The sequence below is a fragment of the Archocentrus centrarchus genome, chromosome 1, assembly GCF_007364275.1.
Source record: "Archocentrus centrarchus isolate MPI-CPG fArcCen1 chromosome 1, fArcCen1, whole genome shotgun sequence".
NCBI lineage: Eukaryota > Metazoa > Chordata > Actinopteri > Cichliformes > Cichlidae > Archocentrus > Archocentrus centrarchus.
Window position 1 is genome coordinate 40383149 of NC_044346.1, and position 72089 is coordinate 40455237.

General features: G+C 42.1%; 1 protein-coding gene across 2 annotated transcripts; it reads right to left on the reverse strand.

Annotated features, from left to right (window-relative positions):
- Nucleotides 1–1023: 1023 nt before the first annotated feature.
- On the reverse strand, nucleotides 1024–44705 carry LOC115783096 (heterogeneous nuclear ribonucleoprotein L-like). Of its 2 annotated transcripts, XM_030733758.1 has the most exons (13): nucleotides 44448–44621; nucleotides 10971–11089; nucleotides 9202–9439; nucleotides 8680–8765; nucleotides 8262–8358; nucleotides 8075–8147; nucleotides 6096–6155; nucleotides 5761–5999; nucleotides 4643–4764; nucleotides 4302–4500; nucleotides 3824–3881; nucleotides 3570–3668; nucleotides 1750–1805 (listed from the first exon to the last, which is right to left on the reverse strand). In XM_030733758.1, exons 1-13 carry the CDS (start codon nucleotides 44619–44621, stop codon nucleotides 1750–1752), a joined length of 1620 nt encoding a protein of 539 aa, XP_030589618.1. The 2 variants fall into 2 exon arrangements, with proteins under 2 accessions (XP_030589610.1, XP_030589618.1); XM_030733750.1 differs by having other exon boundaries at nucleotides 1024–1805; nucleotides 8075–8358; nucleotides 44448–44705.
- Nucleotides 44706–72089: the final 27384 nt, after the last annotated feature.

Genomic DNA, 72089 nt, shown 5'->3' on the forward strand with positions numbered 1-72089 from the left:
GAACAAAGGTGTGAATGGGGGTTGAGACGTCTGGGAAGGGAGCTCAGGACAGCACTGTAAGCGGGGGAAAGTTGGTGACGTAATCCACCTCCTCTGTTCAATGATGGTTGTTCACAGTGGACATAGATGGCTTCTTTCACTCCTCTTTCAAACCATCTGTTTTCCCTGTCCAAAATGTGAAGATTGGCATCCTCAAAAGAGTGCCCTTTTTCCTTCAGATGCAGATGTACTGCTGAATCTTGTCCTGTCGAGGTGGCTCTTCTATGTTGTGCCATTCGTTTGTGAAGAGGCTGTTTGGTTTCTCCAATGTAGAGATCCGAGCACTCTTCACTGCACTGGACAGCAGACACTACATTGCTGATCTTGTGTTTGGGGGTTTGTCCTTGGGATGAACCAGTTTTTGTCTTAGGGTGTGACTTGGTTTGAAGTATACTGAGATGTCATGCTTGGAGAAAATTCTTCTGAGTTTCTCTGACAAGCCCGACACATATGGGATGACAATGTTGTTCCTCTTGTCCTTCCTATTCTCTGTAGTTTGTGTTTGGCCTTCATTCCTGTGCATCTTAGCTGATTTGATGAAGGCCCAGTTGGGGTAACCGCATGTTTTGAGGGCTTTCTTAATGTGTGTGTGTTCCTTTTATTTCCCTTCTGCCTTAGAGGGAACACTTTCCGCACGGTGTTGTAGGGTCCTGATCACCCCAAGTTTGTGTTCCAGAGGGTGGTTGGAGTCAAAAATGAGATACTGGTCTGTGTGTGGGGGCTTCCGGTAAACTTCAGTGTTGAGGCTTCCATCTTCCTCGATAAGCACTGCACAGTCCAGGAATGGTAACTTGTTATCTCTGGTGTCCTCCCTGGTAAAATGTATGTATTTATCCACTGAGTTGATGTGATGAGTGAAGGCTTCTAATTCTTGGGTTTTGATTTTCCACCATTTGGTTGAGAACTGAAGAAGCCTTTCGGATGAGAGGTGAAACGTCTTCAAGAAACAAAAAGAAGTCCAGTCGCCTTTTTCAAGCTCCAGAGACTACTATGACCTGGATGACTGAGAATCTACACAGACAGGAAATAAATGGTGTTAACGTTTTTCCCAGGCCTAGTTAGAGGAACCAGCTCCTACTTTACAGCATACTGACAGATTTACACTTTTACAATGGAAGGGTGTGAGTGAGATAGAGCACATATAAAACAGACATGATTTCATGATTAAAGCTGGGTTTAATTTTAAGGACCTACCAAAGGAGCTCAGAGGTGCTGGTAGAAAACACAAACTATATTTATGGTGTAAATGTTTATGAAAGGCCTTTCCCTAGTATTTTTCAGTTGAAGAAAATTAAACTTTAATACAGGTGGGCTTCAATAATCATGTAAACTCTATGCTCTTTTTTTTTAATCTTTAATTACACATTAACAGCATTTGGACTGTACCCAGAGTGACCCACACATTTCCCTGGTTGTTACTCCCTTGCTTTCCATGAGTTTTCTTCCAGTGTGCTCATATTTAAGTGCCTGCAAGGACATTAACTGATTCAAATACTGTAATTACACTGAAACCATGAGATTAAGTATTCACAAAGAAAAGTCTGGATCAATGATCATTAAGATGATGCAACTCATTTCAACACACAACAGTCACCCATTCTAAAGTGTGGATCTTCTGCCCATCCTTTTCTCTTTATGAGGAACAAATAAATGCTCTCTCTGGTTTGTCCTCGAGGAATTTGCATCAGTGGTAGCCGTCTTGTTTGTGGCTCACAGATGGGAGGAGGTGGAAAAGCAGAGCTTCAGAGTGAAAGGGTTGGAGCTGTCTGCAGGTCAGAGAGAACATGTTCAGTTTATTGTGAAAGCAGCACTGCAGACAGTCAGTTCAACATTACAAACATAATGAACTTTAAATGGTCTTTATCTCCGTTTGGTGCTGCTCCATTTTCTTTACTTGTTTATTTCTTTTTTTACTCAATCTGTGACATCTAATGCTGAACACCAGTTGTGGTTTGTCCAGTGTCATGTGCGAGGTTATCCCCTCCTTAGTGACTATGCTAAAAGAAAAGAAAATTGAATGACTTCTATTTTAGCGTGATCTTTAACTCAGTCTGGTTGTCTGGTTAACAGGCTTCTTTCTTGGTAACTGGTCGTAATTGGTCTTATCTGGGTTTTCTAGCTTGAACATAGAAGAATGAGTTCTTAATGGTGTAATAATCTTATTTCAGAAATCTTTATTTTGAACTGACAGTTTAAAACTGAACAAAAACAAAAAACAAGCTTATAACCTTTTCTGTATGGCTCGTTTTAAATTCTAATTCCAAGAAAACATTGGCACATTTTTGCTTTAAATGTTAGGAAAATTCACAGGTTAGCCTGTGACCAGCCTGTGAGTGGTCTCTGGAAGTTGCTCGCTGTTGTCAGATGAAACATGTTGCAGAGGGTTTTGCACCAAAGACCTTCCTGTGATTGCGTCGGTCGCTAACAGACTGCTCGTAGTTTGTACGGAACATGCCGAAGACAATTTGTCTGCAAACACTCGCCATTTACTTTCTGAGCTGTAGTGAAAGTTGAAAAGGTGCAACACAAACTACAAATGAATAATGTTTATCTTCAAAGTTGTGTCTTATGCTGCAGTCAGCAGAATTCATGGGGCATCGCCCTTTCCACAGTTTCACGAGTTGTTTTCTGTTTGTAGACAAGTCAACATCTTCCATGTAAACTATGGTAAGTTCAACTTGTTAACAGCCAAAGCAGTTGCAAGGTTTCACACTAGCGACTGCCAGTGACCTCCAGCAGACTTTCGCCATCCAGTCGGGGAATAAATACTTTTTCCCAGTGACTGGTGGTTACCAGGGATCACTGCCTGGCCCTAGGCCTGCATGACTGGGGGTTTAGCCGTCAATTTCACAGATCTGCCAACAACCTCCAGCAACCACTCAACAACATGTGGGGAAAATACTTATTTTTCCATAATAACTGGTCTCCAGCCCTGTGTGACTGAGGCCTTAGGAGACGCTGTTTAACAGTTTTGATGCAGGCCCAGAATCATCTGAATACTTCCTGTTATGGTCCTGGGTTTAGACCCATTCCTGTGAGTTTGGATTAATTATTCTATTTTCTGGTCAGTACTTTGTGTCTTTATTCTCCTTTTGTGCTTATGTATTGGTTATTTGTGCCCTCAGTTCTTAGTTTTAATGACAGATAATGTCAGTTCCCTTTTGTCTGTTAAGTTTGTATCTCTGTGGTAGATGTTCTCATGTTATGTTACTTCATGTTTTATTTTGGTTGCCTTTGTATTTAGTTTTACTTCCTTTGTCTTGTCTGCCATGATTAGTTTCAGTTGTGTTTGTTTTCCCCTTCAGTGCTCTGAGTATTTTAACCTTCACTTTGCATTAATCCTCAGTTGTGTTGTACTGTTTGTCTGCCTGGGAGTTTCCCTTGTACATCATCTGTTTAGATTTATGGATTTGGCTTTTTGATGCCTGTTGGACTGTTGCTTTGCCAAAAAAAGGTTAGTTTGTGTTTATTTACACCATCATCCCAGTCTGCATTTTGAGTCTGCACTTTCCATTACATATGATACTTACTGGGTGTTCGGATCTGGTGGTGGTTGAGGACCGTCAGAGCCTCAACAGCTTCAGTTTTACTGTCAAATTCCAACAGACCAGACAGAGTCTTTGAGCTGGCTGCTCGGAGGAAGAGGAGGGTGAGGGAATAGGGAAATGTTGACAACAAAAGACAGAAACATGTCTGAGTTGTAAGATTTCACGGCCAGGATAGATCATTCATTATCATTTATTAAAAAAAATAAACTACTGGTTTGTTGTTTGGTTGAACTCACGTTTGGCATCAAAAACCTTGAACTTGGAAAAGGCTGGGATGCTGTGTTCAGTACAGAGCTGTAGGCAGGAGACAGAGGAAAGCAGTTTTTTTTCTTTTAGGAATTTCTGCATTCTTTTTCATTAATATGAATTTGAGTTAAACTTGACTAAGTGTTGGTTGTCAACATTTACAGTAGTAATACTGACCACCAAGTAATCTTCCTGAACAAGGTTATGATAGTATGAGCTTTACTGATATCTTGAAGTATTGTGTGCTCTATGTAAAAACTGGACACTTAGAGTTTAATTTTGAAAAAAACAACACACATCATGTATCCATTATCCTTAAATGAAGCTTTCAAAGCGCAAGGTGTGCCACAGGGCTCCATACTCTGCCCCATCTTCTTCTTCCCCTTCTTTTCAGAATGCCCACTTGGAGTGAAAAGTAGGTCAAACATTTCTTCATTTAAAAGCGGTCTTGTGCAGGTGTGACCTGACCTTCTGCAGCTGATGTTGGCTGAGGTTGGGCGGGGCATTGTAAAAGTGCAGCACGGTGGTGGGCGGCTGGATGATGTTCCTGCTGCTCTGTGAACTGCTGAAGCGGTTGTTTCTGGTTAAACCGAAGTCTTGGTAGCTACAGCTGCTGTCGCCCAGCTCGAACACCTGACTGGGAATCACAGCCTGCTGCTTGGATACACTGAGGTGGGACAGATGGAAGCGTGCATGATTGACAGTCATTTAAGCACAAAAGGATGGTTGGGCAAATCTTCAGATTTTTTTTAATGGAACTTTAAATCACTACCTGCTGTCTTTAAGTTAGAGGCAGAGTTGGTGCTTACCAAACGTTGAGTTTCTTGCCAAACACCTTGATACCGTTTAGGTGAGTCACAGCTCGGTCCACAGCATACTCATCACCCATCTCTACCAATGCTGTGCCAGGAATGCTCTTCATGAACTTCACCTGCAAGCACAAAATATTCTTTCTTTAGCTGAAGAGCTACCATCTTCAAAGCATCTCAGCATGATAACGGCAGTATTTATATATTTACTTTTACATGAGTGTCACCACTCCCTTACGCATACCTCTACTGCCTGATCTGACACTTTCACACAATCCAGGATATTGCTGCCTCAGATCCAACACTCTTTTGAGTAGGCCTAGTTTCTTTAAGAAGGGCTGATTGGTTTCAAGGGCCTCTTTAATTTGCTTGGTAGCATGTAAGCATTAGCCAACTTGCCTGGCAGATGACACACTCAGGGTAAGGGCTGTGACAGCGGATGCCATAAGACCTTTTGAGATACAACCGGGTGTATTCTTTTCTTTAGATGGTCATCTCATAAAAAGAAAGTGATCCATTTCCCCTTAACCTCCTCCTTGGCGTCAGTCAGATCCTGTGCCACACACTCATAATTCCCACTCAAGTTTATAAGGAGTTTGTTTTATGCCACAATGTGTGTTCAAAAGTACTGATACAGTAATGAACGTGGCTAATAATCTATCTGCAAAAGAACTCCATGGCACACTTGTTTGCCTCAGTGCACCATTTGGGACCCCCTCTTTAATGGTTGCATAGATTCATGTATGACTGAGACATGTGTGAGATGCTACTGTTCACTCAGGTTCCTGATGGTCCATGAGGCTTTGCATGAATTAATCAAATGTTGTTGTTGTGTGAGTGTTCCCTTTACACTTGTAGGGGGAGCAAGAACATCTTAGGCTTTGAAAGATGCAGGAGGAACTGAAAACTGAAAGTTTCACTGACATCTTTACATTTTTTCACAACCACTAAAGCACTGAAATTAGCACAGTACAATAAAAATAAGCATACATGCTCAGAATAGAAGTGGGGATTAAGATTTATTAAAAGAAAATTATAGGGATCATTATGCAAACATTATGCATTTTCATGTCAACATATGACCCTCTCTTCTAAAAGTCACAGAGGACCCCACACACCTTCTCCACGTTGCCATAGAGACAGAAGAGGTTGAAGATGCGGCTGCAGTTCATCTTGGCAGGATGGAGGCCACTCACCATGGCAACAGAGCTAGAAATGCTTTGGCCAAGGAATGAGGAAGAGGATGGGGGAGCAGTCTTATGGAGGAGCAGTGGGTAAGAGATCCTCTCCTGCACCTCCTCCCTGCTCCTCCTGTTCCTGCTGTTAGCAGGTAGAGGCAACAGGGGGCAGTGTGGGCCTGCAGAGAGAAACACATTCATGCAATAATCTGTGACTGAAAGTATGAAGGACTCAGTGATCAGTGAAACAGCTGGAACAGCTAGGCAGACAGTACCATAGCCATTGGATGGATGCTCTCCCAGTATGGCCTGACGCTGCCTCCCCTTCCCCCGCTCTGTAACACAAATTTAGTCAAATGAGAGCTGACAGGAAGGTTGCTGCCAGCAGCACCGCCACACAAACACACAGAGTCCTGTTCCATCACTTCAGTGGACTTAATGTTGACCCTACAGCAGGATTTATGGTCTCTCCAAACTCTGTCAGCCTGTCAAGCAGTGTCAGGCCCCCTCCTCTCCACCATCACTGTCAAATGGGCAGTCACTACTGGACCAGCCAGACTGGCTCACAGATGTGAGACAGAAACAGGGCATTTTACTTTTCTTTACTATCAGAAGCACCTTTCCTGTGTACAATGTCAGTATTTTCAAGGAGACAATGTTCAGCTGCTCTCAACCCCACCCTACCCAGTTACTGTTTACACATCAGATTTCTGATGTAGTTAGAAAACAGGAAAGAAACAAAAACTGTAAGACTAGGCTTCCAGTGGGGACAGCCAAAGTTCAAATACTGAGATATGGAAAAGTAATTCCTCTGAATCAAAGGGTCACACATTTTTCTACTCGGAGTCACTGAGAGCAGATATAACAAGCTCCTCCTGAGGAGTTCCAGGGCCTGATAAGTGAGAATCTTTCTGGTGTGGTCCAAGTCTACTCTGGAATCTCCTCCCAGCTGGACATGCTGTGAAAAGCACCAGCAGAAGACACCCGGGGGGACCACCTGGCTGCTTTTTGGTATCAAGGTGGTGTGGCTCTCCTCCAAACTAAGCTCAACAAGCTGTCTCAATGGGTGAGTCTGCAAACAGAGGTGGATGAAAATCTTTGCAATCGTTCTTTCATTTAAGCTAAGTAGCATAAGAAAAGTTTGGTCTTCCAGCTACTTTGTGGAAACCTCCACAGTTATGTATTGTTAAGTCTGGATATAAACAGTACTGGACAATGGATGATATCAATGTGCAAGTATTACCTCAGCTGTCTGACATCTTATATCTTCTTTGTCTTGTTGTGTCTTTGCTTATTATTTATCTATTTATTCTTTGCTTGTAGATTTCTGACTGTATATTTTCTGATTGTATATTCTTGTATATTCTGTATATTTCTGACTGTACATTCTTGTATGACTATATTTCCAACTATATCTCTGCTTGTGTGACTATAATGTAAAAAGCGCTACTGGAACTTTAATTTCCCTGATGGAACCCTCCCAAAGGGATTAATAAAGTTTAATCTAATCTAATCTAATCTAAAAACTCAGCTGTTAGGTCAAAAAAGACTTGTTTAAGGTAAGGGAGGGAAAACAACTGTAATAATCATAATATAACCATAAATGTAGGATTAGATGAATAATACCACAACAGGTTAACTGTCAACTCACTCATTTTTTTTTGTTCTGTTTATAATATTCAGCATTTCTGCAGTTTAGCTATGCAATGTTAGCATTATTACAAGGAGCCATTACTCTTAAATATGCCTAGTAAGCGGTAATCACAGGAAGTGGTTCGTTCTGGACATCTGGAATAAATTTATTCAGATTAGAAGCAAAATGGATTTAGCTTTTTCAGACTCATGGCTGCTGTGTAACAGGATTGCTCATGTCCACCAGGAGGAGCAAGTGTAACTGTATATTGTATGTTCAGAACTACCTGACAAACTGATGCAAACCCCCAAAAACATAAAAGGAAAAAAAATGCAGGTCAGAATGAGAATCTCTGCTTGTTGCTCTGTGCTCAGAAACATTCAATTCAATTCAATTCAATTTCAATTCAATTTTATTTATATAGCGCCAAATCACAACAAACTGTCGCCTCAAGAAACATTCATAGAAAAAAAATGAAATGGAGAAAAACACTTGAATCCAGCTGCCTCTCCAACTTCAGAACTCCACTGAGTATGACAGGCATAATCTATGAGTGTGTGTGTGAGTTTGTGTGTCTGGTGTATGTTTGTGTGTGAGCAGAGCTTAGAGAGCGAGTCCTACCTCGGTGCAGGAGGAAGGGTTTGGTGTAATCCCAGCTGGTGTTGTCGTTGCGGATGACGTTTAGTCTGCTGGGCTGCAGCGGGCGACAGAGCACAGCACCTCTGTGTGGGTGTGTGTGCGTGGGCATGAGGGTATGCATGTGTGTGCTTGTTAAGAGCTGTGTGTGTGCGTGTGTGTGTGTGTTTACCCGAGCGTATTCAATCTTGAGCGTGCAGCAACCCGCGTAGATGTCAGCTCCATTCAGAGCAAGTTTGGCCTTCTGAGCATCGTCCACTGACTCAAATGTTAACAAGCTCGTTAAGGTTGACTCATCAGGATAACAAGCGAAGGGCCAATCAGAGGAGAGAAACAAGACTATTGCAGCACTCAAGGGGGTGCATTGTCAGCTTTAATGAACTGAAATTTGATCTGGCACCAACCAAACAAATCCTCTTCTACTGCCCTGTGTTCATCACTTTGTATCTAAGAGTCTATTAAGCAGAATGAAAAAACATGCTGACATTGCTCAGCTAATCTGTGATATACCTGAAACACACACACACACACACACACACACACACACACACACACACACACACACACACACACACACACAGTCAGGATATTCCACCATGGCCTGGATGCCATTGCGTTTGAAGATGACAATACGCAGGACATTACCAACTGGGTTACACACAGTGTACAACACATCCTGAGAGAAAGACAGACCACAAAGTAAAAACCACAATTTACTGCGTTCTGTTTCACTTTAATGTGAGTTAATGTGACTAAATGTTAAAGCGTTTACTTAAGGCACACTCATTTCATTTGATGTTATTTTTGACCTCTCTGTCTTCCCAGCATGCACTGCATTAAGGTTACATCATTTTACGCAGTAACAATGAGACTCAGTGGAAGCTCTGATCTACATCACAAAAAGAAAGATAACATAGACTTCATCTCCAAAGACAGGAAATTCCTGCTAGCAGACATTTTAGTGGCGATAAAGCAGGATTACAAGTCTTTGAAAGGTAAAGACAGTTCTGGTTGCACAGAAAGTTGTCAAAAAGTTTCTTTTCCAATGCATATGAAAGACATAATTGAAGCTGAAAATATGGTAGGAATTGTAGGTGTGGTAAAGGACTCACAGTGGTGATGGGGTACAGAGGGTTCTGTATGGACAGCAGGAGAACCTTGTTTCCACTGGAGGGGTCGTCTGCGTTGGTGGGTCTGGTGATTCTCTGGCTGGTAGAGAAGTTGAAAAAAGCCTGCTGCTCAGCGACGTAAACGGCCTCACGGGTTCCACACGACACGCAGCGCTCAGCACTCTCCACGCTGTCAAACTCCACCAGAGCCTGACGCTTGAAAGGCATCATCATTACGTAACTGCCGACAGAGCAGAGAAGCGTGGAGGTTAGAGGAGGTGGGGCCCACGCAACACTCAGGTAAACAGAAGTTGGATATGATATCAGGATATAGATCAAAGAGGTTGTCCATTCACCCAGCAAAGCGACCACCTGGGAAGCCCCTGAGTTCAACTGATGTGGTGCCTGATATTGTCAAAATCTGGTGCCAGCAGCTCAGCATTACAGAATTGTTGAGCCTAAAGTTATAAACACTCACCTCACTGCCTACAGAAGGCGCAAATACATTTACTAAATGACCACACATGATCCATGACCACATAACTTTAGTGATTTTGAAAAAAATCCATGACGTAAAAGACTAAGAAATCATGCGTTGAACAACACAAAGGCCCAGTTTCCCATACAGGGATTAAGTCTAATCCTGGACCAAATTCTTTTTCCTATTGTAGTCTTCATTGACTTTTTCCTTTTAGTCTAGGACCATGCTTAATCCATGACTGGGAAACTGGCTGAAAGTGACTGGTGTCAGCTCAGACTCTGCTTTGTAATCCCAGTACTGATGTGCAACCTTTAGCTTATCCAGACACTCAGACTGTGTCTTGTAACAGATGGCCGGTTCATGGCAGAAATTAAATACGTGTAAGTCTAATAATTTGTCTCAGCATTTTCAGCATTGTTTTACTTTACCCTCTGAATGATTTCTGCAGGACTTGTGACCCTTTCCCATGAATTTGGTCCAGTCAGACAGTACACCCTATTTCACTTAGAAGGGTGAAATAGGGTGAGAGGGTGTCTGTCTCCTGAATCCAAGCTGGGAGCTGGTTCCACAGAAGAGGGCCATGAAACCGGAAGCTCTGCCTCCCATTCTACTCTTAAGTATCCTTTGCATTTATTTTAGCAATTGTTGCCTAACCTAATCTTGTTGCGAGTGTCTAAATACCCAGAACTTAATTGTAATACTTTACTGACACAACCAAAAGTTGTTATGTATACCCATACTGTTGGTGCTGCTGACAGCGATGCAATACAATGACAGTGATCGCAGTGCTGATACGAACAGCACAGTTTGCACTAAAGAAACCAGAAAAACAAGAGTGATGACAGAAAAAACTGAGAGATCTGTATCAGATCTCTGCACGTTCCCACTGCAGGTGCACGACAGCAGTGCAGACTAGTGAGAGTGATGCTGAAATGCATGAAAGCTGCATCTGACACAGCAACATGCTTGTTGTGGTGAACATGTCTTTATCAGGTTGTTGTGATGGACAGCAGAAACACATAAGACTGCACATAAATATGAAATTCAACATAAATTGTTAAATCCAGCCCCACCTACAGCAGAAAAAGCCAGATTAAATGAAGTCTAAGTACTGCTGACTGCTTACTTCTTGATCGATCATCAGTCATTTTCAAACTGTGTGATAGAACACAGGGTATTTCTAAGGAATGTGTGCAATGCAATTTCAAATTATTAAAAACATATGAATTTTTTTTTAAAAGTTGCCCTCCAGTAAAAAATGAGCAGTATTTAAAGGTGAACCAGGGCTGACCAGATGTTGCCAAACTTGTCAAGTGCCTCCACCAGGTCAGCTTCCACCACAGCATCACAAAGTCCTCGAACATGAACGACTGGAGATGGGGGGATGCGATGACTGTCCTCCACACTATCCTGTAGAGAGAATAAAATTGAACTCAGAATACAATTAAAATGCATTCCCTGTTGTGTTACAAGGGAAATACATTTTGTGTCCTACAATATCTTACCATTTAAAAGAAATCCACAAAAAGAGGCAAGCAAGCCACATAACTTAGTTTTATTTTTTGACTTGTTTTGTTTTTAGTTGCTGTGTGGTTATGGAACCAAAACCAATGGCTTAGGTTTGGGAAGAAATTGTGATTTGGGCAAACGTAGACCTTTGATGACGATTACCACATTAGAAGTATCAAATTTGGGCCATTATATATCTTGTACCCTGCTGTTATGTGCTAGATTGTCTCAGGGGCATCTCTGCACAGCCTGCACCTGGGGTCCTGCCTGGTGTGGTACACCCCAGCCTCTATCCATCTTGTGCTCAGAGCTTGTTCCTGTGCTGCCATGATTAGTGCCTCTGTGCTGTCTGTCAGTCCGCTTTGTCCAGCCATTGGTAGGATTTTTCTATATCAAACACTGCCGGTGCCGTGCAGAGGCCTGTCCTTCCATGATTCTTGCTCCTCTTCTTTCTCGGGTTTCTACTGCCTGAGGTACTCACTGAGGTACTCACTTTGTGGCCATCATCCTGATGTATTCATGGATCTTTGTTGTTTCATCTAGGATAGTGGTTCTAACGCTCACTAGTCCTCGGCCTCCTTCTTAGTGTACAGTCTCAGGTTGCTGGATTTGGGTTGAAACCCTCCATGCATGGCAAGGAGCTTTCTTCCAATCCAATCCAATCCAATCTTACATATAAAGCACATTTAAAATAACAGGGTTGACCAAAGTGCTATAGATAAAAAAAAAAGGATACCACAATAAAATAAATAGACCAAACACACAAACACACACGATAACACACATCAATAAATATAGCTAAGCAATCACACAAATATAAAAGATACTACAACAGCCTAAAATAGCTGTCACTCCAGCTTGAAAGCCAAAGAATAAAAAGGAGTTTTAAGATGCACTTTAAAAACAGGCAGAGTGGAGACTGACCTAACATGAGGGGGCAGCTCATTCCACAGTTTAGGGGCTATGGCTGAGAAAGCTCGGTCCCACCTGTTCTTAAATCTAGTTTAAGGAACACTGAGGAGTAGCTGGTCAGCAGATCTCAGTGACCTAGAGCAAACATAAGGTGTTAGGAGTTCAGCAAGATATGATGGGGCCAACCCATTAAGAGATTTAAAAACATACAATAAAATCTTATGATCAATCCTAAAATGCACAGGAAGCCAGTGGAGGAAGGCCAGAACAGCAGAGATATGCTCTGTTTTGCAAGTTCTGGTAAGAATGCAAGCAGCTGCATTTTGGACCAACTGAAGGTATGAAAGGGAGGTCTGGTTTACACCAACATAAAGGGCATTAAAATAGTCAAGTTAAAAAAAAAGTGTGTATACCTCTCTCAAAATTATAAAGATAAGAAAGGCTTGACCTTAGAAAGAAGCCCCCATTGGTAAAAACCTGATTTCACAACAGAATTTATGTGTTTCTCCAGTTTTAAATCACAGTCTAGTTTCACATCAAGGCTATTTATAATGGGCCTGACATAAGGATCCAGTGGAGCTGGGTAGTGCTGCTAGAACTACTGGGTCTAAGTATCATGACTTCAGACTTGCTCTCATTAAATTGTAAAAAATTTAAAGCCATCCAGGCTTTAATGTCATTGAAACATTCTAATAATACTTTTAGTGAGTTGCCATCATTTCTTTTCAGGGGCAGATAGATTTGGGAATCATCAGCATAAAAGTGGAAGGCGATACCATATCTTTTCAGAATCGATCCTAGGGGAAGTAAATATCAAGAAGAAAGAATCGGCCCCAGAACAGAACCCTGTGGAACTCCACTTAAGAGCGGCGCAGAGGAAGAAGTTGAGCCTCCAAAACTAACTCTAAAACTTTTCTCATACAAGTATGATCTAAAACACTCTCAAACTATGCCTTCTACCCCCCACGCAGTGCTCAAGGTGAGAAACGAGAATACTGTAGTCAACAGTGTCAAAGGCAGCTGTGAGATCTAAAAGCAAAATCTACTAAAGACAACAGAAATAGAAGGATCAACAGCTGGAGCCAAGATGTTTGCTTGGATAGCATCAATCTTATTCACAAAATACTGGAGAAATTTTTTGCAAGAGGCTGAAGGAACATTAGAAGATGTGTATTGGATGGGTTTAAGATAAGAGCTAATTGTACTAAACAGAACATGAGGTTGGTGAGAATTATTCAAAATAATACCAGTGAAATTCTTAGTCTTTTTCAGCCTTTACAGTTCTCTGATAATTACGCCAACTTCCCTTGAGAGCATCATAAGACACCTGTAGTTTATCCTTCTTCCATTTGTGTTCTGCTTTCCTGCATTCTTATCCAGCAGCACGAGTGATATCATTCAGCCAGGGATCAGATTTTGGCCTAAGCCGTATGGTTTTAAGTGCAACAATGGTATCAAGGATATTTTTACAAGATGTTAAAAACAAAGAAGTTAACATCTTGGTATTTAAACACAGGGAGGGACTCTCAGTTTCCATGACAACATTAAACAATGCAGTGAACTGGACAGCTGTTGTGGGTTTAATCATACAACAAGTGTGAACACACTTATTAGGAGTGAAGCAGGAAAGCAAGATCTCAAATAAAACTGGCTTCAGAAACTGCAACATTGATAACAGACCGTATGATAAAACAAGGTCTAGTGTGTGACCATGCTCATGTGTGGGACCAGCCACAGACTGTACAAGGTTGAATGCTTCAATAAGATTTAAGAAGTCCGTAGATAGTGGCTTAGTCGTACATTGGACATGAATGTTCAGATCTCCATCAGTTAAAATCCAGTCATAGCTTGGCATAATCCCAGCCAAGAGGTTGGAAAAGTTGGTTATGAAGTCCTTGCTGTATTTAGGAGGTTGATAAATAATTGAACATAATACTGGGTTAGATCAACCCAGCTCAAACATACATAGCTTAAAGCTCTAAAACTGGACATTCAACAATGGTTTGCAGTTATACTGTTTCTCTACCAGTTTTTCTTGGCGAGTTAAGATACCGACAACCAGGCAGGAAAAGGTCGGAGAAGGAGCTTAACTCACTGACTCACAGCCAAGTCTCCATTATGAACAGGAAATCCAGATCATGAGAAGTACAAAATTCATTTAGAACAAATATATATATATATACACCCCAGCCTCATATATATATATATATATATATATATATATATATATATATATATATATATATATATATATATATATATATATATATATATATATATACACATGACCACACACACACACACACACAGTTTTACTAGTATGGCCTACTTTAGATCAAGTAGGGCAGTATGTCACCCATGAACTAAAACAAGTTTGAGACCACTGCAGCAGAACTTTTCTCATGTGACATATTCTCCAACAAGTGGTGGAGTAAGCTGCAATAACACAGTTTACTGTTACATCTAAATATGGGAGTGAAACTGAAGTTTGTGCTTTTATAAAATGGATTTATTTAGTCTTGTCTGACATTATAAAACAAATCCTCATGAAAACAGCTTTTTAAATCTGTTAGGAAAAAATCTCTGCCTTTGTTCAGGGATCCTATAAAGATAGAAAAGCAAGAATACACACACCAACAAACACTTCTGACATAAAAAACACACACAGAGACACCCCCCCCCACACACACACACACACAAAAAAAAAAACAAACAGCAAAGGAGTAAGGACAGGAAGCCTACTTCACAGACAGTGATCTCAACCCATGATAAAAATATAGAGAAAGAGCCCTCCTACCCCCGTGTTAGCACATATCATTGAATCATCTCTGTGCAGCCGTTGGTCCTCAAACACCGCAAACCAAGCTGCAGTAAGAAGAAGTACCTCACTCATCAGAAATCACTTTTGTCACATTGCAGGTTTGGGGCATGTATCAACACAGAGATAAGTCTGAATAAATGCATTTTTCTCTGCTATGCTGGTCTGTTCAGGTTATTAACAACAGCATTAATCCAGATAACTGAAGTAATTCAAAGTTTCAAGGCCAGTAAATGAAAAACACTTGTAATGTTTATAACTGGTCCTGTGCCTCATACTGCCACTAAACCTGTCAATTATTAAAAAAAATAACAAAAAACTATTGGTTGTCTCCTTATATTTCATAATTCTGTCTGTTGTTAGCAATTCCATCAAAGACATTTGAAGTTTAAATTTCTGTTTCATTTGAGTAACACATTGAAAGATATAGAAATCCTGATGGTAATGTATTCAAAACAAGTGCCACCTCACACATGCTTAAAAAAAGATTTCAGAAGAATTCTTCAGATTTCTTCAGTTTGGGTGCTGTCAGAGAAAGACTGTGACAAGAGTTATAAGCAGCAACAGGAGATGGAGATAGGTCTGCAGCTTTGTTGCATTCTTCTGTGCAGAGAGCTGAAAGCTGAGGACATCAGTGAGTTGAGTGCGGTTGCAAAAACACCATGACGGTTACAGTCGGAAAATCTTCTCACGTTATAGCGCTCTCTCTCAGGAAGGCAGGTTGCAAGCATGACACTTTTTGCAGCAGGGCCTTTTTTATGCTGCAGGTTGAGGCTGCAGGTTTAGTGTGCAGGAAACACGTTCAGGTCTGACTGGCTGCAAGCTGCCCTTAAGTAACTGGGGTGATGACATCTGGAAGATTTGCTGACAGCATCAGTGCAGCAATTTGTATCTATGATTGTATGGCTCTAAAATAAAGTTTCCAGTTATGAACACCAAAACATCAAAGGTATATAACAACACAGTTAATCAGAAACTTGAAGTTCTCTTCAGAACAGAATTTGAGTTCTGAGTATATACTGACTATATACAGAATACCGAGTATTCTGAAAAGTTCTCCACAAGGATGCATCGTGTTTGTCTGTGTTTTGTCAGCATACCACAATAAGGCCAAACCTGGTCCACACTAGTCTGGAAACACAGAAATTTTGGATTTTACATGATGGATGGATTTTATGCTTCAGTGCATTCTTGATTGTCTGAAGTGAAAAACCTGTTAATGTAATGCAAGTGTGAGCTCTGGTCTGAGCATTGCAGCTAGTAGTGTCTATGGTGGGAAACAAGTAAAGGCTGATCCTTTCCATTTGGATTGACTACCCCACCACCTAGCCTAATGAACTATGGCTGACCAGTTGCAGAATGTTCTACTCAAACACACCCACTGGAGGGTAAGGTTAGTTACCAGAGATTCAAGCTTCAAAGAGCTTTATTGTCATTCTTCCCATGTGAAACATGACAGGAACGAAACTCCAGTTCAAATTGTCATATATATATATATATATATATATATATATATATATATATACATATATACAGTGGTGTGAAAAAGTGTTTGCCCCCTGCCTCATTTCCTGTTTTTTTGCATGTTTGTCACACTTAAGTGTTTCGGAACATCAAACCAATTTAAACAATAGTCAAGGACAACACAAGTAAACACAAAATGCAAGTTGTAAATGAAGGTGTTTATTAGTAAAGGTGAAAAAAAATCCAAACCATCATGGCCCTGTGTGAAAAAGTGATTGCCCCCCTTGTTAAAACATACTATAACTGTGGTTTTTCACACCTGAGTTCAATTTCCCTAGCCACACCTAGGCCTGATTATTGCCACACCTGTTCCCAATCAAGACATCACTTAAATAGGAGCTGCCTGACACAGTAAGGTCCACCAGAAGATCCTTGAAAGCTACACATCATGCCGAGATCCAAAGAAATTCAGGAGCAATTGAGAAAGAAAGTAATTGAGATCTATCAGTCTGGAAAGGGTTATAAGCCATTTCCAAAGCTTTGGGAATCCAGCGAACCACAGTGAGAGCCATTATCCACAAATGGCGAAGACATGGAACAGTGGTGAACCTTCCCAGGAGTGGCCGGCCGCCCAAAATTACCCCAAGGGCGCAGCGACGACTCATCCAAGAGGTCACAAAAGACCCCACAACAACGTCCAAAGAACTGCAGGCCTCACTTGTCTCAGTTAAGGTCAGTGTTCATGCCTCCACCATCAGAAAAAGACTGAGCAAAAATGGCCTGCATGGCAGAGTTCGAAGAAGAAAACCACTGCTGAGCAAAAAGAACATTAAAGCTCGTCTCAATTTTTCCAAAACGCATCTTGATGATCCCCAAGACTTTTGGGACAACATTCTGTGGACCGATGAGACAAAAGTGGAACTCTTTGGAAGGTGTGTGTCCCATTACATCTGGCGTAAAAGGAACACTGCATTTCAGAAAAAGAACATTATACCAACAGTAAAATATGGTGGTGGTAGTGTGATGGTCTGGGGCTGTTTGCTGCGTCAGGACCTGGAAGACTTGCTGTGATAAATGGAACTATGAATTCTGCTGTCTACAAAGAGATCCTGAGGGAGAATGTCAGACCATCTGTTCGTGTACTCAAGCTTAAACGTACTTGGGTTCTGCAGCAGGACAATGATCCTAAACACACCAGCAAGTCCACCACTGAATGGCTGAAGAAAAACAAAATGAAGACTTTGGAGTGGCCTAGCCAAAGTCCTGACCTGAATCCTATTGAGATGTTGTGGTATGACCTTAAAAAGGCCGTTCATGCTCGAAAACCCTCTAATGTAACTAAATTAGGACAATTCTGCAAAGATGAGTGGGCCAAAATTCCTCCAGAACGCTGTAAAAGCCTCATTGCAAGTTATTGCAGACACTTGGTTGCAGTTGTTGCTGCTAAGGGTTGCCCAACCAGTTATTAGGTTTAGGGGGCAATCACTTTTTCACACAGGGCCATGATGGTTTGGATTTTTTTTCACCTTTACTAATAAACACCTTCATTTACAACTTGCATTTTGTGTTTACTTGTGTTGTCCTTGACTATTGTTTAAATTGGTTTGATGTTCCGAAACACTTAAGTGTGACAAACATGCAAAAAAACAGGAAATGAGGCAGGGGTCAAACACTTTTTCACACCACTGTATATATATATATATATATATATATATATATATATATTTACACACTCACAAATAAATAGAATAATTTGAGAAATATTTACTGATGCAAACATATGCACAATGCATATATGTGGCCGCCACACAGCACGTGGGCTGTGGATAAGTTAACCACATCCTTCATCCTTCAGCCCCTGCCGTCAAAAACAACAGTTGATGTCAGAAATAGTTAACAGACTGTGGTCTGTAATGAAGAGTGCACGCTCCACGACACCTAAAATGGACTCAGTTGCTATAGCAACACTAAGCAGGAGGAAAGTGTTTGAATCATGGATGGCATTGGTGGAGGAGGAGAGGTGTTACCAGTGTACTCACAAGTTTTATTTTGTGCTGATAAGAGTACTGGAAAGTGGATATCACGATCATGTCATAGTTATGTTTGTGACACCATGAAGCTGAGAACTTCTCCAATGCCATGGCAACCATGCCGTCATTTTTTTGGTGAATGTGTGTATTTATTTAGTGTGTCTATGTGTGAGAGAGCCTGAGGCTGAGAATTCAGTGGCATGCTGCTTTCCTTCCTGTTAGGCTGCTGTATTATTACAGCTCAGACTCCGTCTGTCCTGTCTTCTGCCTCCTCCCACCTCTGCTGAATGAACAAGTTTTTAACGAGGCTAACGAGGTCAGGCTGATACATCATTTATAATCCCCATTACACACATCCTGGATTCACCACAGGAGGAAATATTGTTTTTCTGTGTGTGTGCATGTGCATTGGCACATCAATGCATGTGTTTGCGTTTGTGTGTGTCAGGTGGTGATGGTGGTACATGGGGGAGATTATCTCAGTTCTCATGGGGTGACACACCATGGACAGGTCACCAGTCTGTCCGGGGTCCAAACTCCACACAGAGCCAGCCGGTGGATTTGAAACAATAACCAACAATAGTGCTAACCCAAACCACACCCCACTGTGTTGCCTTTCCCAAGACAGTTTATACAATTTTAAGATGAACAACAGTGCTTGTCATATTATTTTGTCAGCAATAATACTGGTATACATTTTTACATGACATGATGTAACTGCTATTTTTCCAAGTGTGTTCATCAAACCCTGGCATGTCTGAGAGCGCTACACAAGCAAGAGCTGCGCGTCACCCTCTGTGATGATTTTTAAAAGGTAGTACTTCCAACAAAGTATAGTACTTATGTAAGACAGACAAGAAAAACTGTTCTCAGTGAAGGTGGAAACCACAAACCTGTTTGACTACTTGAAGCCAAAACACACTATTGAGTACAACCAGGCTGTGAAGGAGGGTTATCACCTGCTTAAATAGAGTCACACTTTAAATTAGGAAGTGTGTCATCAGTGACAGCAGCTCACTGGAAAAGAAGAATCGAAAATACCCTTCATTTACCTACACTTATAAATGCTGCTGCCTGCATGCATCAAGAATATGTTGTCTTGTATTTTTTTTTATATATTGTCAGAAATATTGTGATTACAAGCTTTATTGAACTATTGTGATATAATTTTGAGGTTATATCGCCCACCTCTAACGAACACATGGATGGAGGTCAGGATATGATGAACTGGTTTAGGGTGGTAGTGGTTATGAAAGTCAATACAATGCCCTCAGAAATTATGGACTTTGTGGTCAAACATTTGGGGACTGGTAATCAGGAATGAGATTGGGATATTTTCTCATGAAAATCTGACACTGGAGCACAAAAATAATGAAACCCTCAGCAGCAGAGCAGAAATAATCACAGCATGTAAAGGTGCATGAAGGCAAATATCTGGCACATTCAGACTGATTCTTAGCTCCCTTGCCTAAGCCATACAAAGGATTTCCAATAGTGCAAAATGGTTTCAAGTTGATTATTTTTCGCAAAATTGACAGAAGTTCATATGTAAAAAAAAAAAATTGCTTTTGTTCGTACTTTAGGATTAGTTCTGATAACACTCGGGATATTACTTTGACATGGGCAACAGCTTCCTGTATCTCTGTTTAATTATTTAAGCTTGTAACTGAGCTGAACTGAGTAGCCTCAGAAGTTGAGGAACAGTCTGGTTTATAGGTTAGACTTAGATGCATTTACTGATGACTCATCTTCATAGATTGAAAATCTTGTTTGCAAGAGTCTCCTGGCCAAGATAGGCATCGGTTCAATCAGCAGCATGCGGCAAAGAGTGAGAGAGAACAAAAGAATCTAAAATTATTACCATGGTTTTAACTAATGCATGATCAATCCAATCTCATTTTACATTCTGTATAATAACAATAAAGGCATTCTATTCTATGTTATCATTGGCGATCAATTTGTGTCAATCTGTAAAGGTGCCAGAATTAGCCAAAAGGCTATTTTTCATCTGTTGTCCCTTGACCAATTGCAATTTATCTTGCTAAAAAACAAACAAAGGTTATACAATCAAGGTTAAAATGACTAAACTGCACAAATTTGTCAATAAATAAAAGAGAAAAAAATAAAATACAAGCAATACAAACAATACAATACAATAAATACATAAGGAAACTACACACAATTTTAATAAAAGATATAAGTAATTAAAACTAAATTACTTGTTCATATTGATGGCAAAAAACACAGGTGGTCCCATGATTGGATTAGAAGAAGGTGCTTGTTATACAGAATGTTGACAGATGTGATGTGTTATGAACCAATTCTTTAGTTGTTTTTTAAATTGATTATAAGTGGCAGATATTCTGATTGTCTGAGGAATAGAGTTCCATTCCCACGCAGCTGTAACCAAAAATGCACTCTGACAAAAAGCACTTTTCTGGAAAGGAACAACACAGTCTTCCCGGATTGCTCCTCTTTTTAAACGAGATGTGTTGTTCCTTATATTTACAAACTGAGTGAGTGGTGGAGATGACAGACCTTTAACAATTTTGTATAGAAGACAGAGATTTGAGAATTTAATGACATTCTCCCAACCCAAGAACCCATGTTTTTCTAAAATATTGCAATGATGATATCTTAATGGTTTTTTGTACAATATTTTGATTGTTTGTTTGTATAATGAATATTTCAGTGCTGTTTTATTTGCATGTGACCAAGTTAAGAGACAATAAGTTATGTGTGATAAAACACATGCATGCATAAACAATTTAGAAGCCTGTAGTGATAACTGTGGTCTTATAAACCTAAAAATTGACAAACTAAATTTAACACGACTACAAACTTTTTTAATCTGAGATTTAAAAGTGAGTTTTGAGTCTATTATGATACCGCGATATTTACATTCATTCACAAGTTGTAGTTTTTCCCCAGCCACATAAATATTTGCCTCACAATTTGGAAGTTTTGATTTAGAAAAGAACATTCCAACTGTTTTACTTACATTTAGTTTTAAGCAGGACTGGTTTAACCAATCTGATACATTAGCCATGGACTGTGTAAGTTCACTGGCTACTTCAATTATGTTTGTACCATGTGCATAAATAATAGTATCATCTGCGTACATTTGAATAAAGACATTAGGACAAACTGAGGGAAGGTCATTTATGTATAGAGCAAATAAAAATGGCCCCAGAATGGAACCTTGGGGAACCCCTGTTGACAAAGGCAGAGAAGATGAAATGTAGTGTCCAATTCTAACTGACTGTGACCGATGTGATAGATATGATTCTATCCATTTTATTGTATCTACGGAAAAATCAAATTTACTTAGTTTGGTCAATAGTATTTTATGATTTATAGTGTCAAAAGCTTTTTTTCAAATCAAGAAATACAGCACCAACACCACCACCCTTATCCAATAAGTATTCCAATAAGCTCTAAAGCCAAATTGCATGGGGTCACGTGAAAAGGAAGAGGTGTTTAGATGTGTAATCATTTGTTGAGCAATGAGTTTCTCAGCTATTTTAGACACTGTAGGTATAATACTAATTGGACTGTAGTTACTGATGGATAAAGGATCGCCATTTTTATAGACTTGAATGACAGCAGATGCTTTCCACACACTGGGACATACTGCCTCTGAGAAGGATTGATTTAAGAGTTTGGTTAATGGGGTTATCAATGTGGAATTAAGATCTTTCAGCATGAATGTATCCATACCATATATGTCTTTTGTTTTGGAAGGTTTAAGTGATCTTATTGTCTGTGCGACTTGAGAATCTGTAACATGAGCTATACTAAAAGTTGGCTCTAGACTATTTAAGGGGCCTATATTTAATTTATTAAGAGGAAAACTCTGGGCAATCGAGGATACAGATTCAATAAAAAAGTAATTAAAAGCATTTGCAACTTTCTGTGAATTATTTGTAATTTCGCCATTTATCTTTATTTCTACAAGCTTCTTTGCATTTGTGTCCTGTCCTGCAAATTTTTTCAAGTAACTCCAGATTGCTCATTGCTCACTGCTCATTGCTCTCTGGACTCTTGCCCTTTGGCCGTGGGGGCTCCATCTGGGGTTTCCCTCCTTCCTCCTCGGGTGTGCGTGTGGTTGCCATCAGTATGTGTGGCCTCAGGTCTTCTGAGCTCCTAGTGGGCTGTGGATGGCCTGGGTCCCCTGGGTCCTTTCCTATTCGCCTCTGGATCGCGGGAGGCATGGTTGCAGTTTCTTGTCCTCAAGTAAGAGTACATTCCATGACAGAGGCGCATACACACATTACTGCAACAGCAAAATTGTGTGTATGTGTGTATATGTATATGCATAGATATGTGAATGTGTGTATGTATGTATGTATATCTCTTTCGAGTAATTTTTCTTTCCTTTCTCCCCTTTGTCCCCCCCCCCCTTTTTTTTCTTCTCTTTTCTTCATCCCTCCTTTCATATCCCTTTCCTTATTGCCTGTCAGGCCTGGCATAAATAACTAAATAAAAAATAAAAATACAAACATTATCAAGAATAGCCTATAGAAAACTTATAGAGCTGTTCTTGTAAAAGCAAATATGTTTGGTACATCAGTGCATTTGGATCATCGTTCTGATTATGAAAACTGCCAGACATGACAGGCTTTAAAAAAAAATTGTCACTGATTGTCACTGCTATTCAACAGTCCCCCACTCGCCCACGGATACAGCGTCATGTCATATGGCTAAATATGGTAAGATGAAATAGAATGAAAACATTTGGTATAAGAAGCACCTGCTTGGTACCTTTGTTATGGTGGCTGCTCCTCCTGTAGAATTGTGGTTTCTATCACAATACTCCAAGTAGTATACCAGGTTTCTCATAAAACCCTCGCAAACTACTTCAGGCAGGTAAATTAAACTACTTTCACCTCTCTATTAATGTGCTTGGACACAGAGCTCTGTGAAAAGCCAGCCTCTTTAGCAATGACCTTTTGTGTCTTGCCCTCCTTGTGCAAGGTGTCAAAGGTCGTCTTTTGGACAACTGTCAAGTCAGCAGTCTTCCCCATGATTGTATAGCCTACAGAACTAGACTGAGAGACCATTTAAAGGCCTTTTCAGGTGTTTTGGGTTAATTAGCTGATTAGAGTGTGGCACCAGGTGCCTTCAATATTGAACCTTTTCACAATATTCTAATTTTCTGAATTAGAATATTGAATTAGGGGTTTTCATTAGTTGTCAGTTATAATCATCCAGATATGATCTGTCTGTAATGAATTAATATAATATACAAGTTTCACTTTTTGAATGGAATTACTGAAATAAATCAACTTTTTCATCATATTCTAATTTTATGACCAGCACCTGTACGTGTGAAATCAGAGGATTTATCTCTGAATATTCAAGTTTACAAGTTACAAATACAAGCTCCAAAGTTACAACTTTGCAACAATACAAGTACAAATCACAAATTTACAAGTACAAATCTAACTATTGAACATCATACTGCGCATGCATTAAAAGACAACATTTCTGCCCAAAGATGGCAGACGGAGAGAGTGAACTGTTGATCATTTAACGTTGGAGTTATTAGAATCAGACAGTTTAATACTGTGTTATGTTCTATACCACTGTAGTGCAGGAATCAAAGGCCACACATCTAGTCCAAAACTGAACTGAGGACTACTAAGCATAATTCTAGGAAACTTACTGAAACCATAAACTAAGAAAACAAATCATCCAAGACTAGGAAACACTGGGGCAAGGGGGTAGGGACAGGAACATAATCTGACAAGGGACAAAGGGAGACTGATACCATATATAGATACACAGAGGGATGATTAGGGGAAATGGAGACAGATGGGGCGAATAAGACACAGGTGAATGAAATCATGGGAGATGAGACAAAGGAAGCGAAACTAGAAGCAAAGCACAATTTGCAAACAAGGAACAGCTGCCTATTGAGATACATGGATGGTAATTTGAAGGACAAATTAAGGTCACTTACATTTTCACTCTGGTGATCTTTGTTTGATCTAGTCTCTTTTATATTGATAAAACCCATGAGATCAAAGCTGCTTTGATGTCAGCGGAAGTCAGAGAGATATGCACCTTAATACACAGTCACTCCATAAATCCAGCGCAGCCCAGCAGATCATCAGAAGGAGGTGCTGGCTGTAAGATACACTGCACAGAGCACTTGGTGCCATCACAGGAGACTAATATACACTGCTCAAAAAAATAAAGGGAACACTTAAACAACACAATATAACTCCAAGTAAATCAAACTTCTGTGAAATCAAACTGTCCACTTAGGAAGCAACACTGATTGACAATCAGTTTCACATGCTGTTGTGCAAATGGAATAGACAACAGGTGGAAATTATTGGCAATTAGCAAGACACACTCAATAAAGGAGTGGTTCTGCAGGTGGGGACCACAGACCACTTCTCAGTACCTATGCTTTCTGGCTGATGTTTTGGTCACTTTTGAATGTTGGTGGTGCTTTTACACTCGTGGTAGCATGAGACGGACTCTACAACCCACACAAGTGGCTCAGGTAGTGCAGCTCATCCAGGATGGCACATCAATGTGAGCTGTGGCAAGAAGTTTTGCTGTGTCTGTCAGCGTAGTGTCCAGAGGCTGGAGGCGCTACCAGGAGACAGGCCAGTACACCAGGAGACATGGAAGAGGCCGTAGGAGGGCAACAACCCAGCAGCAGGACCGCTACCTCTGCCTTTGTGCAAGGAGGAACAGGAGGAGCACTGCCAGAGCCCTGCAAAATTATCTCCAGCAGGCCACAAATGTGCATGTGTCTGCACAAACGGTTAGAAACTGACTCCATGAGGATGGTATGAGGGCCCAACATCCACAGATGGGGGTTGTGCTCACAGCCCAACACCGTGCAGGACGCTTGGCATTTGCCAGAGAACACCAGGATTGGCAAATTCACCACTGGCGCCCTGTGCTCTTCACAGATGAAAGCAGGTTCACACTGAGCACATGTGACAGACGTGATAGAGTCTGGAGACGCCGTAGAGAGCGATTGCGGTTGTCCCTGGGTTCCTCCTAATGCAGGACAATGCTAGACCTCATGTGGCTGGAGTGTGTCAGCAGTTCCTGCAAGATGAAGGCATTGAAGCTATGGACTGGCCCGCCCGTTCCCCAGACCTGAATCCAATTGAGCACATCTGGGACATCATGTCTCGCTCCATCCACCAACGTCACGTTACACCACAGACTGTCCAGGAGTTGGTGGATGCTTTAGTCTAGGTCTGGGAGGAGATCCCTCAGGAGACCATCCGCCACCTGATAAGGAGCATACCCAGGTGTTGTAGGGAGGTCATACAGGCACGTGGAGGCCACACACAATACTGAGCCTCATTTTGACTTGTTTTAAGGACATTACATCAAAGTTGGACCAGCCTGTAGTGTGTTTTTCCACTTTAATTTTGTGTGTGACTCCAAATGCAGGCCTCCATTGGTTAATAAATTTGATTTCCATTGATGATTTTTGTGTGATTTTGTTGTCAGCACATTCAACTTTGTACAGAACAAAGTATTCAATAAGAATATTTCATTCATTCAGATCTAGGATGTGTTATTTGAGTGTTCCCTTTATTTTTTTGAACAGTGTATAAAAAAAGGACAGCTGAAATGTGGACTAGAGTTGGGTGCCTGTTAGCAGGAAGTTGTATAGTCACATACAGCTTCAACATGACTTGAACCTCATCTTGTCAAACTAGTATCTTTATCCTTGTTTAGTTGTCTGGATGCTGGGTTTCACTGAAGTGAGTTTTGCTGGTGACTTTTTCTAAAGTTTGTCTCTCTCATAATGAATCAACTTCACCACTTTTGTTTAGGGAAAGATCACATGCATGTCCTCGCGTCTGCATGGATACAACACACACACACACACACACACACACACACACACACACACACACACACACACACACACACACACCCACACACACACACACACACACACACACACACACACACACAAAATCGATGTCACTGTGGACCCACACCAATATGCATACCAGAAGAAGTGGTCCAGGGAGGATGACATTTCCTCTGTGTTTCACACTGCCCTCACCCACCTGGAGTCCTATGTCCATATGCTCTTAGTGGACTTCACATCAGCCCTCAACACCATCATTCCACAGAACCTGGTGTACAAACTGTTCATACTTGGACTGAGCTCCTCCCTCTGCAACTGGGTCCTGGATTTCCTGATGAACAGACTGCAATTTGTGAGGATCCATGACGTTTCCTCCTCCCCTATCATCCTCAGCACTGGCTCCCCCCAGGGCTGTGTGCTGAGCCCTCTCCTGTTCACCCTGCTCACATATGACTGATCAGCACAACATCCTGGCTGTCATATTGTGAAGTTTGCAGATGACACAGCGGTGGTCAGACGCATCGCTAACAATGATGAGTCCGGCTACAGGCAGGAGGTGGAACACCTGGAGGGTTGGTGCAGAGAGAACAATTTCTGCATCAATGTGGCAAAAACAAAGGAGATGATCGTGGACTTCAGAAGAGTCAGACACCCCCTCCTCCCCCTGTACATTGGAGGATCTGCGGTGGAAGTGGCCCCAGCTACAGATACTTGGGCAGGTACTGTCATGGTCCTGGGCCAGTGGAACAGTGTTTTTGGTTCTAGTTGTATAGTTCTGTTTTATGGTTTCTGTGTTTCTGTCTCCCTGTGCTTATGTGTTGTCCCTAGGTGTTTAGTCTCTGTGTACAATGTTAGATTTCTTCCTGTATTATTCTGGTAGGTTCTTGGTCTGTGTGCTTTAGTTTAGTTGTTTCCTGTATTTCCCTCCCAGCTGTTTCCCATTTGTCCATTACCTCCTGTGTGTATAAAAGTCTTGTGTTTTCTATGCCTGTTGTCGCGTCATAGGTTGTTGTCCGCTGTCCGTCATCTATGTTTAGTCGTGTTAGGTCAAGTCGAGTGACGTCTAGTCAGTTTCATGTCTCTCCCCCGTCAGGTGTATTCCGGGGAGAGCTCCTGTTTAGTTATGTAGTATGTTTGTATTATTGGTGTAAATAAATGTGTGTGAATTACACCTGTCCTGGAGTTCTGCAAATTGGGGTCCTCCTTCCTGCCTGCACAGCGGCCAGCCGTGACAGAATGACGTGACCACGAGTGGATCCCGCAGACTCCCACCATTACAGTGGCACTCACCTGGTAATGGGGGCACCAGTGTATTGGAATGGTCCCTGGCAACGCCACTCACCTCCTCCGCCTAAGCCACAGGCTATTCGGACTGGCAGAATTTTTCTGGCTCCAGCCGCTCGCTCACCTGCCACTCCGCTCGCTGGCCCCTCTCTTCCTCAGCAGTCAACGCAGCCATGGAGGAAGAGGAGTCCCCGGCAGCAGCAGCGTGATTCATCCCCAGAGCCGTGCGGTATAACGCCGTGATTTACCTCACTGCAGGTTTCCATGCCGCAGCCACGGAGATGAAAGACTTCCCAGAGGAAGCAAAGAGACATTTCCCCAGAGCCAATGCCCGGATTGACTCCGGAGGAGTTGTTTTTTCGGTTCCTGGGACACAGGGGTCCCTGGCCTCCTAGCGCTTCCGCTTCACCGCTGTCTGCTTCTGAGGGAGGGAGGCCAAGCTCCCGGCAGTAGCGGAGGGAATCTCCTCAGGAGCAGAGCGGTATAACGCCGTGGATTTTGTCACCTCTGATTCAGGATTCCACGCAGCTGTTACCGCTTCATGCACGGTCCATCGTTTCTGTGAGTAACTCTTTTGCTACGTCTTTAAAGGTTAAGACTGATTTCACTGATAAAGCGATGGAGCAGGACACGGAGTATGTGCTAGACCTATATGAACAACAGCTTAAACAGCCCAGTGAGGCGTTTAAGCATGACACCAACAAGTGTGTGTTGGAGCTGTGTCTTCAGTGGTTTCGGCAACGCTGTGACAAGCAGGGGAATGTCATAGCACACAGACTATTGTCTGAATACCCCTGGCTTACAGAATCATTGCCCACATTAACGAAAAGCTATGTAGAGCAAATAATGAGTTGGGCTGCACTCACTTCTCCTTCCAAGATCCATAAAACAATTGCTGCTTATACACTGGCCACTGTGAACTTTGATCCTGTGAAGCCCTCTGCACCCGGTCCTGTTCCTGGGGCGGGGGCAGCCACGGACAGGCTGACCTCTGCACCCGTTTCTGTTCCTCGGGTGGGGGCAGGCACGGACAGGCTGACCTCTGCACCCGTTCCTGTTCCGTGGGTGGGGGCAGCCACGGACAGGCTGATCTCTGCACCCGTTCCTGTTCCGTGGGTGGGGGCAGCCAGATCCAAGCCTTCACACCAGTCTCCGTCGCCTGCAGCGCCTCTTCAGCCACGCAGGCCCCAAGCCACAGCCACGCTCCACGCCACCTGCAGCAATGTCCAAGTCCCTGCTGCCACAACTCACGTTTCATTCCTAGTCAGCTGTAGCTCCAGCCCTCTCTCTGTCTGAGTCAGCTCCTGTAGCTTCTGCTCGCTCTCAGTCAGCTCCTGTAGCTCCCGCTTCCGTCCAGTCCCAGTCAGCTCCTGTAGCTCCAGCCTCCATCCAGTCCCTGTCAGCTCCCTCAGCATTACCTTCAGCGCCTTTAGTTTCTGTCCTCTCAGTGTCTTTGGTAACTTCAGGTCCCTCAATTCCAGCTTCTTCAGGATCAGTCCCATCAGTTTCAGTCCCTTCAGTGTCTTCGGTCCCCTTAGTCTCCCCAGTGTCAGGTTCCCCTCAGCTTCAGTCAGTGCCCCTAGCAGCGCCTCAGCCTGCACTTCATCAATCTTCACCACCACCATCAGACTCACCCGAACAATCCCCAACGCAGCCCCAGTCGTCGGAGGAGACGGCTGCGCGCCCTGCAAAGCAGCCCCAGCCTGCGCATCTGGTGTCCGAGTACCCAGAGGGTCCCGCTCAGCGAGAGCCCGCGCTGGAGGGTCCCGCTCAGCCCGAGGGTCCTGAGTCTTCAGAGGGTCCCGCTCAGCCCGAGTCTCCCGAGTCTTCCGAGTCCTCGACCATCCTGGGCTCAGGAGAGTCCAGGCCAGCTAAGGCTCTGGAGAGCCTCTGCCGCATGCCACACGGCCGCCCGCCCGAGGTCATCCGTCTCCACCGTATGCCAAGCGGCCGCCCGCCGAGGTCATCCATCTCCGCTGCATGCCACACGGCCGGCCCCCAGTCTCGTCTCGCTGCCGCCGCTGGAAGCATAGTCGGCCCCTTGATGGACCTAGTGTTCCCCGATTTGTTAGTTCTGGCCTCTGGCCGGGGCGGCCTCCTGAACAGCGTGGATTGTTTTTCTGGTCTTGTGCCATTGTTTTTTGTTTGGGCCTTGTTTTTGTTTGATCCTGGTTTTTCTTGGCCCTTCTGAACTGCTCTGGCCATCTTCGCCCTTGTCCCCTGGACTCTGCTTTGGACTGTTTTGACCTATGTTTAGGCTCCTGTGTTTTGTTTTGTTAGTTCTGTAGTATGTTTGTATTATTGGTGTAAATAAAGTGTGTGTGAATTACACCTGTCCTGGAGTTCTGCAAATTGGAGTCCTCCTTCCTGCCTGCACAGCAGCCAGCCGCAACAGGTACAGCGTCCTGGGCTTCTGCATCACTGTGAGGCACGGAAGCTGCTCTGCAGCAGAGAAGAAAGCTCTGCAGAAGGTGGTGAAGGCCATACAGAGGGCTGTTGGAGTCAGCTTCTCCACCACCACTGACATTTACACTGCCAGATGCAGGAAAAGGGCCACCTACATCCTGAAGGACCCCAAACACCCAGCTCACACACTCTTTATTCCCCTCCCCTCAGGCAAGAGGCTGAAGAGCATCAAGAGCAGGACCACCAGACTGAGGAACAGCTTCTTTCTAATCTAATAATCTTCTAATAGCTTCTAATAATCTATTATCGTTAGGAAATCATTTATCTCAACTGCTGTTAACATTGTGAATACCTCATAATGAATTTTTTTCTTTTAGGTACAACTTTTAATAGTGTCCTGATCTTGCTGTGTGGTGTATATGGTGTGTTTTATGTTGTTTTATTTGTATATATCAAGAGCCACGTTTAAGATGAATTTCCACTGTTTTGCAATGAACAAAGCTTTTCTGATTCTGATTCCCTGAAGCTGTAAGACTGCTGAACTCTGGAGGGGCTGTGTAGCTGCACTGCTCTCCCTCCATCAATCCTTGCACACACTCATGCTGCTGTTATTTCACAATCATTACTGCTGTGGCACCATATGTCACTATCTTTACTACATCTCAAACTGTTATTGGATATTTTTTACATTATTCAATTATGTACATGTGTATGGGCATGGATGTGTGTATATATGTGTGTGTGTCTGTGTATATAAAGTATGTGTGTGTATATCATATAAGTATACTTTTCTTTTATATTATTGTTACTTTCTATTTATATTTATTCTTCTTTAAGAGTAACACTGGGACCTGAGGACAGAAATTTCATTCCACTGCATGTAAATGTGAAGCGAATGACAAAGAATCCTTGAAACCTTGAAAAAGAAGAAAAGGGGCTAATGATGTATCAAAGGAATACCAGGTGACAAAAGTATCTCAACCTGTAGCTGATTGCACATATGGTATTTCAGTTTCCTACCTGTTCCAGCTACGTGACCAGGGTACATGTCAATATTTTTCTGAGGCCCTTTAAAACCCTGTCAAACTAACATGAAAGGAATTGTTATATCATTGTCATTATCTACCCTTGCTCATTGTCGCTGTTAAAAAGGGAGGATGCTGCCTGCTATGTACATGCAAATACAAACATCAGTATGTATGAAAAGTTGAAAAACATGTTGTGAATGTTTGATTGATAAAGGATGGAAGACCATAACAGCCACAGGCATCTGCTGCATTCTTTTATGCTTACTATATGACGCTTATATCATCTGGATATATCTAACTAAATATGGTTATTTTAACTGGGGAAAATGGCCTGTGCAGGCTTAGTTTGATAAGCTGCTAAAGGTACCTACATGTTTTAAACACAGGTGTATGCTAAGACTCATATGGTCAACTTAATTACTTTAAAACATCACAAAAGATCCCTGAAATCCAAACGAGACCAACTAAAACCTGCTAAAAATGTTCTCTAAAACGTCTTGCTTTTTGGCTAAAGAGAAAAGTGGAACAATGCTGAATCATAGTTAATCCCTGAAGAAGTATTTAGCCTACAGGAATGAGTAAACATAAGCAGATGAACATCAGCTAAACAGCTCAAGGTAAAACAGTGTAAAACTATATTAAAACATATCTGGCTCTCTTTTTTTGTTTTTAAAATTTCTGTCCTTCTACAGAGGGTAATCAAGACCACTCAAAGAATTGCTGGCTGCCCTCTCCCCTACCTGATGGACATCTACACCTTCCGCTGCATCAGCAGAGCCAAAAACATCATCAAGGACAGCTCACACCCTAGTTTTGTCCTCTGGCAGGTGCTACAGGTCCATCAAAGCCAGAACAGACTCAAGAACAGTTTCTTCACCAGAGCAATCACCACCCTGAACTCCCCCACTCTAACTGTGCAATACCCACATCTCTGGGCAATATTATTTATTCATACTAAACAATATCTATAACCCCTATAATGTGCAATATCCAATATTCATTCACTAGTGCAACACTTATTCACCAAGTGCAATACTCACCCATCTTCACTATTTATATATATATATATATTAGGGGTGGGACTTGATTTAAAAAATTAATCGAATTAATTACAAGCTTTGTAATTAATTAATCGAAATTAATTGCTTTTTAATCGCATTTCAGTATTTGACATGAGAAATATTAATTTAAGTTTAGTTGATGAATAAATCAATATACATAAGCTTAAACTTCAAAATTTTGTTTATTTTTTTTGCTCCAGCCTCTGACGGGGACGGTCGCATTCTATCTCTCTCCCTGCCCTCCCTATCTTTCCTGCTTGCTGCTTGCTGTGAGAGCGTCTCTTGCACACTGTTCGAATAAGAATAAGATTGAGAGCAATATGGATTTGGCAAACTGGGCCTTCAAGACCATGGATCGAATTTTTTCCACTATGAGATCTGGGAAAGGGGAGCCTGCGTGTCCGAGTGGAACAGACCCGGTTGGATACGTCATCGACTCTTGGAGCTCGTGGAGACCTGTGTGCTTCTCGGCCCTAGAGGTGGAAGACGTGGAAGACGCTTACATATTTGGCTATCTGGTAGCGGTATCTTTTCTGTTTGGGCTTGGAGGATACCTGATTTACCGTGAAATCAAGAAAACCTGGACGGCAGTTCGACATCTGCAGAGGCTGCCGACCCAGGTGGATGGGCTGACCAGAATGGTACAGACTCAGACTCAAAGCCTGATGAACCTGAGCCGTAGACTTGGGGAGTAGCAGGTGAGAGGGGTTCGATCTGGAGATAAGGTACGGTTCTGCTCAGTGAGGACGGTAACTAATGAATTTGGATTATTGGATTTATTGAATGGTTTCCCAGTGAGACTGAAGGCTGTTGAAAAAACAAGCAGCCTGTTCCAAAACAACATCTGCATTATCAGAATTCGGCTCCCTAGCCGGCCTTGGCTGGCAATCATATCTCTCCAGAACTATGTGTGAAGGCCGCTATCCCCCTCAGCCCTCTCTGTGATTTGTGAAGCTGGATCTGGTGTACCAAGGCTGCTGATGAACTTCCATCACTATCAGCAAACTGTTTGCCTGGGAGCTGGCATCTGGGCTCCACAATGCCCCCACCCTCTCGTCTCCGTCTGCGTCCCCTCCTGACCCTGACCCTACCCACCATACTGCTATCCCGGCTTTATATGTGCAATATGCTTTTTGCTGAGGTGTTTTTTGGAACCTCGTAAGGTGTTCTTTATGAACACAGTATGAGATGATTTTTTTGAACCTAACTATCCCAATGTATCTCTTTCTGTCTCTCTGCTAAAGGTAGCGCCGTTGAGAAACGGTTGCATGACCTCAGACATCTGTCCCCCCCCTGTCTGTGTTATGTTTTTGTTTTGGATGGATGTTCTGTTAACTGCAATTTCCCCATTTGTGGGACTAATAAAGGCATTCTTGATTCTTGATTCTTGATTCTTGATTTTCCCACCAGTCTACTACACAGACCAATGAAGGGTGGAAGTGCTCCTGTGATAAGCAAACTCCTGAAATTGAAGTTAAGCATCATAACTGGATAGTTTTATTCAACATTAATGTCTCACTTGTTATAGTTGGAAATTAATCATTCACTCAGCTGTATTCCTTGATGTTGAAATGTGTTATGCTTGTTTTAACAGCTTATTTTAAATTAAAGACTTAAAATTAAACCACAAAAAGGAGAAAAAGTTCGTTCTCCGTTTAACAGCTGCTTTTCCACAGCTGTGCTTCGCACTCACGGTTGCTAGGCGACATGAGCTACGCAGAGGTGACGGCAGCTGATATGAAGGCTAGCTGCTCAATTCCGGCCTTTGTGGTCTTCGTGGGCTGCGAAAGACGTGGGCCGGGTCCTTCGCAGGATGCGGCCCCTAATTTGGACATTGTGCATAGATATAATCTGTATGCCTGGAACTCGTGCACTGAGAAATGTTCCACGGTGCTGCATTAAAATTTTTAACGCGTTAATTTCCCCGTAATTAATTAATCGAAATTAACGCGTTAAAGTCCCAGCTCTAATATATATATACACACACACACACACACACACACACACACACACACTTTTTTTTTTTTTACAATGTATATATTTTTATACATTCTACTTTCTTTTCTGTATATTTTTAGATGTTTTATTATACATTTTAGAAAGCGTGACTTTCTACTACATGGAGTGGACCTCCAATCTCATTGTACATTCTGTATAATGACAATAGAGGCATTCTATTCTTTTCTACTAACCCTTCAGAATAGTAAAAATGGCTAAAGGGATACATTAACAAACTTCTTAGCTGTAGCTTATGTCTAAAAAAATATCTTAACTATACATATAAAAAAAATCCTCACTGCTCATGCCCAGCATTAACTTGTAATTATAGTATACAATGATCCCTCACCTGTCACGGGGGTTACGTTCTGGAGACCCCTGCATGTCCCCTAAAGGCATAGGCATAACTTCTCTCTTCGTCTGAGTGATGAACATAGTTATGGGGAGTTATATAAATACCTATATACCATAAAATCATACAATATAGCAAAAACTCCGCAATACAGAATTAGATTTTTTTTTTTTAATTCACGATACAGTGAAGTCGCAATAAGTGAACCGCGATATAGCGAGGGCCAATGATATAAATCTTAGCTGGATAGATGGTTGGATGGACGGATGGATGGATGGTAGGGCTGTGCAATTAATAGAATTTCAATTTCAGCCCCAAATGATCACAATAACAGGGAAATTAACATTGACTATTATTAAAATTATTTTGTTGCATTAAGCTCTGCACATATAATCTTTCTTCTGATTTATGCTGCAGTGTTGAGTCCTTGCGGGGCCTACAATGTAAACTACAGAAGTGGCCAGCAGCGCTGCTGTTTGGTTTGTGTGACATACATTACCATTAATCACCAAGCAGGAAATTCAATTCAATTCAATTCAGTTCAATTCAATTTTATTTATATAGCGCCAAATCACAACAAACTGTCGCCTCAAGGCGACAGGCGACATAACCTATGTTATAACTTGACCTGCACCTCCCAATAAATGTAACTACAGGTCAGGTCGACGCAGCCCGCAACAATTCTGATTGGTTTATCCAGCACCGTCAGTTTCTCCTGTGCATTTCTGGTGTTTGGTGTTGGCTCTCACTGCGGTATTGTATCACTTCCTGTTCCTGTTTCGGAGCACAGTCGTGTTTTGCTGTCTGTTAGCTGTTAAATCTGTATAGCTCGATCTATCTGGATAACAACATATTTTAGTGTAATCTTCACCTAATTTATCTAGAGCACACTCTTTGCTGAATCACCTGTATTCACATTATTGACTTTATTTGTTTTTAGAAATTCGCTAGCTTAGTGCAGCTAGTAGTTTAGCTCTTAGCCGTTTCACTACCAGCATGGCTTCTTCTCCTGTCCCTCCTGCACTTTCCTGCTCTGGGTGTCACATGTTTAGTTACTCCTCGGCCTCCTTTAGCAGTAACGGTACTTGTAATAAATGTAGTCTGTTTGTAGTTCTGGAGGCCAGACTCGGCTCCGCACCCTGGAAAATCCTGTATCTAGCCAGGCCCCTGTAGCGGGTGCGGGCCATGGTAGCTTAGCCGCCTTTAGCTCCCCCCCAGCAGATCCCGAGCAGCAGGGAAAACAGGCCGGCTGGGTGACTGTGGGGAGGAAGCGTAGTCCTAAGCAGAAGCCCCGGGTACACCACCAACCTGTTCACATCTCTAACCGTTTTTCTCCACTCGGCGACACACCCGCCGAGGAACAAACTCTGGTTTTTGGCGACTCTGTTTTGAGAAACGTGAAGCTAGAAACACCAGTGACCATAGTCAAATGTCTTCCAGGGGCCAGAGCAGGCGACATTCATGGAAATTTGAAACTCCTGGCTAAGGCTAATCGTAGATTTGGTAAGATCGTTATTCACGTCGGCAGTAATGACACCCGGTTACGCCAATCGGAGGTCACTAAAATTAATATTAACTTTGCAAAAACAATGTCGGACTCTGTAGTTTTCTCTGGGCCCCTCCCCAATCAGACCAGGAGCGACATGTTTAGCCGCATGTTCTCCTTGAATCGCTGGCTGTCTGAGTGGTGTCCAAAAAACGATGTGGGCTTCATAAATAATTGGCAAAGTTTCTGGGGAAAACCTGGTCTTGTTAGGAGAGATGGCATCCATCCCACTTTGGATGGAGCAGCTCTCATTTCTAGAAATCTTGCCAAATTTATTAACCCTAAAACCTGACTACCCAGGGTTGAGACCAGGAAGCAGAGCTGCAGTCTTACACGCCTCTCTGCAGCTTCTCTCCTCCTGCCATCCCCCCAAAACCCCATCCCCATAGAGTCGGTGCCTGCTCCCAGACCACCAAAAACCAAAGCTAAAATCAGCAAAAAACTATTTAAGCATAAAAATTCAAAAACAATACATAATACAGCTTCATCAACTGCACCAAAAAATAAAACAGTTAAATGTGGATTATTAAACATTAGGTCTCTCTCTTCCAAGTCCCTATTAGTAAATGATTTAATAATTGATCAACGTATTGATTTATTCTGCCTTACAGAAACCTGGTTACAGCAGGATGAATATGTTAGTTTAAATGAATCAACACCCCCGAGTCACAGTAACTGTCAGAATGCTCGAAGCACAGGTCGAGGAGGAGGATTAGCTGCAATCTTCAATTCCAGCTTATTAATTAATCAAAGACCCAGACAAAGTTTTAATTCTTTTGAAAGCCTGACTCTTAGTCTTGTCCATCCTAATTGGGAAAATCAAAAACCTGTTTTATTTGTTATTATCTATCGTCCACCTGGTCCCTACTCAGAGTTTCTGTCTGATTTCTCAGACTTTTTATCTGATTTAGTGATCAGTTCAGATAAAATAATTATAGTGGGTGATTTTAACATCCATGTAGATGCTGAGAATGACAGCCTCAACACTGCATTTAATCTATTGTTAGATTCAATTGGTTTCTCTCAAAATGTAAAGGAGCCCACCCACCACTTTAATCATACTCTGGATCTTGTCCTAACAAATGGCATAGAAACTGAAGACTTAACAGTATTCCCTGAAAGCCCCCTCCTGTCTGATCATTTCTTAGTAACATTTACATTTACTTTAATGGATTACACAGCAGTGGGGAATAAGTTTTATTACAGTAGAAGTCTTTCTGAACGTGCTGTAACTAAGTTTAAGGATCTAATTCCTTCATTATTATGCTCTTCAGTGCCAACACAGTACAGAGCAGCTACCTAAACTCTGCTCCCAGTGAGGTCGATTATCTCGTCAATAGTTTTACATCCTCACTGCGTACGACTTTGGATACTGTGGCTCCTCTGAAAAGGAAAGCTTCAAATCAGAAGTGCCTGACTCCGTGGTATAATTCACAAACGCACAGCTTAAAGCAGATAACCCGTAAGCTGGAGAGGGAATGGTGTCTCACTAAATTAGAAGATGCTCATTTAGCCTGGAAAAAGAGTTTGTTGTTCTATAAAAAAGCCCTCCGTAAAGCTAGGACATCTTACTATTCATCATTAATTGAAGAAAATAAGAACAACCCCAGGTTTGTTTTCAGCACTGTAGCCAGGCTGACAAAGAGTCAGAGCTCTGTAGAGTAGAGTATTCCTTTCACGTTAACTAGTAGTGACTTCATGGATTTCTTTACAAATAAAATTTTAGACATTAGAGAAAAAATCATTCATAACCATCTCAAAGATTTATCTTCATGTTCGGCTGCTTTCAGCACTGCTGGTATTTGTTTAGACTCTTTGGCTCCAGTTGATCTTTCAGAGTTAACTTCAATAGTTACTTCCTCGAAACCAGCAACATGTTTATTAGATCCCATTCCTACTAGACTGTTCAAAGAGGTCTTTCAATTTATTGATGCTTCAATCTTAAAAATGATCAATCTGTCTTTATTAGTTGGCTGTGTACCACAGGCCTTCAAGGTGGCTGTAATTAAACCTCTACTTAAAAAGCCATCACTTGACCCAGCTGTCTTAGCTAATTATAGGCCAATCTCCAACCTTCCTTTTCTCTCAAAGATTCTTGAAAGAGTAGTTGTAAAACAGCTAACTGATCATCTGCAGAGGAACGGTTTATTTGAAGAGTTTCAGTCAGGTTTCAGAATTCATCACAGTACAGAAACAGCATTAGTGAAGGTTACAAATGATCTTCTTAGAGCCTCTGACAGTGGACTCATCTCTGTTCTTGTCCTGTTGGACCTCAGTGCAGCTTTTGATACTGTTGACCATAACATTTTATTACAGAGATTAGAGCATACTATAGGTATTAAAGGTACTGCACTGCAGTGGTTTGAATCATATTTATCTCATAGACTCCAATTTGTTCATGTAAATGGGGAGTCTTCTTCACACACTAAGGTTAATTATGGAGTTCCACAGGGTTCAGTGCTAGGACCAATTTTATTTACATTATACAGGCTTCCCTTAGGCAGTATTATTAGAAAGCACTGCATCAATTTTCATTGTTATGCAGATGATACTCAGCTTTACCTATCAATGAAGCCAGATGACACACATCAATTAGTTAAACTGCAGGAATGTCTTAAAGACATTAAGGCCTGGATGACCTCTAATTTCCTGCTTCTAAATTCAGATAAAACTGAAATTCTTGTACTCGGCCCCACAAATCTTAGAAACATGGTGTCAGACCAGATACTTACTCTGGATGGCATTACTTTGGCCTCCAGTAACACTGTGAGAAATCATTTTTGACCAGGATATGTCCTTCAATGCACATATTAAACAAATATGTAGGACCGCTTTTTTGCATTTGCGCAATATTTCTAAAATTAGAAACATCCTTTCTCAGAGTGATGCTGAAAAGCTAATTCATGCATTTATTACTTCTAGGCTGGATTATTGTAATTCATTATTATCAGGCTGTCCTAAAAGCTCCCTGAAAAGCCTTCAGCTGATCCAAAATGCTGCAGCTAGAGTACTGACAGGGACTAGAAAGAGAGAGCAGATTTCTCCCATATTGGCTTCTCTTCATTGGCTCCCTGTTAAATCTAGAATAGAATTTAAAATTCTTCTCCTCACATACAAGGTCTTGAAAAATCAGGCCCCATCTTATCTCAAAGACCTCATAGTCCCATATCACCTCAACAGAGCACTTCTCTCTCAGCCTGCTGGCTTACTTGTGGTTCCTAGGATACTTAAGAGTAGAATGGGAGGCAGAGCCTTCAGCTTTCAGGCGCCTCTTCTGTGGAACCAGCTTCCAGCTTGGATTCAGGAGACAGACACCCTCTCTATTTTTAAGATTAGGCTTAAAACTTTCCTTTATGATGAAGTTTATAGTTAGGGCTGGATCAGGTGACCCTGAACCCTCCCTTAGTTATGCTGCTATAGGCCTAGGCTGCTGGGGGGTTCCCATGATGCACTGAATGTTTCTTTTCATTCACCTCTTTTCTCTCTGTTTATACCCCACTCTGCATTTAATCATTAGTTATTATTAATCTCTGGCTCTCTTCTCTCTTGACAGCATTCAGAATTCATCACAGTACAGAAACAGCATTAGTGAAGGTTACAAATAATCTTACAGCCTCTGACACTGGACTCATCTCTGTGCTTGTCCTGTTGGACCTCAGAGCAGCTTTGATACTGTTGACCATAACATTTTATTACAGAGATTAGAGCAGTGGCACAAGTGTTACACTGGCAACAGTATAAGCCAAAGTGGTCTCATTTTCAAAAGCTAGTGTCATTAAGTTTAGACTAACAGTTACAGGTAAAAGTTACTGCAGAAATCATGTAGGCACCTGCAGCACGCAGTAATCAGTAAGTAGGACACTATATGTATACACACACACACACACACACACACACACACACACACACACACACACACACACACACACACACACACACACACACACACACACACACTACCAGTCAAAAGTTTGGACACACTCATCCATTCATTTGAATAGGTGAACATCTCCAAAATGGCAGTTATTACTTATAATAACATAAAGGCGTAAACATGCTGATGCCTTCTATCTGCCAGTATATCTTAGTGACGAACATCCAACCTTGTTATATGTGTCGCAGTAGTGAGTGAGTGCATCATGTGCTCTTTGATTTTTACGTTCAGCACTAGTGACATTTTTCATAGTTCACTGTGAGCTATCCCGAGCACTAACAGATTCACTCAGGCTGATGGTGTTTTTACTCAGAGATGGTATTCTAATTCAACAAGGTCAACAGATGGCCTCTCTTCCTGCTGAGTGCAGGCACTTCCTGCTGCTGCCACAACCTTACAGAGGCACCATCATATCTCACCGAGCAGAAGCTGAGAGCCAGAGATGAGTGGTATAAACTGACATCACACACACTGATTTTGCTTTCAGAAAAAGGATGATAATCTTACAACAATCTGTAGATAATACAAATGACAATTAATTTTGTCTTATGAGTTAAGACCTCTAGATGTAGCATCCTGAGTACTGTGAACTTTAAAGAATTGAATGTTGTGCACTTATGAGGTAAGTATGATATGTGGGTCGAAAGGCTTTAAACTGTTGGCAGCAATAAGCTGATGCTTAAGGAAATCAGGAAGTGATTCCTGATTGTAATTTTCTTGCTGATACATGTGTATTTGTTTAAAGTAAATAGGCAGAAATCTACAAATGTGAGTATGCATTATGACAGTAGCAGAAGTGTGCATATAGACTAGGGCTGCAATAATTCATTGAGTCACTTGAATAACTCAATTACAAACAAATAGTTAATGCTAATTTTTTGCTTCAGTGCTTCATTTAATGTATGACTCTGTGGAGCTCACTATGTAAACATGACTGTTTAACCCACATTAGCGACTAAAAATAGACCTGCATTAGAAACATATTTAGGAGCACGTGTGTAAATAACATTAAGTCCATTCAGCCCCCAGTTTTATCAAGAAAAAGACTGATAACACATCAGCAGCAGTAACAATGCTGTTCTAGTTTAACATGGGGTCGGTCTACACACAAGCAGCGAAGAGCAAAGAAACAGTGCCGTTACTGAGACGTGAGCTCAGGTGGAGTGAAAGACAAGACCGATGGGGATATTCTTGTGCCATTAATGAAAATATAAAATAATTGGAGAAGTCAGGATAACATTGCAGCTCTGTTTCTTAACAGAAACCCTTCAGCAGATGTCTGATTACCTTCTGCAAAACTATTCTGCCCTAATTTGGAGGCCTTGCTCTAAACTTTGATCCAAATACTTTTAGTCACCCCTGGGTTACTAAAGATTTAATACATATTCCACCAAAAATATGCTTTAAATATCAGCAATACTCTAAATTAAAACCCTTGTAAGCATGCTGTAAGACATTAATATTTTGTGATTATCTTTAACATTTCTACAAATATTTTTTGGTAAGCATCCTAGAATAGACACAGAAAACTTCAATGGTAAACAAATTAGAGAAAGTACTGCACTCTGTACAAGGGTGTATACTACATAATGTCTTTCTATTTATATAATCCAGAACAGTAAGCCAGACATAATGCATACTTACAAGGTACATCATATTATAAACAGGCTGGCTCTTTACCTGGAAGTTTCTCACTATCAGCTACTGCCAGCTGTTCAGGGACCGAGGCCAGCTGCTAGATATAGGGAATCCCCAGTTTCTCCATTTCAGCCAATAATGGTCAGGTAGGTATAGCCAGTCACAGTGCACGGTATCACATGATTAGGCTAAACCAATGAGGCATGAGAAAGAGTCCGCATATCATTAGCATATATCATCATAGCATTATCAACCTGAAATCCTCCATGTTGTTTCCTCTCCACTTCAGATAAATACAGCCAAAGTGTACAAATGACGACAATATCCTCCCACTTTATTTTAGGCAGGAGGATAATAAAAGTTTTTCTAGCATCCAAAACAGCAGCGCTTGTTCCTGTGATCACCCTTAAACCTTTACTGGGAAACAGCTGGAGGTCCTTCATCAAACCACCTGATCAACAAGCTCCAACCATAAAAAAATAACTTCGTAGCTGCTCCGTCCAACGCCTTTTGTTTCACACAGAGAAAATCTACAGTAAAGCTACATAGGTTACAATAAAATATGCAGATGAACTTTGATTTAGTCTGACACAATGTTTAAATCAGGCAGCTGCTGAAAGCTTCTATCACAGTGATACCTGCAGCAAGCAGGGGCAGGGGTGTACTATACTATATTTACTTAAAGGCTTTAGTAAAATTATTTTGCATATTTAAATTAATATAAACATAAATAAATTATTATAGAAATTCAATTGTATTAAGACCTGGGGCTGTTAGGCTGACCTCATCCAGGAGATCCAACAACTGTTTTGTGTCTCCTGCTAATGTCAGAAAGCCTTCCAGGAGGACGGCGTGAAGGCTGTTGTCATGATTCTGGGTCTTTGACCCAGCGTTTTGCATTTGTTTGTATATTTAGTAGTTTGAGTTTTGCTGTTTTTGTGAGTCGTCGGCTTTCTCGTCATAGCGGCCGTGCTTTTGTGTTCAGTTCTTTCTTGATATCTTTGTTTTGTCTGTATCTGGTACTGAGTTTATCGGGCCTTCTTAGTTTGAGTAATCTGGGTTCTTTTCTTGACCATTTACTTTGTTTCAGTTATCAGGCTGTGTTCTCTGTCTATAGGTTTTCGTCTGTTTGTGAGTCTGTGCTTTGTTACTTCCTGTTTTATTTTGTTAGTCTTGCATCTTGTGAGTGTTGTGTATAGTTTTGCTTCCTTGTCTTGGTTTCAGCTGTGTACCCTTGTGTTTCTCACTTCTCTATTACCCAGTGTTTTCCCACATTGTCCCTCTCAGTAGTGTGTTTTCTGTTTCTTGGATTATCCACCCTGTAAAAGCCTCAAACTGCTTAGGTCCCTTTTTGAGCGAGTTTGTCAATAAAGTTGCCCATATTGAGTTTCCGCCCATCTCCTGAGTCTGCATTTGGGTCCTCATCCTTCCAGCCACACTGCCATATCATGACAATTTTATTTTATGCTTTATTTTAGGTTGTACGTGTACTTTATTTATTTTTGCATTCAAGAAAATGTTTTTAGTTGTGTTGGCAGATACTGTATGCAGTTAAACTATTAAAACGTTGGTTTCCATGTTAGAGATTGCAATAAGCAGTTTATTTTGCAAGGCCTGTGTTTTTCTCTTTAGAAGCTTTACTGTTGCTCATTAATAAGACATAAGTATTTCTTATATGATTGCTCGATTAATTGATGGAATAATCGATAGAATACTTGAGTCTGAAAATAATCAATATCTGCAGGCCTACAGTGCACCAACTGCTCGAGCTTCCTCCAAGCGGACTTCAAATGTACAGTACCATCAGAGGTTTGGACACTGGTACTGTATATTATACAGCATTCAAAAGCATGTTTACAGACTGGTACAAAAACTAGTACATAAAGGTTTTGCCTCTATGAATCCTTTTTCCTTTCATCGAATTCCTGGTAAGGAGCATACACAGGCAGCTGCTGCTGCCACTAAAACTGGAGACTGTGTTTGTCCTGTTGGTGCCTTTTGGAGCATTCTAATGACAAAAATATGGATTGCATGGAACACACCATCAAAGAAGTTTGTGCTTCAGTTTTGGTTACAGGAATTCTGGTATTTGTTACGACTAACAGCACGTGTCTTTGTTCATTGCACCCGTAGACTTTATCATTGTGGCCTGCTAGCTGAACGTGGCCACCAATTCTACTCCAAAAAACAGCCTGCTAGCACGAGGCCTGGAAATGCTGAGGCAAAAACCAAAGCGCAAAGTCAAGGTAGCCATGCTGACCTGTTATATAGGCCCCAGGCTCTGTCCACTACAGTGCACCAGCTACACCTGCTTACAGGGTGCGTGTTTGAAAGTGAATATATAAAGATCAGCATGGAACCCAAAGAAAGGAAGAACAAGGAAAAAAATAAATAAATAAATAACCTATTAAAACCATCCATCCATCCATCCATCCATCCATAGTAATTCTAAGAACTGTTCATCTTTATACTGTATACAACCAACCAGTCCGATACACGGTTCTGCTGGAGGTTTCTTCCTGTTAAAAGGAGGTCTTCCCTCCCCCCCATCGCTAAGCTCAGCGTGTAACTCTCATGCTGTTGGGTCTAAGCTTTACAGTATGAAGCACCTTGAGACTGGTGCTGTGAGTCGGTGCAGTATGAAATAAAAATGAATCAGCTCCGGACTGGTTGCCTCGTTATTTTCCTCCTTATTAATTATCATCATAACGATGATAACCGATTACTGCCAAGGATGGGCAAACTTTTTTCACTTGTTCCAAAGTGGAGCAGTTTATGTAAATTTTTAAAAAACGTAGAAACTCATTTTTACATCACTGGGACTTCTGTTTCATCTCGCTGTCTGTTTTCCTCATTCAGATCTGCGTGTAAACCGTGTGAAACCCTGACACTTCCAGAGACACGGGGACCATCACTGCCCTCACCTTCCCTCCGCTCCTCCGGCTCTCTGTGCCTCCGCTGCCCGCTGCCTCCTCACCGCCAGAGTCCTCCTCCTCCTCCTCCCCGTCCTCTAGCTCTTTTACAGCAGTCTCCTCTTCCGTTCGAAGCCGCTTGGCCGCCCGGTGATACCCTCCTTCTCTGTCTTCGCTGTCTTCCATCACAGACGAGACGATAAATTCGCAAATTTTCGGTAAAAGGAGGAAGAGACAGTGACACCTGCTCCCCCTGCAAACTCAGGTCGCGTCGCTACAAAGATCCACGCACGAAGACGTCTCACTCCGCCGCGGTTTCAAGCGTCGAGTTCAGTGTTCAGAATTTATCTGATCACACCAAAGCTTATTTTAGGTTGTTTTCTTACACCATTGCAATCATATTTGGCTCTATTATTTTTACGGCTTTATATTGTATTTCTGTCAGAACAAGATTTTTCAGTTTTTGTATGCTCACTTTTACATAGCCTATATAGAGCTGTCTACAAGTCCCCATTCAAAATATGCCACATCATTTAAACGTGGAAATGAGCAAAAGCCCAGAGTTAAAACGCAGAAAGTTCTGACATGAAGAATGAAAAAGATCAGATCAGTGTCATTACACGCTGTCCAAAACAGTTATATTTTTAATAAAAAAAAAAAAAAAAAAAATACCAGTCAGACACTGGTGACCCAGCACTGTGTCAGTGGGAACCATCAGGAGTAAGTGAAAGCATCAGCAGTCAGACTGTTATTCTGGGCAAAGGAGGGGTGGGGTGGATGATAGAAAAAAGTCTGTCACTAATGAAAATTGTGGCAGTAACAAGTGTTACAAGAAGCAGCAGCATTCATTCTTCAGAGTTGCTTCATGCACTGGTTTGTGAACGAGTCTCTGTACAAATATACAAGCGGAGCCGGCACCACAAATCTGATGTTTCAGCTGCTCTGTCCATCTCAGAGACACAGAGATAACACACAGGTCCTGCTGTCCACGCCCTTCGTTTCCTTTGACCTTTACCCTGCGGTCAGTGTCACTGGAATTCAAATGTGTCCAAGATTTCAAGTAAATGCATCTATGGTGTGAATTGGACAGAGGTGGCAAAAGTACTGACATTCTGTACTTAAGTAGAAGTACAAGTACTTGTGTTCAAAAATACTTTGGTAAAAGTCGAAGTACTGGTTCAACTTCTTTACTTAAGTAAAAGTAAAAAAGTACAGGCTCTGAAATGTACTCAAAGTAAGAAAGTAAAAGTAGTTCTTTGGCAGACATTTCTACCTGCTATTTTTGTGTAAAGCTAAACGAACCTCATTATTATATATTATTGTAATTATATAAAATAATACATGAGAACACAAATGTTATTCAAATCTAAATTTTAATCCTAATGAATGCTCTCAGCTTGAATCTGTTCTGTAGGACACAAACTGTGAAAGGCAATTTAAACCCAGCTCTATTCTGTGTCCTCCATACACTGTAAAATTTGACAAGTTGACCTTACTTAAGAAAATCTTGGAAACCGATTGCCCTGAAAAATGTAAGTAAGTATAACTATTAAGTCTCATGTTTGTTTACTTAACATATACTTGTTAGTGTACTTAAGACCTTGTTGTGTCAACTTAATCGTGTTAAGTTAAATTGACTTAGTTTAGTGAAGTTGTTTTAACTCAGAAATAGCAAGTAAATTGACCTGTTCTTAACTTAGCTACATCAAGTTAGTCCAACTTACATGAACAGTACAGTTTACTTAGTAGACTCTAGGAAACCGATTGCCTTAAATGAATGAAGTAACTACAACAAAACATCATAAGTTCACAAGGTTCAATGTTTTATTTTTAACAAAATACTATCCTTAGCTTCTTAACAAAAGGCCAATGTGGCCACACATGAACAAATACAAAACCAATCACGTTTTTACCCTTCCACAGGGCTCAATAACAGTAATACCAGAAAGATGCTTAAGTAAGCTTACAGGCTGAATGAGCAGCAACTGAAACAGTTTATTTTGAACTGTAACAAGTAGGCACTCTAGCACTGTAACATTTTTTTAAAAAGTGATTTAATTAGTTATATATGGAGGACAGATTCTGACATACTTGGCAATAAACAGAAATAAATAAATAGCTTGATGAAGTAATTCATGTGCCAAACATTGCATCCAACAAATACAAAATAAGAACTTTACCAACTTATTTGATAATACAGTGCGAAAAAAAAAATCTAATTAAAATATGATAGTAAGTTAAAAAAAATATATTAAATGAATACACAATAAGAAAAAAACATAGAAATACAAGTAATGGCATAAAAAAAGAAACCAGACTGAGCATCAGTCTCTGAATGAAGTCAAAGGTGCTTTTTAGGACTGTCAGGATGGAGGGCATAGATTCAATTCAATTCAATTTTATTTATATAGCGCCAAATCACAACAAACTGTCGCCTCAAGGCGCTTTGTATTGTGGGTAAAGACCCTACAATAATACAGAGAAAACCCAACAGTCAAAACGACCCCCTATGAGCAGCACTTGGTGACAGTGGAAAGGAAAAACTCCCTTTTAACAGGAAGAAACCTCCAGCAGAACCAGGCTCAGGGAGGGGCAGTCATCTGCCGCGACCGGTTGGGCTGAGGGGAGAGAAAGACATGCTGTGGAAGAGAGCCAGAGATTAATATCAATTAATGATTAAATGCAGAGTGGAGTATAAACAAAGTAAATAAGGTGAATGAGAAACAGTGCATTATGTGAACCCCCCAGCAGACTAGGCCTATAGCAGCATAACTAAGGGAGGGTTCAGGGTCACCTGATCCAGCCCTAACTATAAGCTTTATCATAAAGGAAAGTTTTAAGCCTAATCTTAAAAATAGAGAGGGTGTCTGTCACCCGAATCCAAGCTGGAAGCTGGTTCTACAGAAGAGGCGCCTGAAAGCTGAAGGCTCTGCCTCCCATTCTACTCTTAAGTATCCTAGGAACCACAAGTAAGCCAGCAGTCTGAGAGCGAAGTGCTCTGTTGGGGTGATATGGTACTATGAGGTCTTTGAGATAAGATGGGGCCTGATTATTCAAGACCTTGTAGGTGAGGAGAAGGATTTTAAATTCTATTCTAGATTTAACAGGGAGCCAATGAAGAGAAGCCAATATGGGAGAAATATGCTCTCTCTTTCTAGTCCCTGTCAGTACTCTAGCTGCAGCATTTTGGATCAGCTGAAGGCTTTTCAGGGAGCTTTTAGGACAGCCTGATAATAATGAATTACAATAATCCAGCCTAGAAGTAATAAATGCATGAATGAGCTTTTCAGCATCACTCTGAGAAAGGATGTTTCTAATTTTAGAAATACTGCGCAAATGCAAAAAAGCGGTCCTACATATTTGTTTAATATGTGCATTGAAGGACATATCCTGGTCAAAAATGACTCCAAGATTTCTCACAGTGTTACTGGAGGCCAAAGTAATGCCATCCAGAGTAAGTATCTGGTTAGACACCATGTTTCTAAGATTTGTGGGGCCGAGAACAAGAATTTCAGTTTTATCTGAATTTAGAAGCAGGAAATTAGAGGTCATCCAGGCCTTAATGTCTTTAAGACATTCCTGCAGTTTAACTAATTGATGTGTGTCATCTGGCTTCATTGATAGGTAAAGCTGAGTATCATCTGCATAACAATGAAAATTGATGCAGTGCTTTCTAATAATACTGCCTAAGGGAAGCATGTATAATGTAAATAGAATTGGTCCTAGCACAGAACCCTGTGGAACTCCATAATTAACCTTAGTGTGTGAAGAAGACTCCCCATTTACATGAACAAATTGGAGTCTATGAGATAAATATGATTCAAACCACTGCAGTGCAGTACCTTTAATACCTATAGCAAGCTCTAATCTCTGTAATAAAATGTTATGGTCAACAGTATCAAAAGCTGCACTGAGGTCCAACTGGACAAGAACAGAGATGAGTCCACTGTCAGAGGCTCTAAGAAGATCATTTGTAACCTTCACTAATGCTGTTTCTGTACTGTGATGAATTCTGAAACCTGACTGAAACTCTTCAAATAAACCGTTCCTCTGCAGATGATCAGTTAGCTGTTTTACAACTACTCTTTCAAGAATCTTTGAGAGAAAAGGAAGGTTGGAGATTGGCCTATAATTAGCTAAGACAGCTGGGTCAAGTGATGGCTTTTTAAGCAGAGGTGTAATTACAGCCACCTTGAAGGTCTGTGGTACATAGCCAACTAATAAAGACTGATTGATCATTTTTAAGATTGAAGCATCAATAATTGGAAAGACTTCTTTGAACAGTCTAGTAGGAATGGGATCTAACAAACATGTTGCTGGTTTGGAGGAAGTAACTATTGAAGTTAACTCTGAAAGATCAACTGGAGCAAAAGAGTCTAAACAAATACCAGCAGTGCTGAAAGCAGCCGAACATGAAGAATAATCTTTGAGATGGTTATGAATAATTTTTTCTCGAATGTCTAAAATTTTATTTGTAAAGAAATCCATGAAGTCACTACTAGTTAACGTGAAAGGAATACTCGGCTCTACAGAGCTCTGACTCTTTGTCAGCCTGGCTACAGTGCTGAAAAGAAACCTGGGGTTGTTCTTATTTTCTTCAATTAATGATGAATAGTAAGATTTCTTAGCTTTACGGAGGGCTTTTTTATAGAGCAACAAAATCTTTTTCCAGGCTAAATGAGCATCTTCTAATTTAGTGAGACGCCATTCCCTCTCCAGCTTTCGGGTTATCTGCTTTAAGCTGTGCGTTTGTGAATTATACCACGGAGTCAGGCACTTCTGATTTGAAGCTTTCCTTTTCAGAGGAGCCACAGTATCCAAAGTTATACGCAGTGAGGATGTAAAACTATTGACGAGATAATCAACCTCACTGGGAGCAGAGTTTAGGTAGCTGCTCTGCACTGTCTTGGCACTGAAGAGCATAACAATGAAGGAATTAGATCCTTAAACTTAGTTACAGCACTTTCAGAAAGACTTCTACTGTAATAAAACCTATTCCCCACTGCTGTGTAATCCATTAAAGTAAATGTAAATGTTACTAAGAAATGATCAGACAGGAGGGGGCTTTCAGGGAATACTGTTAAGTCTTCAGTTTCTATGCCATATGTTAGGACAAGATCCAGAGTATGATTAAAGTGGTGGGTGGGCTCCTTTACATTTTGAGAGAAGCCAATTGAATCTAACAATAGATTAAATGCAGTGTTGAGGCTGTCATTCTCAGCATCTACATGGATGTTAAAATCACCCACTATAATTATTTTATCTGAACTGAGCACTAAATCAGATAAAAAGTCCAAATAGTCCAAATATGAAGGGCATAGATCAGCCCAAATATGAGACAAACAGCTTGATGGTGGCGTTCAGTGTCAACCATGACAATTGTACCTTCCAGAATGATAACATGCTGGATGGTTCAAGGTGAAGAGCATTCGGACCTGGTTGCTGACTGACTTCAGGAATAACAGGCAATAATCCCACAGGAACCTGGGTGAAGTCTGCCACGGCATCTGAATCCTGTGGATATTAAGAAAAAAAAAAAAAAAAAAGAATGGGGTGAAAATCTTGATTTCCAAGTGCAGAACCTCTAACAAACCAAATTGCAATACGTACAAAAGAGACATTGTAGCAGTCTCTTTCATCACCCCCGAGGAAAACCGAGAGACATCGCAGGACAGCAGTCCTCATGGCAACAACATCACTGGTCTACAAGAAGGGAAAAACAATAAAAGTAAGCAAAAGCATCTTCTGAAGAAAATGAATCACATTCTTCACAATAAGTGATACAAAATAATTGTTCAGCTCGTTGAGAGCACTTATTTAGTGGAATGCATTGTATTTTTTTCTTCCATGCTTTCATGTCCAGAGCATTATAAGCAAGCAAAGTCGTAAAAAAAACAAAGAACGGCTCTCACTGGCCGCTTTTCCACCGACGGGGTTCTGGTGCCAGTATTTGAACCGTTCAGCAGTTTTTCCACTCGAGGCTTGTTCCTGAACGTCACATTACCCTCCATGACCGAGTGAAATTAAGGCTACACGAATGTTAGCAGGCCTGGTTTACGCTTACAAACATGCTAACGTGCTGCATTTGAAATACAGGTAATTAATGTTAAGAGCTCTTATCATGGACAAAACATTAAAGGCTCTCAAGTAAAATACAGTACATGGGAGTTTTAGCTAATATTGGCCCCATAAGCCCATGCTAACATTTACATTAGCATTAGTCTGCAAATACGTTTATGCATCATCATGCAAAACTAGCCTGTAACAATACATTGAATAATAAAGTCATACATGACACATAAAAATATAATGAAGATGAAAAGCTCACCTTTAGAGAAGATTAGCTTCTTCCAATGTGTAAGTCCACAGGGTTTCTGGAAGCTTCCCGCACTTCTGTACTGCGCATGTGCACTGCTGAACTCACCCCAGCATTCACTCCAGTAACAAAAATATTCAAGTCCAGTTTACACACTAGAACTTAGTCTTGTACCTTTCTCAGGCTAAATATGTACATTACTCACATTGCTTGAGTTAACTCAACAGTATAGTGAGACTTAAGTAAAGCACACAAACGTAATTTAAGTAAGAATAGGTATTACCTTTTAGAGTGTAGTAGAGGGTGACTGTGCCTCCACCTAAACACAAACACGAGGATACTCAGGGGTTACAGTGGGATTCAGAAGGTGGAGGAACCCTAAGATCAGCTGTAGTGGCTCTGCATGGGGAGAAGAATCACAACTTTCTATTGTGAGCTGCAGTAAATGATGTTGGTGTGCAGGCTGTGATCAGCTGACCTGCTGCTGCTGCTCTGAGGTTTACTGCTCTGTAAAAAGATGTAACTCAGTATTTCACAGCTCTCTGAGCTGATCTCCATTCCTATTAATGTTGGATTCAGTGAATGAATCTCAGCATCAGCAGCTTTGATTCAAACTCATCTCTGCTGCACTGATGTAACCTGTAACTGTGACCATGAACACAGCCTCTGTGCACCAACACAGAGCTTTACTGTAAATACAGTACAACAAGCTAACCTGTTTATCACACACTAAACTGCAGTATTTTCGTACAATATTTGAATTACACAAAGTCAGCATACCTCAGTTTGTTTTGCACTCCTTACCTTTAACTCTAACCTCTCTTCTTCCTCTCCTGTCCTCTTTCTCCATCTCTGAGTGAACTTCTCTCTCTTTGCTCTCCCTGAAATACAGCAGCTCTTCTTTTAGCTAGCAGACACACTGTGTGACAAACTGCACACACTTTGTGTGTTTGCTGATATTTGTTGAGCATTTAGAAACGTTGCATTTACCTGCCACACGTTACTCCCTTCATGCTCGCTCCTCTTCAGTAGCGCTAGCTAAGCTGTTTATGTGCCGCGAGCACAACTTACGGACTCGGTCCGGCCCGCTGTAACCCCTGATTATAGCGCTATAAATGAGACATTAATTATATGGGTTTATGTATTTAATCCCTTTGTACCCGATAAGCCCCGGGGATGGAGGATACGCCAGTACGATTGTCTCTTATCTGTTATTATTCCTCTGTTTAGCCTCAGATCGTTTGTTTGACGGCGCACTGACTGGAAATGCAAACTTCTCCCTGACGTGTTAAAAAGTAACGAGTCTGTTTGAAAATGTAAGAAGTAGAAAGTACAGAGACTTGTGTAAAAATGTAGGGAGTAAAAGTAAAAACTACTGAGAAAAATAAATACTCAAGTAAAGTACAGATACCTAAAAAATCTACTTAAGTACAGTAACAAAGTATTTGTACTTCGTTACTTCCCACCTCTGGAATTGGAATATCCTAAGTCACATCATACTCGAGTTATCGCGTTCACAATACTTTCAGAAAAACGTGGCCTCTGACCTCTGACCCAATTAAGGCAAAAAATATAATCAGGTGATCCAGGGGTCACTGGCCATATTTATGCAAGTGTGGTATGAATTGGACTGCTTTGCTGTAATATTGTTACCAGACAGACAACAGCCCCCCCCCCCCCCCCACAGGGCGGGGTAATGATTGTAATTCCACATCTGTCATTAGCACAGCTTATAAAACTAGCTTTCACGATGATATGAGGGGCATTTTTTTTTAAAATATGCTTTTACTGTAATTTTTAGCATTATTATTATTATTATTTAATTAGTATTTTGTTTTTGCTATTCTGGTTGTTGGTGGTTTTAACACTTCTTGTGTTGTGTATGTTTTGTGTTAAAATGTGCATATAAATAAACTGACTTGAATCCATATAGACAGTCTGTATAAGCATCATTAATGATGGACAAAGCTCTTCTTATTTGAACAAGATAATGTCAAATCACATCCTTCCAAGTAGTCTAACAGCACGGCTCTGTGAATATGGGTGCTGTTCTGTCCCCCACTGAAAACAGGCACATTATAAATCTGAAATGAAACCATAAAATCCATCCATCAGCAGAACCTAAACTGCTGAGCAGCTGAGACTCTGTATGAAGTCTGAATCGATTTGTTTTTAAAGCAATCAGCTGAGCTCCTCTGGTCCAGAATTCTTCCTGACTGCTGTTGAAAGCAGAGGTGAAGTATGCTGCTAGGTTCAGATCAGGGTTATAATAGTTTTGGATTTTACATTATCATTTAGTTTTAGTTAGTTTTTACTTTTGTTTCTCTAATTCAGTTAGTTTTAATTAGTTTTCAGAGTGGTTTTGCTCGTTTTTATTAGTTTTTATTTTAGGTTTAATGCTTAGTTTTAGTTTAGTTTCGTTAGTTTTAGTATTAGTTTTAGTATTTTCATACTTTGTCAGGTGCAAGATTCAATGCGCAAAAGTGACTATTGTGTAATAAAAACTCAACAAAAGATACCATAAAGAAATATATTCAACAACCAACAGTTCACAAGACAGAAGCACTACATGCTAAATGTGTAATAATTAGGACACACATGAACATCAACAGGGAGAAAAAAAGAAAAATATGAACTCCCAAACTCAATAAATTCTACAATAAACTTCCAATAAAGTTCAGTGTCAGTGCAGTAGATTAACAACAGCTACATGTGGTGTTTGACAAAAACAAACTCTTTGAAGGAGTCAAAGCTCAAATCCAGCTGCATCCTGATGTTCTCACCACCTGAAGCTGCTTCTGTTTTGGAGCTAGCTTGGTTAGATGCCCGCTGATTAGACTTGCAGGGTCTTTGCAGCCTCTGTACACAACCTACAGAAGTGTCCGACCTCATGTCCGCATTTATACTTGTGTAGCTGTGTGTGTTGTGTGTGTTAATTACCTTGTGGTCGTGTGCTGCGGTGCCAGCTGGGACTTTTTCTGGTCCTCACTCTTTGTGTTCAGCTTTCTGGCTGCAAACATATTTGTCCCTGTTTTTCCACTTCCTTTATTTCCTCACGTCCATTCCGACAGCAGTCTCCCTCCAGGAATCTGCTGACATTTGTGAGTTTTTATACTGATGCTTTGATTATTATTCCTGATTGTTATTCTCTCACTGATAAAGTAGCCGGAAACGCATGTGGCACCTGTAGAGTGTATTTTCTTGTGTGTTCAGATACCTGTCTGGTGTTCGTAAACAAGGGTTGCTCCATTTAGTTTAGTTTAGTCATTTATGCCATGTTTATACTTGCCAGCAGGGGACAGAAGGAGCGGTGGGTGATGTTTGGGGGTCCAGAGTGTGGGTGAACAGAAGAAGTGTTTGCCGCTGAACTTGTGGTGTCCAGCTTGCCTCTTGCAGTGTGAAGTAATAAACAAAACGTTCTCTACACCTAACATCGTCGCTGTCTGAGTGGTGTAACAATTTGGAGGCTCCAGCGAGATTCTATTACTTCACATCAGCCGACTTCGGAGAGCCCCGTAACATCGGGAGTCAGAGCTAGGTGAGCGAGTAGCTACGGCTAACCGGACAGTCGAAGTTCAGCTAGCAAGGCAAGGATCCGTTTTGTTGTTTTATTAGTGTAAAAGTGAAGGCGGGATGTCGGCGCACCGAGAAGAGTTTCTTCTGGTGATTGAAGGAAAGTTGTTTGGACTCACAGTAAGGGAACTGCAGCGAATTTGTGAGTCCTGTAAGATTGCCGGAAAAGACAGCGAAGACATAAAAAACAAAACTCGTCGTGCACTGGTGAAGCTCATAGTAAAGTTCTGTGAGCATGACGAGCTGTTGGAGAGGGAAGATGAAGGCATGTCGGTGCTTCTGGAACTAGATGAGACATTAGACGCGCTACAAAGCAGCCGCCTAGAGGTCGACGATGCGGGAGCAGCGGCACTGTTCTCTTCACCGGCAGACGGCGATGGAGGAGAGGCTGCGGGCCGACCAGCGCAGAGAGCGGACGAAGTGCAGCTTGTGGAGCGCACCGCATCTCTACCATCGCGGGAACAGCAGCCAACTAGAGAGATGGCGAGCAACAGTGGAGCCCAGCGCGGAGGCAGACAATCTGTCAGCAGCAGCTGTTTTGCTTCGTCTGCCAGTGTATTCAGGAAGGACTTTAGGATAAATGGACATGTTGGTGAGTCAACCTCAAAAGACACTATGAGTTTCAGTAGCCTTGAACACCAGATCGAAAGTGGTTTAAGGAAGGGCTATTCTGAAGTAGAAATTGTGGAGGCAGTGATCCGTGCTGTCAGTCCTGGATTGAAACTAAGAAGCTACTTAGAAGGAAAAAATGACCTCACCCTAGCCACCCTCAGACAAATATTAAGATCCCACTATGCAGAAACGGATGCAACTGTGTTATACCAGCAGCTGACTAAAGCAGTGCAGGGACCAAACGAAACAGCACTCGAGTTCCTCATCCGTGTGTTTGATTTGCGTCAAAAAGTCCTGTTTGCATCCGAACGAGCTCAGTCTGGCCTGAAATACAATAAAGAGTTAGTCCAAAGCCAATGCCTTCAATCTGTCATGACAGGTCTGTCAAACGATAATGTGAGGGCAGAGATGAGGATCTATCTGCAGGATGTGAGCAGAAGTGATGAGTCGTTGCTACAAAAAATGCAAATTGCACAGCGCAATGAAAGCGAAAGAGCTCAAAAGATTAAAGCCACAAACAAGGCCACTTATAGAGCAGGCCTAAATTTTGTGGAACAGAGCGAAGGAGAAGACAACCATTCAACAACTCCTGCCTTAGCCAGGCCTGGCAAATCCACTAAAGAAAACTCTTTATTTACAAAAATAGAGGAGAGTAACATAGCAATTAGAGAACTTACAGGTCAAGTAGCATCACTCTTGCAAACTGTCCAACCTGATAGAAAAGCTGATGGTGGTGGTCAAGCTAGGGTGAACGCAGCTGTTTTAAAGAGACTAAAGAGACGCTGTGTGGCATGTCAGCAGACCCAAAGTGACTGCAACCATTGCTTTAAATGTGGTAGTGAGACACACTGGGCAAAGGGGTGCAGAGTAGGGGGGACACAGAAGCAGTCGGGAAACTGAAGGGGGTTGTGACTGGGGGACGTGCCATGACCTCGAAATCAAAGTCCCAGAATAAGCAAAATCCAAAGCTTACTTCACTCAGCAGCCGGGTAAGCCCACATAGTAAGCAGGTGGCAAGGGAAAAAAAAACTAGACAAAATCCCTCAGAGCCCTGTGGGTCTGGTGGTAAAGATGAGGAACAACCACCCCAGTTATACAACCCTTATGCTAAACGTAAGAAGGTGGCACAGTTAATAGGTAAGAAGTGTCTTGTTTGGTGTAAGATGAATAACACTATGACTCAGGCTCTGTGGGATACTGGAGCACAGGTATCGATTATGAGTGAGGCATGGAAGTCCCAGAACTTACCTGATGTAAAAGTTCGTTCCATTACTGAGTTGTTGAGCGGGGATGAGCTGCTAGACTTAAGAGCTGCCAATGGGTCAGAAATTCCCTTTGAAAGCTGGGTTGAGGTTAACCTTAGTCTGTATGATCCCAAGGCTAAGACAACAGGGTCTGAGGAGATTCTCGTCCCAGTACTAGTGAGTAAGGAACTGGTACAGAAACCAATAATAGGGTTTAATGCCATTGAGGAAGTAATGAGAGCACGAGAGAAGCAGAGTAAACCTAGTGAAAGAATAGCATTACTCAGGAATTCTCTAAGGCTAGGGTCAGGAAAGGCAGAAGCGCTGCTGAACCTCATCCAGGGGGCAACAACCGAGAATCTTACATACCCTGTAAAGACTGGGCGTGCACCAGTTGTGGTTCCTGGAGGAAAAACACAGCGCATTAGCTGTTCCCTTGGAACGGATTTAAAGGTGAAAGCTGAAATGCTTTTCGAACCCGAACAGAGCCTTTTGTGGGAGGAGGGATTAAAAATAGACTGTCAGCTGATCAATGTTTCCTGCTCAACGGGCAGAGCAAACATTTATGTAAGAAATACCACACACCATGACATCACAGTGCCAGGTAGGACCCTGATAGGGAGCATACAGAGAATAGCAGCCTGTCACCCAGTGTACCCAGAAGAACATCAGGTGAATTCAGTAATGGTTGAAAACATCCAGACCCCACCTAAGTCAGCCGCAGAAGAGCCTCAGAGTGACTCTGAAGGTGAACTGTGGGATCCACCGGTCAGTGTCAGTCACTTGACCAGTGAACAACAAGCAGCCGTTAGGCAAATGCTCAGGGAGGAGTCAGGTGCATTTGCTAGGCACAAAGATGAAGTAGGCTACATTAGAAACCTAAAAATGGACATTAAGCTAGCTGATGACATTCCAGTAGGCAAACCGTACAATGCCATACCTCGACCACTGTATGACGAGGTAAAGAATCACATCCAAGACTTGTTAAACAAGGGCTTCATCCGCAAATCCACCTCCCCATATGCATCAGCAGTGGTTTGTGTTAGGAAAAAAGATGGGAGCGTAAGACTGTGCATTGACTACAGGGGGCTGAATAAAAAAACAATCCCCGATAGGCACCCCATACCACGCATTCAGGAGATACTTGATGGGCTTGGTGGAAATGCATGGTTCAGTGTGCTGGACCAAGGCAAAGCTTATCATCAGGGTAGCATCAGTGAGGACTCTAAAAAGTTCACAGCCTTTATAACACCGTGGGGGCTGTATGAGTGGAACAGAATCCCTTTTGGCCTCACAAATGCACCTTCAGCTTTTCAGCGTAGTATGGAAGAGAGCCTGGAAGGCATCAGAGACAAAATATGCATTCCATACTTGGATGATGTCCTGGTCTATAGCAAGACATTCTCACAGCACGTAGAGGATGTGAGGTCAGTTCTTCAGCGTCAGCGAAGCTGGGGAATCAAACTAAGACCAGATAAATGTGACCTGTTCAGGAATGAGGTGCGCTATGTTGGGAAGGTGATCTCTGCTGAAGGTTACAGAATGGATGAGAAGGAAATAGCTGCGGTACAGGCACTCAAAACAAACCCCCCAACCAACATTAAAGAGCTGCGCAAGCTCCTTGGGTTCCTGGGTTATTATCGAAGCTATGTCCAAGATTTTTCTCGTCATGCAAAATGCCTGTATGACTTGCTGTCAGTGAATGGGAAAGCAGGCCCTGATACAATGTCAAAGTGCCAGGCAGCCAGGGGAGGGCAACCCCTCCCAAACCAGAAAATAACTTGGACTGACACTCAACAGAAAGCTCTGAACTACCTGATTGATGTTCTGACTAACCCGCCTGTAATGGCTTATCCTAAGTTTGAAGACCCATTCATCTTGCACATAGACGCTTCAGAAGAAGGACTGGGAGCAGTCCTATATCAGAGACAGGAAGGCAAACTCAGAGTTATTGGGTATGGCTCACGAACATTGACACCAGCAGAGAGAAACTACAGGTTGCATTCAGGGAAACTGGAGTTTCTAGCACTCAAGTGGGCAGTGACAGACAGGTTTAGGGACTATTTGTTTTACGCCCCCTCTGTGACAGTGTACAGCGATAATAACCCAGTCACTTACGTCTTGAGCACAGCCAAACTGAATGCAATGGGACATCGCTGGGTGTCTGACCTGGCTGATTTTAACATAACTCTGAAATACCGACCAGGAAGAAGCAATATAGATGCGGACTTCCTGTCCCGCACACCTGTGAGTATGGAGTCGTACATGAGTGAGTGTACGAAGCACTGCCCTCCTGAAGTATTAGGTGCAATATTTAGTGCAGTAGAGACACGGGACCAGTGTGAAATGGACTGGGTCTTAGCTGTCACCTGTAGCCCGCAAAGTCAGGAGATGGCTGCTCACCATGGGTCAGACATAAGAATAAAACACTCTGAGCTGTTACATGCACAACTTCAGGACCCTGCAATATCACGTGCCCTCCACCTGAAGAAGTCTGGGGGGAAACCCAACAGGGGACTCGTAAAAAAAGAAACTACAGAAGTCAAGCAACTCTTACATGAATGGAACAGACTGTGGGTTTCCCATGATGGTCTGCTGAAGCGCAAAACAGCAACATGCACTCAAATTGTTCTGCCAAAACAGTACAAAGAACTGGTGTACAAATATCTTCACTGTGAGATGGGTCACCTTGGGGTAGAGCGCGTTTTACATCTTGCTAGGAGCAGATTTTACTGGCCGGGAATGCAAAAAGACATTGAGTTTTTTATAACTAAAGTCTGTAAATGCAATATTCAAAAACAACCCGCAGTGCAGAGCAGAGCTCCCATGTGTCATGTACCTGCAACAGCACCATTTGAAATGATTTCCATAGACTATCTTCACCTTGAAAAAAGCAGGGGTGGGAATGAGTATATCTTGGTGGTTATTGACAGCTTCACAAAGTTTGCCCAAGCCTACCCAACCCGTAACAAATCAGGCAAAACTGCAGCAGAGAAAATCTTTAATGATTTTTCCTTAAAGTTTGGGTTTTCTGCTAAAATACACCATGATCAAGGCAAAGAATTTGAGAATCAGTTATTCAGACAGTTGCAGAAATATTCAGGAATTGGGAACTCAAAAACGACTCCTTATCATCCACAGGGGAACCCAGCAGAGAGATTTAATCGTACTTTGTTATCAATGCTGCGGACCCTGGATGAGGAGAAAAAGGGAAATTGGGGTGACTATGTCAATAAGGTTGTACATGCCTATAATTGTACTACCAGTGAAGCGACTGGGTATGCTCCATTTTACTTGCTTTTTGGGAGGAATCCCCGTCTGCCCATCGATCTGATCTTTGGGCTCACTAACGAGGAAGGCTGTAACTCTCACCAGGAATATGCTAGAAAATGGCAACAGCAGATGAGAGAAGCATATGATATTGCATCCAAAAACATCCAAAAGTCCACAGCAAGGGGGAAGGCATACTATGATCAAAAGAGACAGAGTGCAGTGCTCTCACCAGGTGACAGGGTCTTAGTGAGGAACCTGTCAGAGTGGGGAGGGCCGGGAAAGTTGCGCTCCTACTGGGAAGATCAGATACATATTGTGGTCTCACAAAAAGGGGAAGGTACCCCAGTGTATGAAGTGAGGCCTGAGCGTGGCACAGGGAGGATTAGAATCCTCCATCGTAACATGTTGATGTCATGTAATGCCTTGCCTTTTGAAAAGCCAGCACAGTGTATTGGGGAAAGTGACACCCATGTGAGGCGGAAGGAAAGGCAGTATGACAAAGCGCATGAAATTGCAGATGACCCAGTGAGCTCAGATGAAGAGGAACAATATTGGGCTCAGAGGGTTGGATGCCGCCACCACCGGTCCGGAAAGCAGGATGTTACACCAGCGGTCACCCCGGAAACTCCTGAAATAGTGCATCAGTTTGAGGAGGGTGCGGAAGCCGAGGACCCCACATCGGAGACACCAGTACAAGTGTTTTTGGACAATAGCAGTACTGGAAGCAACGCCACAGGAACAATACAACCTGGTCAGTGTGCAGATCTGCCCAGTGATCAGGAGACAGACTTGCCTGACACACAGCCCCGCAGGTCCCAGAGAGAACGACGACCTAAGGAGATATTAACATATGAAACATTAGGTCAACCAGTTCATCGTGTGGTAGGGGCTCACACCAATCCACTGTATGTAAATGCACTGACACCATCATTTGGTTATTATAATCCACCCTGGGTACTTCCACAGATGTTTGGATCACCTATAATTTATCCTACACTTGCCCCAGGATACTGCTAAGAGACAGGCAGAGAGTTTATGTGGATTGTTGTTGCGCACCGTCATTGAATGTTTTGGGACAAGAAAGTGAGAGAATGGACAGGATAACAGGCACTGTTTGTAAATCCAGTGGTTACTGCCCTTGATGTGCATTTTCAAAGAAAAGGGGAGTAACTGTTAATATGTTATTGTAATGTTCACCAGGTTAAAATTACTGAAGAAATGTTCTGGTTATGCCTGAATGGCACTTTAGATCAATTGCCACTAAATGTGTAATGTAAAATGTCTCTGCCTTACACCTTATACTGTTATATTTTGTACTATTGGGCTTTTAGCTAATGTTAAACTGCAAGTCAACACTTATGTTGAGGACAACATTTATTTTGCAGGGGAGGAATGTGGCACCTGTAGAGTGTATTTTCTTGTGTGTTCAGATACCTGTCTGGTGTTCGTAAACAAGGGTTGCTCCATTTAGTTTAGTTTAGTCATTTATGCCATGTTTATACTTGCCAGCAGGGGACAGAAGGAGCGGTGGGTGATGTTTGGGGGTCCAGAGTGTGGGTGAACAGAAGAAGTGTTTGCCGCTGAACTTGTGGTGTCCAGCTTGCCTCTTGCAGTGTGAAGTAATAAACAAAACGTTCTCTACACCTAACATCGTCGCCGTCTGAGTGGTGTAACACGCACAAGGACTGAACAGGTTAATCACAGCGTTGCAGCAGCGTGGACCCGCTCTGAACCGACTCTGCTGCTTTCTCGTGCACACGCACGCACACAGCTGCCCGACGGCGCTCCCAGCTTAAACTCGGAGAGCGGAAAAATGATCAATCCACAATAATTTCAGTTAGTTTTAGTTAGTTTTTTAAACTCACAACACGGTTTTAGTTAGTTATCATTTTTTCCTTTTAATTGTAGTTTTTATTTATTTCAGATAACGACAATGTTTTTTCAATTTCAGTTTTCCTTATTTCGTTCGTTTTCATTAACTATAATAACCCTGGTTCAGATCCATGAGTAGTTCATAAAACAATGATTTCAATATCTGATGGTAAATCACTGAATTTTGTTTCAATTAAAATTTTGTGACGTGACCCAGCTCTTTTGGAAACATGATTTTTAAAGAGGAAAACATGCTCAGATCAAAGTCTGAAATAATAAATAAGGGTTACTAAAAAACAAAGACATCTCCCTCTCCAGCTCTTTCCTCTACATTGAGGTCAGGTTACCACAGCAACAGCATACCTGCACCTCAGCATGTAAAGAGCTGCACCAAATTTACAATGTCTCAGGAAATATCGTCACTGACTTCAGAAAATGTCACACTGATGTCATGAGCACCCTCACAGTGGCAGTTTTTATAGTTAACTTGGTGAAAATATTTCACTGATTGCACAGCACATAAAAACGTGATCCTGCATCAGGGTTCAGATTTCTTTTTTTTGCCTCCAGTATCACCTTGAATGGCTCATAAATGATCACTTCTTAAGTCTCCCACCACTGCAGACACTCATTTTTGTTGTTACAACTCTTCATGACAAGATGTTTCACTGCACTATGAGACAAAGTTGGATAGACTTCCTTTCTGAAGAAGAAATAATCACCGCATCATAGTCTTCCACACAGTTTTGCTGTCAGCAATTTCAGGTATCTTCACACCTGATTTTTGTGACTAATCACAGCAGAACTGCAGTGTTTTTACTTTTTTAAACATAACCTGTAAACTGTCCTAAAGTCAGAAACCATCATGAACAGGTTTGCACTGGTTTACTGGCTCTTTGCTGACTGTGGCCAACTGGCACTGTTTGTGCTGTCTGTGCCTCAGAAACACTTTGACTAAAGCTCATGGCTGAATTTTGACATGTGACAACTGTCACACTCCCTCCCAGGAGTGGATTACAAATGTGGCTATTTCATTGCAATAATGATAATCTGTTATTGATGAGAAAGTTATTTCCTTTCAAAGTGAGGCACCCTGTTAATAATAATAACAATAATAATAATAATAATAATAATCTTCTGTTTTGATCATCCTTATTTCTTCTTTTTCATACTCTGTTAAGTCCAACACTGATCTCATAGCAATAAAAAATACCCACTTATATTTATTTCTATAAACAGGAAACTACATGATCTTAATTTAATTTCATATGTTACTGCTTAAAATAAAAATGATATAATACAGGACTCTAGCTCCACTCTGTGGTTATAAATTTATTTGACATCTAGTTTTCAAGAAATGCAACATTTGTTTATTGCTGTCAATGTTTGTTGTTGTTTTTTAATAAGGATGAATTAATGACAATAATTAATGGAATTAATATTCGGAAATACAGAAAAGGTGTAAAAATAAGAACGCTGGATCGAGTGTGTGCACTTGCAGAGAGACACCTCTAGGTGGTGATATCATCATTATTTTTTTAAACTAAAGTCAGACTAATTCTAGAAGGACACTCAGAGCGCATAACTAAATGACCACAGGGACAGGATACACCTTTCCCCCAGCTATATCATTCCCCATAATGAAATCAACACCTTTATTAGATTTACACTCCATGTAAGGGAGCTGGAACATACCTCATTCCTACTACATGAACCAAGATGTTAGCATTGCAAGAAGAAGTTTCATTCAGGGGGAGCAATGATTTTAATGCTCATCTTCCAGATTTCCCATTAGAGACACAGTCCCATTAAAGATGAATGGTTTAAATGGTAAATAGACTCGTTCTTATATAGCACTTCTCTACTCAGTCTGAGCACTCAAAACGCTTATACAACACATTTTACATTTACCCATGCACACCCATTCATACAAGCGCTTCCAATATTAACTAAGCTAAGTGCTTTAATAATCTAACATTCACACTCCGACAGTTGTGTCGGAGAGCAACTTGGGGTTAACTATCTTGCTGAAGGATACAGTAGCCAGGAATCGAACAGCTGACCTTCCGATCAGTAAGTGACCTGCTCTACAGCACTCTGGCTGTATTCTGACACCTTTTTCTCCCGACCCGGCTCGGCCCCAGGAGATCCTGCGTTTCCAGTGGGCCAGCTCAAACAAAGGAGGGCGCGGAGCCCCCAGGTCACGGACAAGGCCCCGAGGGAAAAGAGCCGGCATGAGAGAGAGGCTGAGGCGTAGAGCGCACCAAACGCCACTGCCGAGCATCCTGTTGGCTAATGTCCAGTCACTGGATAATAAGCTGGATGAACTCAGGGCCAGGATACAGTTTCAGAGGGACATAAGGGACTGCAACATCATCTGTCTCACGGAGACATGGCTGACCCCCCTCATACCGGACCACGCCGTACAGCCGGCGGAGTTCTTCAGTGTTCATCGCACGGACAGAACGAGTGAGTCTGGAAAATCAAGAGGAGGAGGTGTGTGCCTAATGATTTATAAAAACTGGTGTGACAGTACAAATGTTGTCCATCTGAAACAATCATGTTCGCCCAACCTGGAGCTCCTAACCCTGAAATGCCGCCCCCACTACCTGCCCCGCGAGTTCACTTCGGTCATCTTCAGTGCCGTCTATATTCCACCTCAGGCGGACACAAACACTGCACTATCCGAGCTACATGAGGCTATTTCCACCTATCAGGCTAACCAGCGTGATGCGGCTCTCATCGTAGCCGGGGACTTTAACAGTGCAAACTTGAAAAAGGTAATACTGGAGTTTATTCAACCCATCGACTGCCCCACCAGAGGAGAGAGGACCCTAGACCACTGCTACTCTCCATTCAAAGAGGGCTACAAAGCAAAGCCTCTTCCGCCCTTTGGGAAGTCCGATCACACCTCTGTCCTTCTCATGCCGAAATACAAACAAAGGCTCAGGCAGGAACCCCCTGCTGTGAGAGAAGTCACACGGTAGTCTGATCAACCAGAGGCCGCTCTGCAGGGTGCGTTGGATTCAACTGACTGGGACATGTTTCGCAGCAGCGTGGGCGGAGACATCGAGGAGTTTACAGAAACGGTTGTGGGATTTATTGGGAAAGTTGTTGATGACACTTCACTTAGGAGGACCATCAGGACTTTTCCCAACCAGAAGCCGTGGGTGGATAAATCTGTCCGCGATGCTCTGAGGTCCCGCACCGCTGCCTACAACTCCGGCCTCGCCTCTGGGAACATGGAGGACTACAAGGTTGCATCATACAACGTCCGCAGAGCGGTGAAAGAGGTCGCTATGGCCGCAGACTGGAACAACAACTACAACAGTCTGACCCCAGGGGACTGTGGCAGGGACTACGCACCATCACGGACTACAAAGCACCACACACCCCCGGTGAGTGCCGATGCTTCTCTGGCTGATGAACTCAACAACTTCTTTGCGCGCTTCGAGTCGGGAAGCCGACAGCCGGCTACGCTCCCGGCCGGAGGGGCGGAGACACTCACTGTGACGGAGCGCGACGTGAGGAGGGCGTTTAGAATTGTAAACACCAGGAAAGCGGCTGGACCAGACGGTATTAGTGGACGTGTCCTTAAGACCTGCGCTGACCAGCTGGCACCTGTGTTTACAGTGAAATTCAACCTCTCACTGAAACTGTGTGTGATTCCCACCTGCTTTAAAAAGTCCATCATAGTCCCAAAGAAACCACACCCCAAAAGCCCCAATGACTTCAGGCCCATAGCACTCACCTCTGTGGTGATGAAATGCTTTGAGAGACTCATCAAGACATTCATCACGTCCTCACTGCCCACCACCCTCGACCCACTACAGTTTGCATACCGGCCAGACAGATCCACAGACGACGCCATAACCTTCCTCCTCCACAAGACCCTTTTGCACATAGACACCGGTAAGGGGTACTATGTGAGAGTGCTGTTTGTAGATTACAGCTCAGCATTCAACACCATAGTTCCCTCCAGGCTGGTCTCTAAGCTGCTGGACCTGGGCCTGGGCCCATCCCTGTGCAGGTGGGTTCACAGCTTCCTGACCAGCAGACCACAGGTGGTACGAGTGGGTCACCTCACCTCATCCTCCCTCACCCTCAACACCGGATCCCCCCAAGGCTGTGTGCTCAGCCCTCTGCTGTACTCACTGTACACCCATGACTGCGAGGCCACGTCAGAGTCCAATGTCATCATCAAGTTTGCTGACGACACTGCTGTTGTGGGACTAATCTCCCACAATGAGGAGACAGCCTACAGGAGAGAGGTCTCCCCCCTGGAGAACTGGTGCTGGGAGAACCACCTTCTGCTCAACGTCAGCAAAACAAAGGAACTGATCGTGGACTTCAGCAGAAAGCAGCAGAGGGACTACCATCCACTTGTCATCAGTGGTGCTGAGGTGGAAAGAGTGGACACTTTCAAATACCTGGGAGTGACCATCTAACGGGAGCTGTCCTGGACTCATCACATAAACATCACTGTGAAGAAGGCCAGACAGCGTCTCTACCTCCTCAGGCGGCTGAGAGACTTCAAGCTCCCACTCAAGGTGCTCAGGAACTTTTACATCTGCACCATCAAGAGCATCATGCATGGGAGCATCACCACCTGGATGGGAAACTGCACCAAGCAGGACTTCATGGCCCTAATAAGGGTGGTTCGTTCAGCTGAACGGACCATCAGAACCACCCTCCCCAACCTGCAGGACATTTACACCAAGCAGTGCAGGCTGAGGGCCATGAAGATCCTAAAACAGCCCAGCGACCCCGGACACTCTCTCTTCTCCCTGCTCCCATCAGGCCGGCGTTACCGCTGCCTGAGGACTAAGACTGAAAGGTTGAAGAAGAGTTTTTACCCACAAGCCATCCGTCTGCTCAACTCTGAGCCCTAACTGGACCATTATTGCACTATGTAAATAATATAATATTCTATACATATTTGTTTAATATGTGCATTGAAGGACATATCCTGGTCAAAAATGACTCCAAGATTTCTCACAGTGTTACTGGAGGCCAAAGTAATGCCATCCAGAGTAAGTATCTGGTTAGACACCATGTTTCTAAGATTTGTGGGGCCGAGAACAAGAATTTCAGTACCTTTAATACTTATAGTATGCTCTAATCTCTGTAATAAAATGTTATGGTCAACAGTATCAAAAGCTGCACTGAGGTCAAGAACAGAGATGAGTCCACTGTCAGAGGCTCTAAGAAGATCATTTGTAACCTTCACTAATGCTGTTTCTGTACTGTGATGAATTCTGAAACCTGACTGAAACTCTTCAAATAAACCGTTCCTCTGCAGATGATCAGTTAGCTGTTTTACAACTACTCTTTCAAGAATCTTTGAGAGAAAAGGAAGGTTGGAGATTGGCCTATAATTAGCTAAGACAGCTGGGTCAAGTAATGGCTTTTTAAGTAGAGGTTTAATTACAGCCTCCTTGAAGGTCTGTGGTACACAGCCAACTAATAAAGACAGATTGATCATTTTTAAGATTGAAGCATCAATAATTGGAAAGACTTCTTTGAACAGTCTAGTAGGAATGGGATCTAATAAACATGTTGCTGGTTTGGAGGAAGTAACTATTGAAGTTAACTCTGAAAGATCAACTGGAGCCAAAGAGTAAACAAATACCAGCAGTGCTGAAAGCAGCTGAACATGAAGAATAATCTTTGAGATGGTTATGAATAATTTTTTCTCTAATGTCTAAAATTTTATTTTTAAAGAAATCCATGAAGTCACTACTAGTTAACGTGAAAGGAATACTCGGCTCTACAGAGCTCTGACTCTTTGTCAGCCTGGCTACGGTGCTGAAAACAAACCTGGGGTTGTTCTTATTTTCTTCAATTAATGATGAATAGTAAGATGTCCTAGCTTTACGGAGGGCTTTTTTATAGAGCAACAAACTCTTTTTCCAGGCTAAATGAGCATCTTCTAATTTAGTGAGACGCCATTCCCTCTCCAGCTTTCGGGTTATCTGCTTTAAGCTGTGCGTTTGTGAATTATACCACGGAGTCAGGCACTTCTGATTTGAAGCTTTCCTTTTCAGAGGAGCCACAGTATCCAAAGTTATACGCAGTGAGGATGTAAAACTATTGACGAGATAATCAACCTCACTGGGAGCAGAGTTTAGGTAGCTGCTCTGCACTGTGTTGGCACTGAAGAGCATAACAATGAAGGAATTAGATCCTTAAACTTAGTTACAGCACTTTCAGAAAGACTTCTACTGTAATAAAACTTATTCCCCACAGCTGTGTAATCCATTAAAGTAAATGTAAATGTTACTAAGAAATGATCAGACAGGAGGGGGCTTTCAGGGAATACTGTTAAGTCTTCAGTTTCTATGCCATATGTTAGGACAAGATCCAGAGTATGATTAAAGTGGTGGGTGGGCTCCTTTACATTTTGAGAGAAGCCAATTGAATCTAACAATAGATTAAATGCAGTGTTGAGGCTGTCATTCTCAGCATCTACATGGATGTTAAAAATCACCCACTATAATGATTTTATCTGAACTGAGCACTAAATCAGATAAAAAGTCTGAGAAATCAGACAGAAACTCTGAGTAAGGACCAGGTGGACGATAGATAATAACAAATAAAACATGTTTTTGATTTTCCCAATTAGGATGGACAAGACTAAGAGTCAGGCTTTCAAAAGAATGAAAACTTTGTCTAATGTTTAACAATCCACATTTAATTGTTTTATTTTTTGGTGCAGTTGATGAAGCTGTATTATTTATTGTTTTTGAATTTTTATGCTTAAATAGCTTTTTGCTGATTTTAGCTTTGTTTTTTGGTGGTCTGGGAGCAGGCACCAACTCTATGGGGATGGGGTTTTGGGGGTTTTGGGTGTATGTGAGTGTATGGAGTGGGAAGAATATGTATAGGTGTGTGAAAGCTACAGTGCTATTAAAATTGGAGGGACAGATGTAATGAGCACTGAGCAACAGCGCCCATCCATGCCACCCCCCAAGGCCCTCAATGTCTAAGATGTAAATAAAATTGAGGAGCAGGCAGCAGTGAACAGAAGTGGGGCCACCTCAGCAGCTCCACACACTAACCACTGTGTGACACACCTGCTCCCCAAGGCCCTATGTGTACTATGACGTGTCGTGAGCTGTATGATGTAATTAAAAAGGCAGAGTGGGACATCATGCAACATAGTGAGCAGAGCCAAAGAAGTGGCCCTACTCACTGCAGCACGAGCCCCCCCCCTCACCCAAAACCCTACGTGTGTGTGATGTAATGTTTGACTGAGTGGGAGGAGGGGAAGGGCCAGGATATGTAAGACCGGGAGGTAGAGAACTACCCCCGGAAGAATAGAGCCAGCAAACTACTGGCTCATTAAACACCCCAGTTCCCTACACCCAACCACAGTGCAGGGAAGGCTGGTCCAGGGCCTGAAGTGGCCACCCCCAGAGCACCACCGTGCCCAAGGCCAGCACCCACAGTCCACACCACAGACAAGCACAACACAAGAACACCCCCCCCCCCCCCCACACACACACACAAAAGACAACAGATATCACACACATATACACACACACACAAATATCTCTTTCTCACACACACATACACACACACACACACACACACACACACACACACACACACAAATATCTCTCTCACACACACACACACAAATATCTCTCTCTCACACACACACACACACACACAAATGTCTCTCTCTCACACAAACACACACACACAAATGTCTCTCTCTCACACAAACACACACACACACACACACAAATGTCTCTCTCTCACACACACACACACAAATGTCTCTCTCACACACACACACACACACACACACAAATGTCTCTCTCACACACACACACACACACACACACACACACACACACACACACACACACACACACACACACACAAATGTCTCTCTCTCACACACACACACACACACACACACACACACACACACACACACACACACACATGTCTCTCTCTCACACACACACACACACACACACACACACACACACACACACACACACACACACGTCTCTCTCACACACACACACACACACACACACCCACATTGGTCCTGAGTCCGGGACCAACCTGCCCCCTGTGGGAAACTACTACTCCCTCACCTGCGTGCCCCACCACCCCAAAGGATGCGTGGGCACCCCAGAATCCCGGAATGACGGCCAGACATCTCGACGCGGGCCAACCCACCCCACTCGGCGGCGTGCCCAAGGGGGCACAGACCCCCCCGACGCAGGGAGGAGCCCAACCGGGAAATGGGCGACCCCCGGCACCAGGGCCCCAGACCCCACACCCCGACCCCCATGGAGAAAGCCGGCCACCTGGCCCGGAGCTAGCACCCACCACCACGGGCACCCCAGCCCCACGCCCCAAGACCATAATAGCACCCGTCCAAGCCCCCACCACCAACATCCAGGGCCCGCACACAGAAACCACAAAATGGCAGTCCCCATCTCCTGTCCAAGGACCATCAGACACCCGAATCGACCAGCCCACCCCCAGCCACCTACCGGGCACACCATGAGACAAGACTACAGCCAATCACCCCCACTAAGTGATGGAGTTGATCAGTGGAGACCAGAGAGATTCAAATTTGTCCAACTGGTTTTTAGAGGTGGCAGACATTCTTTCTAGACTAATGTGCTCTAAAAGTAAATTCCTGTAGTGAGTAATGCACAAATCATTTTTGGATTTCCAATTCATGAGTTTTCTTAGCGATGCATAGGGCAGTAAGAACTATGTGTGATACATTTGCTTCCATGTTTAATTCACCCACATCACCTAAAACACACAGTTTTGGTGATGCTGGGATATTGCAATTAAAACATGTGGATAGGTCTTCACATATCCTCTGCCAGAACCTTTGAACAGGTGTAGAAGACCACATAGCATGCATATAGTTCACAGCATGATTGCCTGAACAGTGGGTGCATATATTTGTGTCTCTGAGGCCCATTTGGAACATCCTGTGCCCTGTATAGTGTATTCTATGAAGAGTTTTGTATTGTATGAGTTGTAAATTTGGACTTTTAGTCATTTTGAAAGTGTTTAAACAAGTTTTCATCTGGGTTGATGGAAAGATCTCGTTCCCATTTTGCAGTTTGGAGGGAAATTGAATCATTAATTTTTAATAATAACTTAGATATTTTTGATAACAATTTAGGGGTATAGAGATTTAGAAATTCTGTTACCAATACAGGGATTTCTAATTTCAGATCACTGAAATTAAACCTTGTTTGTATGATGGACCTCAGTTGCTGATATTCATCAAGAAATTTGTTTTTGCCAATTCCATATTTTTTAACAAGTTCTTCAAATGAAATAAAGGTTCCATCTTGAATGACATGTTCCAGATTCTTTATTCCTTTCTCTTGCCATGCTGAAAAATTCAGTACTGTCTTTTTCTGACATATATCTGGATTGTTCCAAATGGGTGTCAGTTTACATGGGATAAGTGAAGACTTTGTTATCTTTAAAAATTCCCACCAGGCTGTCAGAGATGTGTTTATCTTAAGATAAAGCAGCTATGATGTTTAATACTGGGGCCAATGAAAGGTAATTCAGAGACTTTGACTTTTCCACAGTGTTTGTTCTAAATCGAGCCATGGGCTGTCTAAAGGGCTTGATTTGATCCACCTTGAAACACACTAAGAAATAGTGATAAAAGTTTGGAAGTTCTAGACCACCACTGCATTTTAGCTTTTGTAATGTCTTCAAACTTATTCTTGAGGTCTTATTTCTCCATAAAAATTTTGAAATGTATGAGTCTAATGACTTAAACCAAATAACAGAAGGTTTATTAGGAATCAATGAAAACAAATATTGATTTTAGGCAAAATCATCATTTTTAATTTTGCAGCTCTCCCCATGGGAGATATAGGTAGAGAGTTCCAACGTGTGAGGTCATCCTCTATTGTTTTTAGTAGAGGAATATGATTTAACCCTACCAGGCCTGACAGCCTGGAGGAAAATTTTATATCTAAATATCTAATATTTCCCGACTGTAATGAGGTAGTGGTGATGTTCTGAAAGTTACAATTCAGAAATAAAACCGTTGATTTACTCCAATTAATGCAGTAGTCTGATATAGATGAGAACTTATCTATAAGTGTGATTGTCTTCAAAAGAGTTGTTTGTGAGTTCCCAAGGAAAAGTAATACATCATCAGCATAAAGGCTTATTTTATGATCTGTGTTTTCTGTTTGAATTCCTTTAATATCTACATTTTGTCGGATTGTTGCTGCTAGTGGTTCAATGAAAATAACAAAAAGTGAAGGAGAAAGCGGGCAGCCCTGCCTGGTACCCCTCTGCAGACTGAAGCTTTGGGAAATAAGATCGTTTGTCCTAACCCGTGCATTTAGAGAACTGTATAGTGTTCTGATCCAGTTTATGAATGATGAACCAAATCCAAATTTGTGTAGAACTGCTAATAAAAATTTCCAGTTAACCCAGTTGAACGCTTTCTCTGCATCTAAAGAGACAATTGTGGTTTCTATTTTGCTAATGGAACACTAATCTCTTATATTTATTAGTCGGCGTGTATTATTGGCTGAGTGCCGACCCTTGATAAAACCTGTTTGGTCCGGATGTATAATAGATAGAGTGATTTTTTCTAACCTTCTGGCAAGGACTTTGCAAATTATTTTAAGATCTACATTAATAAGAGAGATTGGCTTGTAGCTGGATGGGAGTGTGGGGTCTTTGCCTGATTTAAGAAGTAGACTAATGTTAGCAGAGTTCATGTTTGGAGAGACC

Bases quoted from the DNA above. Each gene is read 5' to 3' on its own strand.
- LOC115783096 (XM_030733750.1), bottom strand. From the start codon at position 44,621: ATGGAAGACAGCGAAGACAGAGAAGGAGGGTATCACCGGGCGGCCAAG. The intron at 6,156-8,074 runs GTAGGACTCGCT...TTTGTGTTACAG, and splicing joins ACCCTTCCTCCTGCACCGAG to AGCGGGGGAAGGGGAGGCAG. The intron at 3,669-3,823 runs GTGAGTTCAACC...TCCTCCGAGCAG, and splicing joins CAAGGTTTTTGATGCCAAAC to CCAGCTCAAAGACTCTGTCT.